Below are 71722 nucleotides of genomic sequence, written 5' to 3'. Positions count from 1 at the left end.
AAAATGTTTAAAAAACACTTATTTTGTATGTTATACTTTGTCTACATTTTTATAATATCAAATGTTTAAGAAACACTTATTTTATATGTAGTATTTTGTTGAATATATATATGTTAGTTTTTATTTTTATAAAAAAAAAAAAAAAAAAATTTAAGCTTTGGCCCCCCCAGGTTCCGTCCCTGCCTTAGTAAGACACGTGCCCCACTCAAATTCTTTTCCCTTGTCTTCTTTGCTGCACCAGAACTCTTTCTTTGCTCTTCTTTCTTTTCCTCTTTCCTTGTTCTTGAATCGGCAGCACCATCTCATACCAACAGCCCTCATTTTCTCTCTCACCAAATCTCTATCTCTCTCTCTCTAAGAAGAAATCAAACTCTTACTAAAGTCTTAGCTTCAATTGTGGGTAAGCAAATAAGATTATTTTCTATTATGGGTAATTTTAATGGTTTGATGGTTTGTTTAATTTCCCTTCTATATTCTCTAAATTGATTGTTAGAAGCTGAAATTTGTGGTTTTGTGTTAGCAATTTGAAAGATTGAAGATATTTAGGTCAATTGGATGCCTATTAATGTATTCTAACATGTATATTATAGGTTTAAAAATACCCACATGAAATGAAGGCCATTTGCAATTAGTTGATGATTTTGTGAGAAAATATGTTAAAGTTGTCACTGTGACAGATTCAATGTTTGTAACATGAAAAAATTGTATTAAATCACATTCTGTGAATTAGGATGCTAGGAGTAGTTCTTATGAATTCTAAGACACACATGGTTGTAATGGAAGTGGCCTCATAGCAATTGGATCAATATAAAAATAATGGTTTAATTTCTAAGTTGCATGAAATTCTGTTAGGACAGATTTGAGTATGTTGTCTTGTATAATTTTTAGTAAATCATGGTTTTATTCTTTGACTTTGAAATTGATATGGTATATATTAGACATCCATAGGAGTGGCTCTGTAAAATTGCATGAAAAATTGATCTGAATGGACAGCCCATTTGTATTTTATAAATGGGGAATATGCTGCTGAAATAAGCAGTGAACAGTAAATGATATATCTGATTTTAAGGATTTAATTCTAAAGTTAGGGTGAATGTTTTGAGTTATAAATTAGTATGCTCATCTCTTGGTATGTCTAGATCATAGATAAATTTTTATGTCTTGGTTTCTTGATGGTTTGGTACATAATGTGTTTGATGAATGTATCTTATGTTGTGGGAACCTTTATGTGATGGGAATTAAGATTTTCTTAAGTTTGAGAGTTAGGTTGTGATTCATGTATAAGTTTAAATACTTAGGAAGAATTTGTTAGTAATAAGTTTTGGTCTTTCATTTAGGCGACGAGAATGAGAACATGGACACTTGAGCTCCTCTTATACAAATCTCTCACATCTTCTGTTTTCAAGTAAGGGATATGTGACATGTGCGTTTGATAAGTATAAGGATTGTTTAGAAAATTTATTATGCATTAAAACCTTTTAATTAGAGATATTACATATAAACATGATTTAAGTAAAAATATATGTTCATGACTTGTTAAATCAGATATATATATATATATATATATATATATTATATGATAATTTTAGCATATTAATGCTATTACTTATATCACGAATGTAATATTTAAGAATGAAGTGGATATGCTATTGTTATGAAATATTTATGTAAAAGTATAATTATTAGAAAAAAATATAGTTTTAGAGTTATCCCATTGTTATGATCTAAACTCAGCTAGTAAGGGTTATAGTATTGACATTTTCATGGAGATTTTGATTGGCCATTATAAGTGGCGAGGACTTTGTTGTACTTGCCCTCGTTGGGAATGGCAAACTTATGGAGGATGCCAACCAACCCCCATGGTTGATGATAGGATCACACCGAAAGGGGTGTGATACTTTCTGATATAATCCTGGGATTTCCTAGCATTGTGGGGAATTTGGATGCTTGGCACAATGTGCTAGAAGCCTCCTAAAGTTGTGATAGACTTACAATTCGACTGACTAATATGTATAATGAATGAGCTATTAAGCTATTTGGAATTTATAAGAAAAGTATGATGATAATAAAGGTATGTTGAATGTGTTATAAATTTGATGGAAAATTTATAATAAAGTATTTTATAGTTTATTTAAAGATAAGGTTATTGAATTATGTTTAAGTTCCTTATTATGTCCTTTTATTATTATATGAAAGGAAAATGATATATTTTCATCTGAAAGTTCATAAGTTGTTTTAAGAATGATATGAATAGTATGAAGACTATTTATTAAACCTGACATATCTATAAAATATTTGATTTACATGCATTTTTATTAAATGCTCATGGAGCTTAAAACCTTACTGGGTTTTGCAACTCACCCTATTATATTTCAATGCATAGGTTCTTTCCTGGAAGCAGCGAGAGTATTAGAGGTGGTAAGGAATCTGTGATTCTCGTTTGTTAGAATGTATAGTTTTTTTATTGTATAGTAGTTTAGTTCTTTTGTTGTATAGGAGGAATCAAAATATACTTGATCCTTTTGAGCATAGATGTAATTCAAAACCTTAGTTTGTTTCGAACCTTAGCTGTATGTCTTTGGGGTTAGTCTTGTAAATAAGAGTTTTGCTAAACGTTAAGTTATGTAGTATTTACACGAATATTTTAAGTTATAGCCAAGTTGTAATCTTGCAAAGTTCGAAAAGAAATGAAGTTTCAAGGTTTTTATCAATTTTGTATATTATGGCTATGCAAGAAAATAAAAAGGAATACAAGAAATGATTTTTGATAAGCACCTTGAGCTTTAGTTGGTTCGTGTTAGTATTGAGGTAAACTTGATATTAACATGCCAGTCATGCTTTAAATTCTGAAGTACAGGTTTGGGTTGTAACAATTGTAGTATCAGAGCATAGGTTATGATTCTATAGACTTTTAGATAGATGTAAGTGTTTTTAGAAGTCAGAAAGGGTAGCTCGAGCAGTTTAGTAAATGCATATCTCTTCAGAGACATTTAAATTTTGTTATGTGAATTCTGTTGTGCTCTATGTTTGTATAATTGCATGCCTAATTTACTGCACATACATGTTATGTTTGTTATAATGTTCATAATTATGAATATTTAAAAAAAAAAATGGTATCCTAGTATGTATGATATTGTTTCTTAATAGGATGCAAGCTGCAAAAATAAGTAATGTGTGCAACCAAGTGTTGGAGGAAATTGCCCAAAGGGTAGCAAATATCCAAGAGGTTTTTCTAAAGCAAAGGCCGCCTTCTTTTAGTGGCTCTACAAATCCATTAGAAGCAGAAAGTTGTGTTTTTAAGATGGAAAATATTTTTAAATTCCTTGGATGCATGGATTCTTAGAAGATTAATTATGCTGTGTACATGTTTGAAGGTCCCGCTGAAATATGGTGGAAGTCAGAAGAAAGACTTCTATTAGAAGGGAGAGGAGATAATGCCCAGATTAGTTGGGCATATGAAGCAAAGTTTATAGAATTGTCTCGTTTTGCTCCCCACCTTGTTTCTACTGAAACTTTAAGGGTTAAGAAGTTTCACAAATGGCTGGATGTCAAAATCAGACAACGTTTGATTACTTCTCAAGTTGAAGATTACAAGAATTTAGTTATAATTGCTGAAGCTATAGGAGAAGACATTCAAGAACGTACTAAAATAAAAGCTACATTGGAACATAATAGAGGCAAGACAACAAAGTTTAACTAGCCCTAGAAAGGAAAATCCTCCCTTAACTCCTCCAAGAAGAATGTCTTTCAGTACCTGCCAAGAGTTGTAGAAAAATGTTCACAATGTGGAAGGCTTCATTTCGGGGAATGCCGCGTTGCCAACCGTACATGTTTCCATTGTGGGAAACCTAATCATTTTATTAAGGATTGTCCAAATAATTCTAATAAAGGAAACCCCACAGTTGGAAGTGGACAAAAGAGGCCTATGGTTTAGGGAAGAGTTTTTGCCCTCACGAAACAAGATGCACAAGTAGCACCTAAAGTGGTATTAGGTACTCTTAATATTTTCTCTAAAGTTGCTCATGTTTTATTTGATTTTGGCTCTTCACACTCTTTTATATCCCCCGCTTTTGCTGATATATTACGCATGAGTTCTGAGTTGTTGGATTGTGAACTATGGATGTCTACTCCTTCAGGTGTAATGTTATGTGCTCAATGGGTGTATCAAAATTGTGTTATTAATATTGCTGGTAGGGATCTAGTTGCAGATTTACATATGCATGACTTTGATGCCATTTTAGGTATGGACTGGTTGTCAACTTACCATGCAATTGTAGAATGTTTTAAGAAATGTGTAATCTTTCATATACTTGGCCAATCTAACTTCTATTTTAAGGGAGATAGAAAGGTTAAACTGTTGAGTATAATTTCTGCTCTTCAAGCTAGGAGTATGCTTAAAAAGGGGTGTATTGGCTTTTTGGCATATATGATTAACTTTGAAGCTACTAATGAAAAGTTAGAAGATATTCCTATTGTAAAGAGATTTTCTAATGTTTTTCCAGAAGCCTTACCTGGCCTACCTTCAGATAGAGAGATTGAATTCTCTATTGAACTTTTGCCTGGTACTGGTCCTTTATTTAAGACTCCTTATCGAATGGCTCCAGCTAAACTTAGAGAGTTAAAACTGCAATTACAAGATATGCTTGATAAGGGTTTTGTTAGGCCAAGTGTTTCACCATGGGGTGCACTAGTTCTATTTGTTAAAAAGAAGGATGGAAGTTTGAGACTTTGTATTGATTTTCGAGAATTGAATAAGGTAACAGTGAAGAAGAAGTGACCCCTTCCTCAAATAGATGATTTATTCGATCAATTACAAGGTGCATCAATTTTCTCAAAAATTGATTTGTGTTCTGGCTATCATCAATTGAAGGTGAAGAAGGATGATATACTGAAAACTGCCTTTCTAACCCGATATGGTCATTATGAATTTCTCGTGATGCCTTTTGGATTGGCAAATGCACTAGCTGCTTTTATGGATTTAATGAATAGAGCATTTCAGCTTTACTTAGATCAGTTTGTGGTGATATTCATTGATGACATTTTAATATACTCTAAGAGTCAGGAAGATCATGAGAAGCATTTGCGGATTGTATTGCAAACTTTAAGGGATAAGCAACTCTATGCCAAACTAAAGAAGTGTGAATTTTGGCTAGCACAAATTTCTTTCTTAGGACATGTGATATCAATGGACTTGTTTCTTCAATGCACATACTTTAGGTTACAAGGCATATATGTAGGCGTCGTTGGTTTGATTCCACCAGTGTAATGGCAACTCTTGCTTTGGAAGTAGTTTGTTGCGTGGCATTGTATGCTTGCTTTCACCAGTTTCTCTTATAGAGCATAATGTTATTTCGAAGGTGAGGTTGTAATATATAAATTATGGAGACAACCAGTATTAGTTGATAATTTTATTTTTCTTTGCTATTTTGTTTTTTTATTAAAATAAAAAACAACTCAATTTTGACTATTGGATTTGTTATTGCCAAATTAAACATTTAGTAGCTGCTACAATAGTATTGAAGGGTCTTGAAGTTCTTCTTTTCATCTTTGGCATCTCCCTTGGAGCAAAGCAATGTAGCAACTAGTAAGTTAATCTCTCATTCTTTGACTATGTATGATTAAATAATTAAATAGCTCATGTCTACTTGTGGAACAAATGCAAACTAGCAAAATATTGGAGCTTATCTTTTGGTTTGTATATCTTTGCACACCTCTCCCTATTTTAGTTTACAGTTTGTTCTCTCAATATACTTAGTTTAGTAGTTTCTTCTCTTTTTACATGATTTTGGACGTGAAGTCACCTAATTTACGTCTTTTAAGTTATCTTAGTAGTCTATAATTTAGACCTAGATTTTGTAGAATTAGCAGCTTCTTGTATGTTTGAGTTCCTCTTTTCGTGAGCAAACCAGTGAATTGCTAAAGGGTGAGTAAAATCTGCTTCATAATACCCTACTATTCTATAATTATATGTCAAAATTACTGTTGTGGTGAGTTGTTAATTTGGAGCAAGCGAGTGGCTTGCATGGTGATATAAGGTAGTCTATTTTGTATTATTGGGAGTGTTTATTTATATTTGAAACTATATGTGAGGTGCTCGTATATATCTAGGCATTATCAACTTATTATTTAACCTTAGTATGTGCATTACTGAAATGGTGTTGTAGGTAAAATTCATAATTCATTATATGCTTGTTATGCTAAAATGTAATTTCATAGTTTATAATTGGTAATTTGTTAGACCATGAGCATGGTTCTATTGTAATATGTTGGTATATGGTTGACTAATGCTCATGATTTAACAAAGTGGTTTAAGCCATATGGTAATTTGTAAATCTAAATTTTCTAGACTTGTATGTAGACTGGGTTTGGATTGTGCAATTTGTAGACCTAATTTGTGTAGACTTAGTTTGAGATTGTGTAATTTTTGATTCTTAATGAATGTAGTTTTGATCTTTTCACTTTTGATTCTTAGCTTAGATTATGTCTTGCTCTTGTAGCAGAAGAATCATCTTGAAATTTCTTTTGAGTTTTGGTGATGAAGTTTTCCATAAATTCATTTTAACATGTGTGTGTACATAACATTGGTCCTTTTTTACTAGGAATTTGAGGCACGGTATTTAGGAAGTTGCAGAGCTTAGAAGAGACAAACAAGTGAAAAATGTCAAGTATTTTCTCTTGTCTTGCTTCACTTGAATGCATGTTGCATGCCAAGTGTTTGGTAAATTACCTCTATAAGGTATACAATTAGATTACTTGACTTTTAGTTGTGATAATTGTTATATGTGGTTATGAGTTGCATTCCTATTGTGTTATTTAGCAACGTTGTCGTTAAATGAACTTATAACATTGTCTTTATTATATTTAGGATGGTGACGATGCGGGTGATCATTCTCCTACTATGCAAAATCAATCATCAAGCTTGTGATTTTATTTTTTTTAGTTTGCAACTGTGATATAACATTCTAGACAATTGGAATCTCTTGTATTAGGCATAACAATTATTATAGCTAAAAATTGTATTATTGTATAATATTAATTTGATAGTTTGAATATGTTTGATTATTGTGGGGTCTATACTGGCGTGTGTCAACTAGATCTAGTCCTTTATTTTATCTTGATTTTTGTTTAGTTACAAACAGGTTGGGAAAACAAAATGTAGGGAAAATATTTTTGCCTAAATTTTTTTTTTTAAAGGACCTATAGCGGCGCTTTTGAAATTGCTGCTATAGGCCTTTTTAGTTTGTATTAAAAAGGCCTATAGCAGCACTTTTGAAATTGCCGCTATAGCCTATATTTAAAAAAGGCCTATAGCAGTGCTTTGAAAACCGTTGCTATAGGCCATTTTTAGCCTGTATTTAAAAATGCCTATAGTGGTGCTTTTAAAACCATTGCAATAGGCTATATTGAAAAAAAAAAAAAACCTATCCCAACACTTTTAAACCGCTGCTATTTATATTTAAAGAAAAAAAATACCCTACAACAGCGGTTTAAAAAGCGTTGGAATAGGGTTTCAAAAACGCCAAAACCTATACTGGCACTTTTAAAAGCGCTGGTGTAGATCAGTGGACCTATTGCCACACTTGTTGCGTAGCGTTACAAAGTGCCGAGGAAAAAAGCGTCGAGATAGGCCTTTTTAGCCTATAACAGAGCTTTTTCGGGCTATCCTAGCGATTTAAAAATGCTGGGATTGCCCCAGTTTTTTGTAGTGTTGGCCTTTATTATTTATTTATTATTTATTTAAAGCTAAATTCAAGTGCAACACTAATTAGGGCCCAACCTAAATGGAAATAGTAGATGACATTGCACAAAATTGCACCTTAAAGCTCAAGAGACAAAGGATTTCTACTAAATGATGTTGGGCTCCTCCAAGCCGATAAACTAATTGCGAATTAAAGTGCTCGAGTCCAACTATTCCATACAAGGATTGGGCCTCTTGAGCACACTATCTGCAAATCAAAGTGCATTGGACCTCCAAAATGGTCCATTCACTTCTAAATGAACCAATGTGAGCACTTCAGCCCAAAATTTCTTGTAGGAAACTAGAGTTCCTAAAAAATTTTGTAGTTCAACTCCCAATTTCCTAATGTTTCAAAGAAAACGTTCAAAGTTCAAATTGTTTGTCTTCATTGTAATTATTGAATTATAAAATTAAATAATAAATAGTCATATAATTATTGTCACCAAAACATTCGCAATAATTTTTTTTAGTCTAAACTCATGTTTAAATTATATTATATCATATAATTTTCATAAAAATTGTGACCTACATGTTATAGTGGACACCGAATCATTTGTTTCTTCTTCTTTATTTTTCACTTTTCTTCTTTATGTCATGTGTACACTATAAATACATTAAAGTAATTAGCATAGTTTCTTTAGGTTAAACTTCATTGCCAATGTTTGAAAAAGTGATACTACTCTGATTTAAAAATTCTACTACCAAACGTTTATAGAAATTTAAGAGGAGTTTCATTATTTGTTTTCTATTATTTTATCAATTTACTATTATTTTTACTGTTAATAAGAAAATTCAAGTCACACATTGTGTTTGCATTATGTGGCTTAGTTTAACTATTGTGAGTTGTATGATTTTTTTTCACCGTGTGACTATTTAATAAAAAAAAAAACCACGTGACTTATTATAACTACATAAAAAGTATTAGCATATGTTACTTTAAGTGAAATCCTTTCTCAAAAGATTAAAAAAAAAAAAAAATTAAAAACTACTTGGACTAAGATTTAGTTATCAAAAGTTTCATTTATTTATTTGAAAGTATATTAGGGGGCACTTAGTCTTATACGATATGCTTTAGTCACGTAACTTTGTTAAAGCGTACATAATAAATGCATAATTATAGTATTTTAATAAATATTGTACGCATGAATTTTGGTTAGACACAATGAATTTCATAACTAATAATAAGTGGTAAATTTCTATAATGCAACATAAGGATTACTAAGTGTTAAAAATTAGGGGTGTTCGCCAAACCATACAAACTGCAAAAACCGCACCAAAACCGCTCGTAAAATGGCATAACCGCACCATACTACAAGTAACAGTGCGTTGTACTACATGATACAATGTGGTTTTATAATATGAAAACCGCATTAACCGCACCGCATTGCACCCTTTATATATATTAATATATTTATTTATTTAATATTAAATATGTATGTGTATATATATATATATATATATATATATAATAAGGACAAAAGATCAATACATTAATAATTTAATATCCTAGTCCCTAGCTGTATCTCATTGTTATGTAACTTTAGTAAAATAAAAAATAAAAATTTTATCACTCTCTCAGCCCTCAAAAGTCAGACCCTAGCCACACTTCCACCTAGACTACTCACTGCCGTTGCACTAGTTGCTTATACTATTAAGGTATTCATGTGTTCAATTCAAGTTTTTTCATTCTTAAAGTTAATCTATTCGCCTATTATACTATTCACTTAGGACAAGTTGTTAAAGTTAATCTATTGTTAAAGTTTTTCTTTGTTCAATTTACTACGGTTGCACCAGTTGTTAATTATATATATATATTTTTTATTGATTTTTGTGTTGCCGTTGGTATACTAGCACTTGGAACTTCCTATGTTAGATATTTAAGTTAGATATTATTTGTTTATTGATGGGTCCTATGTTAGGTATTTAAGTTTAATTTTTGTGGGTTTTCTTTGTTTTTGTTTGATATTGAATCTGGGTATATATATATATATATATATATATATAAACTTTGCTTTTTGCTTAGAAGGAAGGAGAGGAAAAGGCAGATTAGGAAGCTAGCAATGATAGAATGTGATATTCTATTTCAATTTACACTGCACCGCACCGCACATGTGACAGTAAAATGAGGTGCGGTGCGGTTATGGTTTTGGCTAAACTATACACCGCACCGCACCACACATGTGACCGCAAAAATGAGGTGCGGTGCAGTTATAGTTTTAGCTATACCGCATCACAAAGTGCGGTGCTAAAAATGACCTAAAACTGCACTGTACCACACCACGAACACCCTTTTTTTTTAAAAAAAAAAAAAAATTATCACCTCAACAATTGTAAAAAAGTAGAGAAATTTGTCATGCCCTCTAAGCATCGAATCAGATTGTGCAAAAATTATTGTTTATTTTAGCATAAAGTCCTACCTTTCTTTTTTACATAACCACTTTTCAAAAACACACTTATCAAATTATCTATTCTATACTGTATTTCATTAAAATATTATTTTTATCAATTTTTTATTACTCTCCCAAATAATCTCTCTCTACAAGTAAAGAAAATATTAAAAAACATATTTGCATATAAACAAGAATCATTTATATTTGCATGGTTATTATATCTATAATCTTATTTTGCATAGTTTTACACGAACTTGATGTGGGTATTTTTGGAGTTGGTTGGGAAAATTGTAGACTTATGCTATTTCAGAGCATTCACATAAGCTTGTGCAAATTTTTTTGTCTATTTTAGCATAAGAACCTATTTTTTCTATTTTATACATTCACTTTTCAAAACACTACACATAAGAAATAATTTATTTTACACTATATTTTATTAAAATATTATTTATTTATCAATTAAGAGAAAGAGAAATGATAAAATGATTAAAAAATGAGATACATAGCTATAGTAACCATGTAAATGAAACACATAGTTTTACATGAGCTTGATGTGGGTATTTTTGGAGTTGGTTGGGAAAATTGTAGACTTATCATATTTTAGAGCATTCACATCGGCTCATGCAAAAATTTGTCTAATTTAGCATATACGAATTTACTTTTTCTATTTTACACAACTATTTTTCAAAACACTATACATCATATTATTTATTTTACACTACATTTTATTAAAATATGATTTATTTATCAATTAAGAGAGAAAAATGAGAAAATAAGTATATAAAAAAAAAAACAAAATACTTAGCTATAGTAACCATGTAAATATACAATTGATATACGATCATTGCAGCAATTTTGCAAATTTACACATACTTAAAATGATTGATGGGAGTGATTTTAGAATTTTGCATCTAATGTGAACAAACTTAATTGTTAAAAGAAAATGTTGAGGAAAAAAATAAAAAAGAACAAGAGAATAAAATTTAGGAATATTCACTATATGTGACCCAATGAAAGGAACCCAGGTGTTGGAAAACAATTGGAAAGACACACGTGTTCTCTAAAGCGGGAAGCGTACTAGTCATATACTAAATAGAAGTAGTACTAAACTTGACACTATCTTACGCCTAGGTTTATAACGTTAACTATCACTCTTTGAACGCCGCCGAGACAGACAGAGAGACTCTTATTCTTCACTTGCCTCATTTTCACGCTTTATACAGGTACCTCTCTCTTTCTCTCTATAAATACAAACACACATTGACACAAACACATGCATACACACACTCATATTCAACACCCATGTAGGACTGTCATGGATGTATCTATCTATCATATGCAGCCATGCTTTTTGACTTATTGGTAGCTTGTCTAGTATGTTCAGCTTGCTGCATTTTTTTTTCTTCTTGTTTTGGACGCTAGGTGTATGTGAATATGTCTGTGTCACTGTGTGTAGCTTGTGATGGTTGCTAATTGTTTGTATGTTAACTTACCCACTTCCTGAAAAAAGGCTTTATCTTTCGTATTTTGACACGTGTATGTGTTTGGTATGGTTGTTGAGGTTTGTGGATAGCGAATTGTTAATTGTTCATGGGATTCTTTTCTTGGTTGTTAATGCATGTTGTATGCTTGAAAGAAAATTATGGGGTTGGGAATTATTGGTTTTGTTTTATGTATGTAATCTTTTTTTTTTTTGGATATATGGTGGCAAGTTTGATATTACTTGTACATTAAAAAATGGAAACAAGAAAATTAATGTTATTTTATGATTGGGATAATATATTAGAACTCAAGATTATAATTGGAATAAAAAATTTATACTTCATAGCATGATTTCCTGTATGTTGTTGGTATGAGAAGCCATTGTTATTTTCCATTATGCATAAAATTAATTCTCTTATTGATTCTGAATTAGCAACAAAATCTTGCATTCTCATACTGTGCTTTCTGCTTTGCTGTTTTTTCTTCTCTTAAATAATTTTTTTTTTTTTTTTGGGGGGGGGGGGGGGTGGGGGGATTTTTACTGTGCTTATCATTTGAAGCGATACTGGATACAACATCAAAAGTAGTTTGATGGGTTTCAAATTTCATAAAATTGCTTTTACTCAGTATAATACTGGTCAAATCTTGGTTCATGCTAACTATAAAGGAAATTCTTTTCAGTGTTAGAAGAAATGAACTGAGTTTGGAAATATTGTGGTATGGGTCCTGCTCAACTATTCATGGACACTGACCTTGACATTAAACCTCACATAACAGCAAAAGTAGCACCCGATGAGGAGAAGATTAATTCCCTTAGAAACTCGGGTGGGAAGGGTTTAATTTGCAGGAATGGAGGTGCTAAAATTGCGACACAAGCTATTTTGGGTAATCAAAGTAAGGCTACAAAGTTCCCTGAGGATCTTGAGGTTGATATAGTTGGAAGTACAATTAAAAGTGACATTGGATGGACTAAAAGTGAGGATCCAGATGCAACTGATTATTCTAGCTCATTTGCTGACTCTGCATCTGATATAGAGAATTGTTCTGGATTGAGTGAAGGAGAAGTGGAATCACAATTCTTTGGGGACAACGGTTTGGGTTCTTCATTTGATACATTTGGTAATACACTCCAATTGAGGTTTGTTTTAATCCCATATATTTTACCTTTAAATCTCTCCCTCTCTCTCTCTCTCTCTCTCTCTCCCTCCCCTTCCTCTTGCTTTCTTGGTCAAAGATAAGATGGAGTATACTGTAACCCCACAAGTCCCCACCTACCAGAGGTTGAAACCCATACCTCTACCCTAGAATGAAGAAGTATGACTACACTACAATGGCATTTTAAATTCTATTATCTTGCTTATTTGTGTATTTTGAAATGAAAAGCCTAAGATAAAAACCTTATTCATATGTTTTGGTGTATAATTGTTTATCATTTTTAAAGTTCTATGTTGAAAATTGATGAATTGATAGTATTTAATACTCTTTAGCGAAGCTTTAGCTATTGATGAAATCAATGAATTATAGGAACTCTTATCCCAAGTTAGTTTTGGTATATTTACTTATAAAAAAAAAGTTAGTTTTGGTATAATGTACTCTTTTCTTATTTGATAAGTAGTTTTGGATAATGACTTAATGATAAAGGAACCATAAATTGATCTAGTAAGTGATGTTGTGTTCAATTATATGAAATCAGATGACAGTACCATTGCTGGGCTGTAAATCAGGTTATTAATTATAATGGTAAATCTAATTTCGATCCTTCCATCATGTTGACACAAGCATCTTTTTGTAGGTCATAAAGAGCTCATTCTTGACTAATGATATTTAACTGTATAGATGTTGCCAGTCTAAGGAATTCTATCTTCATAGATTACATTTGACCATTGGCTGTTTCTTAGATATTTTTATCCGTGAAAATTTCCAAAAATTGTAATTGTTTATATAAGCCAAATCAATCTAATACATGTCCAATGTGGGACTTTGTACACACTCTTGTCCACATAGCATTGTCACATAATATTGGGTATTATAACCTCTCCCATTCAAATCCGTGGGTCTACATTCCGTTCCCCTAGCCATATGGCGTTACTCAGAAACACTGACAGATTCTTGTATTTACCCAATTTCTTCCAGTTCTTCAGTGAGTGAGTCTAGCTATCTTTGGGATATGCTAATGTCTTTGGGTCTACAATAATGTGAATAATGGAATATTATGATCTAATCATTGTTTAGTTTCACTAAAATGGATGATAAATGATATGCATCTGCGATTATGTTATGTACATGCTCGTCATTATCTTTTAGATGTTTTATACAATACAACTTTGTATGCTTCACTTACCCAAGAAAATTCTTCCATTATAGGAAGAAGAAATTGACAAATCATTGGAGGAACTTTATACATCCTTTGATGTGGCGTTGCAAATGGACAGAATTGAGAATCAAGGAGATGGAGTTGCAAGCGTTAAAATATGCCAGAGAGCTTGCAGCATATGACCAGAGAAAACAACCAGGATTTGATCAGTTTACCTTTGAAGGATTGGGTTCAAAGTCATTGCCATTTTCTAGTCAATGCTTCAAAAAAAAGACAATAAAGAGGAGGAAACGAAAGAGAGTTGAAGACACAACTGATTTAACATCATATATGTCAAAACATCACCTTTTCTCTTATCTTGGTACAAGCTTTTTCTTTAACTATAATGGTTTTGGTGCTTTGCTCTCCAACAACACTGCCAACCACCCCCCCCCCCCCCCTCTCTCTCAAAAAAAGAAGTAAATAAATGTCAATGTGTGACGTTGTGTTATATCGCAGAGCTTAAGAAGTCTGATCCAGATGGCATTTCAGTGGCTGACGATTTTGGTAATCCAGGTTAGAATTACTTCTGCACATGTTTTATCCGTCGAAAAAAGATCTACTGCATTTGTATTTTGTTTGTGCTGTATAGTATGCCATGTTACCTGAATAATAAGGAAGGCAGTAAAGTATCTTAAGGATTTTTTATTCCATTTTGGTATTTTATGGACTTTGTGCGCCTTTACAAGTTTTGAGATAGAGTAGTTTACTTTTAGCATCTAAATTTTAGGTAGTGCAATATTGTCAATCTTTGTCAATATGGCTAACTGCATGTTGCTCTTTTCCATGTTCTGATGTTCACCTTTAATTTCAGTTTAAATGATAAGAATTTCTTCTGTTAATGTTGATCATTCTACTGATATGAATGTCTTTCTTCAAATGTTAACTCTGAATGCTGCTGCTTGCTATCATCTGGGGCAGTAATCACAGATCAAAATGACCCTTGCAATGACAAATTTGGCATTAGTAATGATTGGTCATTTTTTGAGTTTAGAGATGGTGATAATTTTTTGGAGCAAGTCCTTTGGAAAATTGAATTGGTGCACTCTCGGGTTCACAAGCTGAAGAGTCAGATTGATGTGGTCATGTCCAAAAATGCTGCTAGGTTTTCTTCCTCGGAGAATTTGAGCCTTCTAGCACCTGGTGATGCACAGACCAGCTCTGCTCATAGTCCTACATTCTCTGCTGGCAATGGAGACGCTATATCAGTGGGACCTATATATTCTCCAACTAAACATATATCAGAGTATGATCATGGAGATCTTGTTATGCCTGAAAGTGCCATTTCAAGTTATAAGGAGGCAATCCATGTTCCTGATATAATTGAAAGCACAGCTGGACTGTTGTCTGCTGCTGATGTCACCCTCCATCAGCCACAGACTGGAGATTCATGTGAAAATGTAAGCCTCATCCCCTTATCAATTATATATATAATTTGGTTTATTTATTTTATTTTATTTTATTTAACTAGATGCTTCCTATGGTATCATACTAATTTAACTGCACGTTTTTATAAAATTCGGCCTTCTTTTTTCATTTGGCTTGAATGTTAGTATATAAAAGTTCCACCGATCCCCTTTCTAATCTTTAAATTCTGAAATTAAAGCTTTATTAAACTTACATAATACTGCTTCTATATTTTTCAGAAGCCACGTTCCTCTTACCCACTATCTCTACCTATCAAAAAATAAAAAATTCAGTAGCCCCAGCAGAGTATACAATTATTCCAACTACGGCAAATAGTTTCTGCTTTTTTTTGGATAAGTGGCAAATAGTTTCTGCTTCTAAATCTTTCTAATTGAACAAAATAACGTAGGGGTGGAAAATTTCTTGTACACTTGCTTTTTTACCATCTATGCGTCTTTGATTTTTCTTTTTTAACATGTGTATCTGTGCGAGCATGAGTGTGATTGTTTCCTGAATCTAATTTGTAAACTGGCTTCTGACCTTTTCCACTTTTTCTTGGACAAATATCAAAACCTCAAGTTGTCCTTTGCAAGAATATGTATTCAATCCTAGTGTTTTTTTTTTTTTTTTTAATTGTAGTTTTCACAACACTGTTAGGTACTTAGGTCCTACTGCACTTTGTCATGCTCCTGGAAAACGCCAGCTCTAGAAATAGGTTGCACTGTATTCTGCAGTAAATGGTCCACTGACATTTGTAGGCAATACTCTTGACAAAGTAATGGTATACCATTGTATCATTTCTCACATCACCTAGGATGAGGTCGTGAGAATAACATCTCCATTAATATAATTTCCTATAATAAAATCTCCATTAACAACAGCAACAGTCAAGCCTTATGGTCCGTTTGGATTGAGGAGGAGGGAGAGGGAGTAGAGTAGAGTAGATTTGACCCAAAATTAGCCTATTTTCAGCTAACTCTACTCTCCTCCACTCCCCCTCTTTCCCCCTCTCAATCCAAACGGACCCTTAGCCCCAAATTTTTGGGATTGATTATGGATCCTCAATAGATTTGTCAGGTCAGCCACATGTATTATTTTCTACTATTCTATTAATGTTTGTCTCTGTAGAAGCCTATTTTTATGGGATTCTTATGGGTTCTTGAACTCCCTTGATATGTTCAGTAAATCTTTTGTGCTGTCACATCGGTCTAATGGTAAATGATTGATCCCTTATTATTGTGATGTTTGATACCTGCAGATTGTAGATAGTGTTCTGATACATACTGAGGCAGCTGAAGCAGAAAGGCACACTTTCAAAATGATAGGTAACCAAGCCACTGAGATGCATCAGGAACCAGAGATAGGCGAGCAAGAAAGCACCAATCTCCCTTTAATTCCAAAATCAGAACCTCTTACTGTCCCCTTAATTCCAAAATCAGAACCTCTTATCGTCCCTTTAATTCCAAAATCCGAACCTCTTACTGTAGAAAAATCTGTAGGGCCTCAGGAGCAATCAACTCTGAAAACTTGTTTAGCATCAGATGTTAATTTTCCTAAGAATAAGAGAAAGCGTGGGGAGCGCAAAGCTGGCTCAGTTGGTTGGAGCAAGAGATCGTCAGGTGAGCCTGATAGCCAGTGACTGAAAAATAATCTGAGAATCTCTGTATTTCCCATAACATGCAAATTATGAGGCTGGATAACAAATGTGTAGTGTTATTATGTATGAACAATTTTCAGATGAATATAGCTTCAGTTTTCGTAGACCGGGAATCATGCAGTGGTTTGGACAGCTCCATCAATTCTGCAGTTTCTCTTATTAGATTTTTTTATTTTTTATTTTTTTTGAGAAACAGTTTCTCTTATTAGTTGGAAACTCATAATAGCACAAGACCACAATTAAAAAAAAAAAAAAAAAAAAAAAAAAAAAAAAAAAAAAAAAAAAAAAACTACACAAATTTTAACAGGGTTGTGTATTTGGTTTTGGACCTCGTTTTTTGAAGTGGGGGTCACTAGACCAAAAAACTCATTCATCCAACAAAGATGTCAGCAGTTTTATGCTATAAGAAGCTGATTGTCTGTAAGACAATTAGTCAGCAATATTGCCGGAATTATTTGGAAGTCTGCTGGTTCTTAGGCTACACTATGAGTACCTCAGGTTATGCAAGCTTGTTGTCACGAATTTTCTCAACCCAACTTTATGTCCAAGGTGTCCAAGCTATACCTATTCATTCAAGCAGTTCTTGAATTTCATGTAATAGTGATTGTTCTAGTTGACAAAACCCTTCTCTTTCAAATGTAAAACTCAACAACAAAAAGATTAGTAGAGTTGGGGTTAGTTTCATTACAGAAATACCCAGCTACCATGCATTGCCAAATATTCAGGTTGTCTCAAAATTTTGAGATTAGTTATAGATTCTCAACAAACTAATTAAGGTTGGTCGATCACAGCTATTATTTTTTATCAACCCATTCATATGAGAAATTTTACTTTTCATATGAGAAATAACTTCTGGACCGAATAAATTGGGCCAGGTGGGCTTTTTTGGCTTGGATTCATCTCAAAACACACAATGGACTCGAGTTGATCAAGTTCACGTTGCAATGGTTCCTTTTGGCCCAGACTACGTACAAAGTTGATTGATTAAAATCATGATGCTGAAGAAACGTAGGCCCGTTTCATCCAACACAGATGACTTTATTTTTACTTCGGCCCTCTTCCCTTGAGTGATGCACTGATGCTATTGACACAATTCTTTTCCCAATTTCTCAATGCATCATCAATTTCAAGGAAAAAAAATATATAAAGGTTGCGTTTGGCATTGGCTTAAAAAACCTTTTAAAAAAAAAAAAATTAGCTTATTTTTGTTATTATTCAGTTTATTTTTGCTACTATTATGGGTCCCATTGTACTTTTTTGTACTATTTAAGTATTTATGGGTTTCATTGCACTTTTTGATACTATTCATGGGTCTCACTATACTATTTCAGCTATTTTTTATTTTTATTTACAGTACTTTCAGCAAAAAGTTATCAGTTTTAACTAAATAAGCTTTTCCTAAACGAACTCTAAACTTACTATTAATTTTACTGTATAAAACAAATTGGGAAAGTTGATGAGTAGTGAGTGGCTACTCCTACTTGTGTCTAAGGTAGGACCTACCTGGGTTGCATGAGTGTGGGCATGCTGGTTGGTTAATGTGGGAAAAATGAGTTTAGGCTATGATTTGCTAGACCAATCATGGTTGGACTACAAATGGTTGGTGATGTTGCTTTGTGGACTACGTAGCCGGATTTGAAAAGGTTGCCATTGGCACGGCTAAGCCCTCCACTTGGTGTGTAATGGGTCAAGATTGAATTGCTGGGCATCTGCTTGGATTGGCAAATGTGTTTTCATGGTCTATGGTGGGCTGGAACATGTGTATAAGCTGTGTACGTGTTAGGCAGGTAGCACTATCATGGTAGAGCATTTAGAAGCAATTATGTGTTGGAAAAAACCCTTTTTTTTTTTTTTTTTAATAGTTATGGCGTTCATTTATGATGATAACTCTTTATCATCAGACCAAAACACCAATCGATTTTTAGTGTAGGCGGGGATTAAACCCTATATCTCCTATTTAATCATTAGAGACTTTATTAGTTGAGCTAACTTGAACCCATAAAAAAAGGTCCCAAGATAGCAGGTAGTTGTTTTTTAAAGGTAGTTCTCAAATTTGTGTAGATAGTCTAGGAATAGTTTTTTTTTTTTTTTTTTGGGAGCAAATAGTCTAGGAATAGTTATTGGTAATTGTCATTAGATGTTAAATGGTGGGTTGTTATTGGTTTTTATGTGTGGAGAAAAAAATTATTTAAGTTGTGGATTTAAATTAGAACCAATAACAATTTATCACCTATGATTTGTTGTGAACATGATTTGCTTTGTGGACTATGTAGCGGGATTTGAAAAGGTTGCCATTGGCACGGCTAAGCCCTCCACTTGGTGTGTAATGGGTCAAGATTGAATTGCTGGGCATCTGCTTGGATTGGCAAATCTGTTTTCATGGTCTATGGTGGGCTGGAACATGTTAATCAGCTGTGCACATGTGTTAGGCAGGTAGCATTATCATGGTAGAGCATTTAGTAAGCAATTATATGTTGGAAAAAACCTTTTTTTTTTTTTTTTTTTTTTGAGAGTTATGGCGTTCGCTCTTGATGATAGCTCTTTATCATCAGACCAAGACACCAATCGGTTTTTAATGTAAGTGGGGATTGAACTCCAAATCTCTTATTTAATCATTAAAGACTTTACTAGTTGAGTTAACTTGAACTCATAAAAAAAGGTCCCAAGATAGCAGGTAGTTGTTTCTTAAAGGTAGTTCTCAAATTTGTGTAGATAGTCTAGGAATAGTTATTGGTAATTGTCATTAGATGTTAAATGATGGGTTGTTATTGGTTTTTATGGGTGGGGAAAAAAGTTTTTTAAGTTGTGGATTTAAATTAGAACTAATAACAATTTATCACCTATGATTTGTTGTGAATATGATTTCCTTCATGTTCCTTAAATTGTTGGGGTGTTAACAATATGTGCAAGAGGAAAAACAGAGTGTAAGAGTATTCTCATCAAAGCTTTTAAAAATTTTAGAGTTTAGCATCTCAAAAAGTCACTTTATTAATTTTAACAACTCATTTTACAATACATCTAACATCAAAGATTCTATTTTTTTACCATTTCGTTTAAAATAATATAAAACAACCACACAAACCACCTTTTCCACCACAAGCATTAAAATAATAATATTTTTTTTACAATTGGAGCTACAGTGAACTTTCAAATATGAAAGCTCATTGTAGCTTAGGGTGTGTTTGGATACTGCTTTTTTTTGTTGAAAATTGAAAACTGAAAACACTGTAATAAAATAATTTTTAAATGTGTGAATAGTGTCATGAGACTCATTTTTAATAAAAATTTTATTGAAAAAAGAGGTTTGTGAGTCCCGTGAACAGTGCATGGGACCCACTAACAGACACATTTCAGTGAAAATTTTGCTAATCAAAGAGGTACTGGGTCCCGTGCACAGTGCACGGGACCCACTGATAGACAAAATCCCACGTGAAACGCTCTTCTCAAAAAAAAAAAAAAAAACACAGATGCAGATGCTGATAAATATCAGCTGTATCCAAACGGGTACTCAGTTGCTTTTTTTTTTTTTTTTTTTAAGTTTAGCATGTTTGTTGTAGCTTGCTTTTTGGTGCTTTTTACAAACTTGATGTTAAAATTTAGCATTTATAGCATTTAGCATTCTTAATGAGAATGCTCTAATATGAGGGAAAACAATGTATTTTTTGTATTTGTACGAGTTTTGTAAAACTTCGCGATTGGTTTTAAATTAGGCATATCCCAAGTGAGTGTTTTGTGTAAGCAAGTCTTAGTGCCCTTTGTATTTTGTGATAAAGTAATAAAATTTGAGAGTATTCTCCATTTAATTTTTGTGTATGTTTTGAATGTGCTATGTATACTTGATTTATACAAATTGTTGGCAGGTCCCTTTGTGTGAGTGTTGAGTTGTTGACTGAGGCTAAGTAGGGCATACCCCCTTTTTTTAGAGAGAAGTAGGGCATACTTAGTAATATCATAACACAAAATTTAGGTAAAAAATCTGCCTGGTGACAAAAGGGTATTATCCAAAATAAAGTTTCTTCATGCCGTATCACAAATTTTATAAAATGCTGTAATCATTAGGGACTAGGAGTTTAAGAACTAACTATAGGATTATTCTCCTTATTATAAGCACAATGAATCTGCCAATAAATCCAAATAAAGACCAAAAAGGTTCCAAATCTCCAAAAGCTTATGTTTTATGTGTTGAATTCCCAATTTTCATTATTATGTTTAAAAGAGATATCTATGCCTTAAAAAGATTCAGAAAAAAATAGATAAGGTTAAAAACCAAGAAAAGGAAGTTGAAATCTAGCTGAAAAAGTAAAAAAGAAAAAAATCTGGGTAAAAAATCTGCCTTATGACAAAAGGGTATTATCCAAAATAAAGTTTCTTCATGGTGTATCACAAATTTAACTAAATGTTGCATTCATTAAGGATTAGGAGTTTAAGAACAAACTACAGGATTATTCTCATTATTATAAGCACAATGAATCTGCCAATAAATCCCAATAAAGACTAAAAAGATTCCAAATCTCCAAAAGCTCATGTTTTATGTGTTAAATTCCCAATTTTCATTATTATACCATTAAAAATGATTAAGAAAAAAAATAGATAAGGTTGAAAACCAAGAAAAGGAAGTTGAAATCTAGGTGAAAAAGAAACAGTTTTTTTTTTTTTTTTTGGATTTTAAGATTTCTTCAAACATGTGGATTGGCAATTGGAGTGGATTCATAAAATTCAATCATATGGTCCCAAAAAAGTCAAAAGATAAAAATTGGTGGGGATTTCTTCCATAATGCCAGGCTCAGTGCTGTTTATTTAGGTAAGATCATATCATGGTGCTTTGCACAGTGTGTGTCAGACTTGCACGTGTTGGCAACTCATTGGAACTGAATTGGCATCCTAACATTCCTAACTCGCACGTGATATGTTAAAAAATACACAGGTAAGAATGATTAAAGGAGAAAAGGACTATTTAAAAAAAAATTATGATGCATTTTTATGATGATTCTTCTTTGTTTATCATACAGCAATAGATTTAAAAAAAAAAAGCAATAAATTTATTTTTTTGTACAAGCGAGATTTGAATCTACTTGATGTTATTTTATCAATTGAATTAACTAGAACTTATAAAAAAGTTTCATTTTAAGTGTGTTTGTTTAGAAGAAAGAGCAAAGTTACTAATTTTGATCTTATTTAGACATGAACATGACCGATGCTTAAAGATTTTAGATGAAATAGAAAATTGTAAGAATTCGTTCATGTGAGTTCAATATTTATTTATTTTTTAGTAAATTAGATTGCATTCAAAGACTTTCAAACAAAAGTTCTGGTATTACAAATTTGGTCAAAATAACAAAATTTTCTTTTAATTTTAAAATTTATTAAATTTAGACTGTTAGACTTCTAAATTAGTCTAATTATAAGCTTGGTTATGGCTTTCTCTTATTTACCAAATTTGTTTTTGAAATTTTATCTTATTTAAAATTGCTAGCCAAAAATTTATTGATTTATTGCTGTCCTATACTCCTAGTCTTACCTTCTTTACCTTTTTTTTTGGTAACAGGGAATATTATATTAACCAGCAGCAAATAAATTATACAGTCATGAAGGCAGTTTCAATGCATAATCTATTACATTCGAGACCAGTAAGGTTATATAATAAAAACAAGGACATCTTCATAGAAGGAGGGTCTAAAATAACAAAAAATTGTTGGAGGTGGACTGCTTAGTCTTACCTTCTCGTCCAAATATTGGGAGACTATAATCTTTACTAGGGATTTGAACTAGATATCACTTATTGGAACCAAATATGAGTGCAGGTACATCTTATTCTCACATGTTTACTTGGCATTAAATTCAGGAAAGTTTATAAAGTTACTAGTCACCAACATGTCAGTGTCCCTTTCCTCCTCTGAAGGGGAGCTCTTAATTCTAATGCAAAAGTGGAAAACATGATTTCCATGGTCTACAACAATGTAGAAAAAGCAAAAGATGACTTTTGACTCAGTAAAGCATTTTTCAAATTTTAATTCCCTATAATAAATTTACTCTTTTTATGTAAAAGCTCTTTATTATTGATTCAAATTTTAAAAATCTTTTACTTTTTTTCATTAATTAAATTGGTGAAAAATGAGCCGTTGGTCATTTATTATCTGAAGGTACTTAATGAGTTTCACCCACTCCTCTCTTTCTTCAATTTGTTTTTGAAAAATGGGTTTCAATTTTCAACTCTTCCCAATTTGTAGCTTTTGATATTTTGTACTCTCTGTTTTTCTACCATTAAAAAACGAAGAAGAGAAATTTGAATTAGATGCAATTGGGTCAAAGTGGGACTTCTCAAGTAGCACTAAAATTTGGGCTTTGAGACTTTGAATGGAATACTCTACAAATTTCATAATCAAGATGGTTGAGCTTGACCCATCTTTTTTTTTTCTAAGTCATTGGTATATTTAACAGCAACATCTTAATTTTCACATCTTCTTATAGAACAAATGATCCCATTTTGTCTCAAAGGTTTTTTTTTTTTTAGTAACAATTTCTATATCTGTCTGTCAATTTCTCCTGAGACTGAAAGCGATTTGATAGCATAAAAAATATGCCGAGGACTGCTTTGTCATATTAACAAACAAATTTTATTTAAAAAAATGTGCAAGGCACAATCTCTATTCCAACATCCCCAATCATCATGTCTCTTTTTCTCTTTGCAGCAGCTTTTGGGGTTCTGGATAGAACACCACCCACAGACTGAATCATGATGCCATCCATTGGCAAATTATTTAGAACCAGACTGGACCTTATACATGCCCGCACCTTGGCTCATTTTTGCTCTTCTTTTGAGGACTATAATATTGGGTTCCTTTTCCTATATTCAAAAGTTGTACAATTTCTTAAAAAGATGGTTAATATTTTATGCCTCAATAATTTCTAATTGTATTTTAATATTAAAACTTGGAGTACAATATTCATTCTCTCTGAAATATGTTCTATTAGAATAACAATCATTTGTTATGCTTTGAGTGTCCTATTTTATGCTTAACCACATTCTCTTTTTTCCCCCTTATAAAGTAAACTAAAGTTTAAAATGGAAAAAATTTACACACATGATATATTGAAGCTGATGGAGCACAAATTAGAATAATAAGAGTATGACACTATTTTTATTGTTTTTATAGGGTTTCTTAGTTATAACTTTCTTCTTGGCTGTTTAAAGCCATCCTCTAATCACAAGCTAGAACAGACTTGAGCTCCTCTAAATATGGGACAGTTTTTCATTTTTATTCTTGATCATCAAGTGTATGATTATAATGTATGTGTCCTTTTCTTTCTTTCATTTTTTTTTTTAATTTTTTTCATTGGTTCCAATTTTGGAAAGAAAGCGAATGCAAGGACATTTTTATCTTTGCAAAACTCCCTTTCAACTTTCAAGTGCCTCTCATTCATAATTTTGTGGAATAGAATATAGAATACTAATGATCAAAAGGCTAACAGAATCATGAGCTCCAACATGCATAGGTATCAGAAAAATTTCTTACAGTTAGGAAAATTATATACCTAACTAAAAAGATTACTTTGATAGTCTATGATTTTTCTCTCAGAAAGGCAGGCCAAGCATGTCCTAAACAAATCAATGCACTAACAAATCTCACTTGCCCACAATCATAAAGATCAGGAACTAAACATTATTATATAATTGTCTTGATACTTTCCACCCCCTAGCAAAAGAAAGGAATTTGACGAGGGCATTTTCCCTTTTAAAAGTGAATGAGGGTACTTTAGTAATTGCATTAAAAAGCCACAGTTTACTTTGTCTTTGGAATTTCAATCTCTCTCTCTCTCTCTCTCCGAAAATCAATAAGAATCATGCCTGCCAAAGCAAAAGAAAGGGTGGGTTGCAATAAAGAATGGAGAAAAGGAAAAGAAGCACATTGCCAACCCCATCTTAGAGTCACAAACTGAAGAAAAAGGCTATTCATTCTCAACCCAAATGAAACTTCTTTGCTCTCCTTCACCAGCACTCTCACACTCATACTTCAGTTTGCTTGGTTCATGCAAGATCCAAAGAACTCAAACACAAGGTATGCCAACAAAACAACACTCTTTGTCTTTGGCCTTCTCTCACTCTCTCCAATATTTGCCTTATGTGTTCAATGTGATATTCACAACATAACAATCAAAAGCTTTACTTGATCATTAATTCTAGTTAGATTGTTTGCATGTTTTCCTTTCTTACTATGCATTGCAATTTGCTTTTGCTACAAAGTTCTCAAATTTGAGATTCCTTGAGACATTTCTCAGAGCTGTATTGTGTCAAAGTTTACAACTTTTAGCTAAACTATTATGGTACAAATGTGTTCTCTGACCCCAAAAAACCAAAAGGGTAATAAATAAGTTAATTGATTCCCCGTGTCAATGACTTGATGCTAGGCATGAAAATTTTGGCAAAATTTATTGCATGATGCATTTACTTATGATTATACATTTATGCATATAGCTTTTATTTTTTTACATACATGTGTGCAGCATTAAAATAATAAATTATAAGCTACTCTGATTTGTGTTGCATTATATTATTTAAAATGTTAAAATATGTGAAAGTTGAGACATTTGAAGCGGGCTTCTGTGTAGAACACTAATATCTAAGCGTGATGCTTACATGACGTCCTATATATTGCGCAAGAGATCGTGTCATGGACTTGTTTTTTTTCTCCCTAAATTAGAATTTAGAAGGGAAAATGGATAGAATTTATAGGCGTAATTTCATACCACTTCAACTCTTGGAACAGTAATTGGTTATTTCTAATTTACACTGAATTTGTTAAACTTGACTTTAACACGTTTAGAGGTGATAATGGGGTAGGATAGTTAGACGGGGCATATCATAGAAACTTGTCCCGTCCATTGCTTTCAGGTAGGACTAAGATAGGTCAGAATGAAGATATTTTGATGAGATAATCTAACATAAATGAATGAGAATGGAAGAAAATGGGAATCGAGATAAAATATATATATATATATATATATAGGAATCAATAGGCAAAATAAAATGGGAAAACTTGTAGAGGTGGGACGGGTTTGTTTGGACGGCGTAAAAGAAACTATCTCATGAAACATCTCTTTCATGACATATAAAATCTACATGTGAGAGAAAGATACCTTATTAGATCGTCTCATAAGACAAATTTTCCTTGAGCATATTACTAAACTTAGGAAGCCTGCGGGCCCATTCTCAATACAACTGGCAAAGTGGTCGGGCTTGAATTGCAACTAGAGTTTGAAGTCTAAGACTGGGCCACGAACAAAATTTCCACAAAAGAAAAAGAAAACGAGAGTAGGATTGTCTGGGGAAAGGAAAATCCAGTCCAACTCTATGTTTTGTTGGGCTTGAACTGAGATATCCTTTACTAAAGTCAAAAGCCCATTTTTTGTGCTTCCATTCTCACAAGTGTATAATTGCATTGCGTCGTTCCCTTAAAGTAATCATCAATTTTTACACTCCCAATTAAGAGAAAAAAAAAAAAAAAAAAAACTTTAGGACTTCCAAAATATAAAAAACTTATTTTTTTGTAGTCAAATGTTAATCTTCTCACACGATAATGAAAGGTCTTTGTTCAATTCATGGGAAGGAAGAAATTTTGAAAGAATAAGACTAACTCTCAATTTATAATTTATTATTAATACCAAAAATTAATAATTAAGGAGTTAAATTGTGTTTTTTTTTTCTAACCCATTAAGCTTGTCTGTCAGCTAGACCAAACCAACCAGGGTTGAGCTCTAGTCATTTTGGATAATTTATTTTTATTCTATTTCTATTTTGTTTGTTTATACAATATCATTTTGGGTGCCCCAAAATATTGTTCACTTAGATAAAGACAATACTCAATAGTCACAATTTGCACGACTTTGTTAAGTTATTAATTGCAAACTTTATCTTAAAAGATAATGCTCATTTTTCTTTTGCATTTCTGGGTTCACCAAAGAGGGTAAGTTTAAATCTGCTAACTTTATTTTAAAACACAGAATATCAAAATTGGATTCTATGGTGGACAAAAGATGTAGGACAAACACAGTAATCTAATAACAAATGCGAGACATCACCATCCGCACATTGGATTTCAATGACGTTTTCTAGGTTGTTTGCTTGTCACATGGCATCCTTTTGCTAGTTTTTGCTACCAAGGGCCATATCTTCTCTTATTTTAATTCTTGTTTCATGTACATATCAAATTAGAGAAAGTCTAGAGTCACAACTTTTGTTATATTTATGAGGTGATCAATTGTGATTTATGGAAGAAAAAAAATGGTTGGTTCACGCGAATGATTGTTCATCACTCATAGTCGACCACTTCATCAAGTTCTGACAAAAATTACAACAAATGGTATGATAGTAGAACTAATTAAATTATAGCCATTTAATTTTCTATTTTTCAGATTTGGAATAAGAACCGACCTGTGTACTTACCCCTGATGAAAAGGTCTGAAAAAATTCAAAACTAGCTAGAGTCTTTTACAAGGTCAAACTTATTCAAAATCCAGACTTTGATTTGAACAACATGTGAACAAAATGTAGTAGACCATAATAAGGTTTTGGGGCAGCCAACTATGGTGCCACACGGCCGTGAAGAAAACTCCAGGCTGAGTCTAAATTTCTCTTTTGAAGAATTTGAAATTAGAACAAAGTATTGTTAACGCCAAGGAAGAGACTTCTTTGGTTTATGATACATTTGAACTTTAGGCTAAATTGTCAAACGTATGTTTGGACTTCCAAACCAATCTTGCCAATTGGGTATGTTAACTTTATACATATATAATATGGAATATAAAGAATGATCTTGTTATTGTTGTAAAAAATGTTTCCCAAATATAGTTTATAGAGAGTGCATAATGTAGAAAAGCCATTGCATATTTGCATCACACATATAAGACACAGAAATTATGCATGAGCATGACATGCACTTCGTACGTAATAGGAAGCCTTGGTATCAAAGAGCAATTGGGATGGCCACTCTATGGAGAAGCATGTCCAAGTCCACGGCAGTTCCTTCAACAAATGCTACAATATGGAAAACCATTACCAATTCCACAGAAATTCCGGCGGCGAATTCCAATAGAAACAAGCTAAGAAAATGTACCTCTTTGAAGGTTGCTACATCGTTTACTCGAGTTTGTCTTTGTGCACCAATCTCTTCCTACACTGAGATTTTCAGAGCTGATGTTCCACCAAGAAGAAGCAATAGTTACCCAAGATCAAAGCCATTAATTCCCACACCACAAGAGAGAATTCCTAGTGCAAGACTTAGTGTGGAAGGGAGAAGAGTTTTTCGGGGCAAGTCGTTGACTGATGATGTTTTAATGAGGAGATTTGTTGTTGAAGAAGAAGCAATGATGCAAATTAGAAGGAGGAATCAAATGGAATTGATAAGGAAGAGGAGTATTATGAGAAGGAAGAACCTTGGGCCTAGTCCTCTTAGTAGAATGGTTTTGGCAGAGGAGGAACAAGATAATAATTAGATGAGAATAGTTTATAGTTTGCTTGTGTCCAAACAGTACAATTTGGAAAAAATTTCCTCTTCATTTTTCAGTTGGCTTAATGGGTTTTACCTTGTATGGGCAATTTTTTGCTATCTAATTTCTTGTGAAACAAATTTATTCAGAATTAATTGGAGTGGATAATTTTTTTTATTTTACCAATAGCAAATGGGCTAGAGGAATTTGAACTTGGGTTTTCCTCAATAGGAGAATTGGATAATGCCATTAAACTATAATGTTTTTGGTTGTATTGGATGATTTTAAATGTATGATTTTTGTAAATTACTTTATAGCATGATATTCGCTAAGGGAAAAGAAGAAGAGAAAATCTATTTAAATTAGAAGGCTAAATGCATGTGTTAATTACTTAATTATAAATGGTTAACTAAATGGATAAAATTAAATGGAATTCAAACAAATTTTGTATGATGAAATTTCAATGGAATTCAAACAAATTTTGTATGATGAAATTTCATTTGAATAAAAAAAAAAAGGATGTAAATAAAGAAAAGAGAAGAAAGTGCAGTAGGGTGCAAAATGACCTCACCATATATACCTAGCTAAGCAACACATAGTAAATGCAAAAGACTAAGAGACACAATTTTACTTTTTGTTGAACCTTCAACTCGCTAGGTCCAAAAGAACCTTGGAATTTAGCTTAACAACCCCCAACTAACCTACTTGTATTTTTGCTTATAAGCCACTCAAAACAAATATAATGAACTTGCAGAACAAGGATAGTGGTTATCTAATCTGTATCACACTTGCCAAGTTAGGTTGTTTCGTGACTATGTATCTCCCTCCTCCATAAGCAGAAATGTTTATTCTTTAAAGCTTTGTCAACTACCACCTTTATCTGCTTCATTTTTTTTTTTTTTATTATAAATTTTTCCTTTAATCATTTTATGCTCTAAGAATCAGTATTACTTAGTAAATAGCTATATTAATTTCTACCCAAAAAATAGCTATATAAATGCTGAACATTTGGGAAATTTCATTTCATACGTAGATACTTACTTTGCTTACTCACAAAATAAAAATAAAAAGAGTTTTATATATATATATATATGCTTTATTTCTTATATGTATTTTTTAAATTATTAAATTTTTGGGGTACCTTTTGGACTTCACAGTAACAAAATATTCACAACATTTTTACCATTGAAAGAAAAAAAGAAAAAAAGAAAATCCATATATGGGGATATGTTATGAAATTTCCCTTATCATTTCAAGTTATTGTAAGATAACGCGTTTAATTCTTGTCCATTAAGCACTTGTAAATTTCGCTCTCAAATTCATTTTCAGGCTCACTTTAATTGTGGACATGTCGCTTTTGCTTTCATGTTTGAAAACCAAATGAGAAGCTTCAAATCTTGGAAGCAACATATACAAGTCCTCACTATGCAGCAACAATAAGCCAAATCTTCCTATAAGCATATATGGCTTTAGAGTGGTTTGAGATGTTAACAACTTTTGTCTATAATAAGCATGTTGCGTTGTATTTAGATCTAATACATTTGGCAAAATGGTGAACAAATCACTTTAATACTCCCTTATACCTTTAGTGAGGATCCGTTATTAGGTGAGATGAGGGAGTGCAATATTATTCTACTCTCAAAATATTGTATAATTTTTCATATCTTTAATGTGAAAAATTCAACTAAATATGCTACGAGGATTTAGAACCATACTACTTTTGGCACCATGCGTCATTTAATTGAATTGCCTCTAGGGTTAAACCATCTTGACTAAATTTTTTCAAGCCATGGTGCCCATGTTAGTAAAGAATAATCATTCTGCAAATCCTATTAGGTTGCCAATCCGAAATTTGCTTTGTAAAGTCAATAGTTACAAAACCCTTTGCAAATCTTTTTTCATTATTGATTTCACAATATCTTGACCACTTTTTTAAACCATGATCAATGCAATCTAACATTTAAAAATGATCTAATTAAAGTGGTCTTTGGTGTATTGTCTTGTTTATAAAGTGGTCTTTGGTGTATTGTCTTGTTTATAATCTCTAGTTATCTATTAGTATTTTTCAAGACTCAAGAGAGGACAAGTAGTTTTCAATTTTTTCTTCTTCTAAGAATTAAAGGGTAAGGGACAGTCATGAATACTCTATATATTTATTTTTTATTTTTATTTTTTATTTATAAAACTTAATACTCTATTTGAACGTGACCTAGTAGCTCATATATTATGAGAAACCAATGATATAGGGATTTAGATTACCTAGGTCTCTAATGCTTCCTTAGGTGGATTCAGCTATAAACCTACCTCAAGTCCACTAGGGTCTAGTAACATTATTTAAAATTTAACGACAGTTTTTCGTTCTCTCAACATAAACTATCCAAATGTATGAACAAAGTGCAAATGGTTGTAGCTGAACTCTTTCATATTTTTTAAAGTGAAAAACTAGTACACCAAACATATCACATCTCAAGTGACCCATGTTGTCTCCTTTGCATCATGCTTTAACAATTAGGCTATGTTAAAAAGATTACCATTTCTAATGTGTGGTTGAACAATATGTTTGGTTGACCTACCAAAAAGTTGCAAACGGATCACAATTGGTGACCACAATTAAGAATTTAAGATGGATAATTGAGTCACTCAATGAAAAGAAAAGAAGAGAAAATCAATTTCGCACCATATCACATTCAACTTTGAAGCACTTTTAACTATAGAATTGATATGATGTAATTCGACGCCGCTAAATTAAATTTGGTCACCTTGAGAGAACATCTTCATTTATTTTCTTTATGTTTCAAAGCACAAACTCTTTTAAATGACAACTTTTCTAATGATGGTAACAGTAATAGGAATCTATCATCACCAACTACAACATTATCGACAGAGTGGAGATTCCCGTATCATATAATGATGAAATGTACACCTTACCCTATATATATTGATGTTTCAAATTTTTCTTGTTATGCCTAACGCTCCGTTGCTAAGATGGGCATGTGTCTTAAAACAAACAAATTATTATAAATGAGTGGACCAACATGTAAAGCACCAAGAATTTGATTATATATTTCCTGAAAGGGACAGTTTATGATAATGACAATATCTACAAGACAAAATATTATGCCACTCCAAACTTGATTAGTATAATAAACTTTGATCAATAATTTTTTTTTAACCATTATACGAGATATGCAAGTGATCAAAATTTAAATAAGGATTAGAATAATCAATCAAAGTTCAAACTGCTCTTATATTTTTCTTATTTGACGTGAATTTTGAAAAAATTTAGCTGTTAGATGGGATGTTTTTATTATATTCACTATTAAAATACCTTGAGATTTGAGTTAATGTCAACCAGGTTTAAGACTTTTCAAAACTAACTAATTTGGTTTCTAAAGTCAACTTAGTCCCTAATTAAGACAATTGAGAAAAAAATAACTAATTGACCTAACAGTGTTTAGGGACTAAGTTGGTTTTAGGGATCAAATTGGTTAGTTTTGAAAAGCCTTAAATTTGGTTGGCATTAATCCAAATCTTATGGTATGTTAATAGAATTTACCCAAAATAAATTTATTAATCAAATAGTAAATAAAATTCAATTTGAACAAAATCTGATATACATGTTAAAAACATAAGAAATTGCATGTAATTCAACTGTTAAATTTTCAAAATTCACATCTAATAAAAAAAATAGAAAAAGTTTGAAGGATTTATTTTTTTATTTATTTTTTTTTCTGAATTAGTTTGAAGGAAACATTTTTTCCTTAAATATGAGGTATACTGATATAAGCCACGGCGAATAAAAAAAAGAAAAAGGTGAATTTCAGTTGAAGAGTCAAAAACAAAATTGCATACTATTTTTCTTTCATGGTTGTAGGCTGCAACGGCTATAAATTTTGTGTACTTGCTTGCGTTTCTAATATCTATCTCATCTGAATGTATTTAAGAAAAGTGTACAATGTAAAGTTAAAGGAGCCAACGGTCAAAAATGGGCTTGAATTTGTCAAAGTTGAGCTTCAACATTGAGCTTACATCTGGCCATATCTTTTCAGATTTTATTGAAGTCGATTTGATTATTAATAGAGTATGAAGTACTTCATACCAGTTTTGTATTGATAATTTAATTTTCGTTTTAGCTCTTCTTATCCTTATAGCAAAAGTCATTAGGAATGGATTTTAAACTCGAATGAGTACGTAGATTTTGAAATTTAACTATTATAAAAAAGAAAATTAATCACGCATGGGCACATAGATTGTCTAATTCAACTATAATTAAAAGAAAACTAGGGTTGAAAAATTTTCAGCTTGTATACATCATGTTCTTTTTCTGTAATTGGGTTGGATTTAATTTGACCAATGTTTGTATAATATTAAACTTCTTTTTCATACCAATATAAAAAATTCATCATCCATTTTATCCTCTCTTCCAATTGGGTTTGACGTATTGACATTTAAAAAAAAAAAATAATAATAAAATAATAGGTTGATATATATATATATCCATCCAATTTAGTAGTTACAATTGACCAATTTATAAATTAATTGAAATATATATGTTTGTTACCTGTTTAAAATATTATTAAGATCTAATTTTAATTTAGGGCTCGAAAAATATCTCAATGTTCCATCACCTCTTGTAATGTTTGGAAATTTGAGAATCCAATCCCACGTTCACCAATCCCTCTCTCTTTTGGCCCAAATATTCGTAATATGACTTTTTTTTTTATTATAAATTTTTATAATAATTAGAAAGTCATACTTTTTTTTTTTTTTTGAATGAAAAAATGGGGTCTTTGTGGAGTGTAGACTCATCAACCCCACACCACGTGACGGTAATAGGTAATACCACATGTACCATCGAGGTCTTGGACTATTGCTTGAATCGCTCATCAAGTGAATTCAACCTGCTCAAGTTTGGACCTAGAGAAATCAAGTATGACTAGCTCAAATTGGTTGTAGTGTGGTGTAGGGAATCAACCTGAAATTCTCAGCCTGTGAGAAACAAAAAAAAAAAAGAAAAAACACATGTCAAAGAAAAATAATCACATGCATAAGACAATATTTACGTGATTTGGCAATTTGCCTATGTCCACAGCGTTGTAGGGATTTCACTACTATTAAGGAAAAAATACACAGTGCAACTACAGTTTTTCATACTCTCTCAAGATGACAACAACAACCAAACCCTAATCACCAAAAAATAGTTTCTATATCCTGCACATAGGATTTACAATGGGCTGCAAAACGGGCCAAAATTTTTTCCTGGGAGTGTTGCCCCCAAACCCCCAAAAGGCTTATCCATAAGCACTCCAGCTTGGGCCTGTTGACCCAAGCCTCCACTTCATGGACTAAGTTTCAAAAAATCTCTTATTAAAAACCACACAACATTATTCGACTCAAGTCGGGTCATTAATTGGATCAAATACAACTAGACTCCATAAAGCCCAACAGTGTGGATCAACTTGCTCAAGTTTCTAGGGATAGATATGAAGAATTTCTTTCGGTGCAGTCCCCCCAATAGCCAAGAGTGTTGAAACCTCGAGTGTCATGGACACTTCTTCAGATTTTTTAAAAATCAACTTTGATGGAACCATTTTCAAAGAAGAAAACAAAGTTCAAGATAGGAGTTATTATTCACAACTCTTAGGGACTTGGGATTGCCTCTTTATCTCAACAGCTACCACACACTTTTCAAGTTTTGGAGATAGAAGCTATAGTTGCAAATCAGGGTTTTGAGTTTGGTGTAGAGATTGGGGTCGAGTGAGCTATGCTAGAAGGTGATTCTGAGGTGATCATGAAAGCACTAATGGAGGATGGGGTGTGTTCAACCTCTTTGAAGTCGCTATCCAACCACAGGTTGGTTTCAGCGCACTTAGTCATCCTGTAAGAAGCTGTTGCCTGGCTAACCCGCTCGCTGCTGCAGTGCTCAGTGTCGGTCATGTATCCTGTGTGGGCTTAGAGTTCCCCCTCCTTTTTGGAGGGAGGTGCCCTTGATCCCGCTCGGGGTTTATTCCCTTCACTCGTAGCCCACTTGAACAATCAGCAGGTAGATTTCTCGTAGAATGAAGATCCAGCTTGACTCTAAGGACAAGGGCTTTGATAGGGAAATGCACGCACTTGTTGTCATTTTAGATGCGATTAAAAAGCCTTTTTTTCAAGCGTAGAGACTACATATGAGGAAGATGCAAATAGAGATGCGAAAATTCCTGTTGGAGTTGGAGGTGCAGGAGCAGTGAACATGACTCTTGTAGAAGGAAGAAATGCGGTAAATAAAGAGCGTTCTCCCCTCTTGGTTGGCGTTTGCCAGCCACTAGAGTAAGTAAAAGAACCTACAGTGAATGAACTTAAAGAACCACAGATTTGGACCAGATTATACACCTTTATGTCTTCGAAAGTAGCCGATAAAGCTTTAGGACAGCTACGACCCTCTTATTGTACCAGAGTAATCGGTTCCACAACTTGTTCGGAACGTCCGTACCGCTCCTCGTGGAGTAGATCCCGCATCCAACCAAGTCTTTGACCAGGGAACGGGAGAGTTCCCACTACTGTTGGCAGGCCAGCTGGGCCGTGAGCGCGGTGGGAACGGGCTTCCCCAAAAGCCAGCCCCGGGTCGGGGTCAGCATAGAATACACTCTTATTCAAGATGCTAAGTTTTTTACTAGGTCTTTTTCTCAATTGCTTTATTCTCATATAATAAGAGAATGTAATAAACTTATCTATTGTTTGGCTAGAAATTCTTTTACTGTTTCAGATTGTGTTGTATTGATGGAGGATATTTCATCACAATTTTATTTTGTATTTTTGATTGACATAGCCGGTTTTTATTACTAAAGTTTTAAGATTTTCCTCTCAAAAAAGTGAATTCATTTGGTTAATTTTGATATGTTTGTTTCTCCATTTTTTTTTGCTGAATTCCAAAGTTTGTCTCTTTAAATAAATTGAGTTCTAGAACGTAGCTGGGGGCCTGGGGCAAAGCACAGCAGAGAAAACAAAAGCATTGCCTGGTCTCTGTCGGACCCTTGCTTGGGATATATTTTTATTTTGCAAAATACACACCTCACGTGTGTAGCAAGACACTTGGAGTGTTATAATGGTACAGCAAAGAGCACGCTCTTATTTTACAACAAAGTTTGTAAATACAATCATAGGGCTATAGCTTTTTCAGATCTATTCCGATCCAATGGCCGATATCATCACTTTTGAGTGTCCTAGGCCGACATCCTTATATTGTACTAGGGAGTGGGGACCACACCGACTGCACAATCATTTTTCTTCATATTATCAAAGTCTATAAAAAGAGAGCCACTGGCTAGGAGTTTTAGCCCCACTTCAATCTTTGGAAAGTGCACTACACGCTCCAATTTGCAAAAGATGCTTTCTAGTTTTGTCTCTTTTGATTAAAAAAGAAAAAAAAAAAAAAAGTGAATTTGTTTAGCGTCCCGTAGGCATGGCAAAGAATAAAGTTTCCTCTCAAACTCTTTAAACTTCTCATATATCTTTATATTAAATGTATATTTTAAAATTTTAATTTTATTATATTTTTCATACTTACAAATTTTAAGAAATTCAAAAATCTATTGCTATGTCATCAATTAAAAGTTAAAGTTTCAAGTTTTTGTAATTTAAAATTGTGTATAAAAAATACGTTTATTGATCGAATAGTAAATAACATCTGATTTAGACGAAATTTAATATGTATGTTAAGAATATAAGGAATATGAAATTTAACAGTTAGATTTTCAAAGTTCACATAAAAAAAGGAGATATGTAAGAAGTTTGAAGAGTTTGGAGATAAAACTTTATTCTTATAGGTGCCAATGAAAATTTTTCTCCCCATATAACTTATTTCATTAATAGTTTTTGATAAATATGGTTTCAAGGGATTGTTATCATGGCTTATAAAATTTCATTTTTCATTTTTCTTTTTACAATTTAATAAATACAACAATGAAAGAGGAGAGATTGGGATTCTAATTCCCCCACTAAGGGAGTGCATGTTTTTCCATTGAACAAAGTTTCTCTTTGTTGAATGGATTTCCCCCTTTTTTTTTTTTTTTTTTTTTTTTTTTGAGAGAGAGATGTAATGACTTTTTCTTATTACAACTAATAAAAAATTTCTTCACCAAATTAGTGATTTTTAACATATATGAACACTTATAATGTTTGGGGGTTTAAAATGACAAAATATAAAAGTTGAGGTTTATTTTGTTATGAGGACAAAATTATTGATTTTTTCTCATACTTTTTTACATGCTCATGTTATTTATTTATTTTTTACATGATTGAGAGGCGAGTAAAAATATGAATTTATAATTGAGAGTCTTATAATTCAATGATATTGTTTATAAGGAGAATAGAGATTCAAATCTCCATCCCTCATTTTATTAAAAGAAAAAAAAAAAAATTGGAGGATAAAAAAAATTTGGAGGATAAAATACTTTTTTGAGAGGATTTGGATGAGTGATAGAGAGAGTAAGGAAACTCTTTTTTTTTAAGAGATGAGTAAAGAGGAAACGCAATTATACATTTACAAAGATCCCAAAATGATATTGAGAACTCATTTAATATGTTATGCAGTTGCCCGTAACGTAAGCCAATAAATCCATTAATTAATGTGTAAAGATTCAAGACAATTTTTATCCACGTACAAAAAAACATTATTGATGGATTGTGAATTTGAGATTTCGTGATAGGTGATTTTTTTTTTTGAGTAAACATGATAGGTGATTGAATAAAAGAATTATATACAAAAAAAAAAGAAAAGAAAAGAAAAGAAGAAAGAATGGTTTTGCATTCTTTTACGCGTATATAAAACAAGGTCCTTCTTCGATAGTTCTTTTTTTTGGACCGACTTCTTCTTCGATAGTTCTGTTATTACTTGATCAAAGAATATCGCTTGGTTTTGACACATGTTTTAATCCAAAAAACAAGAAGGAAATTTCTTGGTCAAAGAATTTCTCTTCCATTTTCATCAACTTTTGAACCCTTGACTTCATTAATTTTGAATTGCAGACATTTACAAGGAGACTTGATGATAAAAGAAAAGTGTTTAATATAAGAGGAAACGGTCCAAGGAATGCAAGTATGTGAGAATCCTAAAACATGGTCAATTATAAAGTGTGAAAAACAAGTTGGAATTTTAATTTTTTTATTATTATTATAGAATTTCAACTTATATTGTCCGCTTCTGATAATTGTGCTCCTCATCATCAGATTAAAACACCAATTGGTTTTGGTGTGTAGACGTGAATTGAACTCTAGATTTCTTATTTAACCATCAGAAACTTTATTAGGGTTTTTTTTTTTTTTTTTGAGAGAGAGAGAGAGAGATAATTACAACATGCTGCTAACCATGCAACTCGAATCCTTTCTTTCTTAGACCCCCAAGCACTTTGTGCATGGAAATGTGTCAATTCAGTTACAAGACTTTTTGGCTTATTAGTTAAGGTAACTGAAACTCATTTGAAATTTTAATTCTTGTTATTAATACTTTGAAAAATACCAACCTTTTTGACACTTTATTCTCAGAACATAAGCCACAATAAATGTTTAACTGGTTGGCTCCATCTGTAAGGAAGGTAGAAAAAACAATAAAAAGATATAAACTTTTTGTAGGGTATTGTAATATTTGGGTCATTGCAGACAGAATAGATTGATCGGGTCAACTTGTGTCATTTTTGGACTTGACCCAACTTGAACTTTGGTTAAGAATATTTTTGTCTGAACCCTCATTTTTTGTTTCCTCTGTCAATGGCTACTGCCCCGTCAAACAACCCTTTTTCCCTTTTTGGTACAAATTAGCCTCAATTTCTAATGATTTGGCTTAAACCAATCAAGCAAATTATTTGCCAAAACCGCAATTCATTTTGTAAGTACTGTTTTTTTCCCCTATTTGTAATTTCCATGAGCAAAGAATGAATGTTTGATTTTGCAAATTTCATTGAATGTAAAATGATATAAGATATGAGTGGAATTTGACATGATGTGTTGGTTATTTGAGAATGCATTGTGAGCCGCATATGTGTAATACATAACTATAGTAACATCATAATAAGACCATAACCTACATAGTCTAAGATTCCTTTAGCTCATTTTGTAGTTGTCATAATAAAAAGTACAATAATTTTATCTTCGTAGCCCTAGATCCGAGTGAACCATCAACCATGTATTATTGATTTCCTAGTGTGTATATTTACTTTTATTTTATTTCTAATTTTATATTTATTGTTCAAATCTCACACATCTTGGGTTAATTAGTTTTTTCACTCTTTTCTAATATGTATAAAAGAGTTAAAAATTGTGAATTCTAACATGCTATATTGATTCATCCATTTTTTTTTTTTGATAAGAAACTTGGATATATTTTCATGTTGAATATGATGTATGGAGCACATTACACATTTACACTTGCCATAATCATAAATAGCCTTGTTATTTTTTATAATAAAAAAATGATGCCAGACGAGTAAGATTTGTATCACTCTTAAGTGCATTTGGATTTTGGATGAGCTTTGCTAATTATTTATTTGCTAAGAAGCCTGGTAGAAAATGAGAGGGAGAAAGTTTATTTTGGTGTGTGATCAATATAGCTCAAAAAATCCACACACACAAAAGAAAACTATTTTTTTTTTTTTTTGGCTTACCAAACTCACACTAGCATTACCCATCATATATTTTCCATTTTTTTTTTTTTCTGATTAAAAATACTTTATAACACTAAAAAAACAGAGTGAAACAAAGAACCCCAAATTACACAATCTACTAAAAGACACTCGATATATTTTCCAATTGTTTCTTTCTCCAAAACCTCATACATTTTTTTTTCTCACACGTGCATGGATCAACATATTTCTACTTTCTTTCAACTTGAACAAATTTAATAATCTATAATGTTTCAAATGCCTTAAAATTTAGTTGATTGATGTCAGAAATACTAAAAACGCACACACATGCATCTTTGTACCTCCAATAATTGCACACATATATTGACTTACACTGTTACACACACCTGTACAGGCGCGTAGAGTAGAATGAGAATCTACATAGGATTATACATCTAAAAGATATTTATGTAGAAAAAAAATTGATGAAGAGGATAGCAGATTATTATTAAATTAAGAATGAGAGAGAGAGAAAACAGTGTACCAAACCTAACCGTTAATTAAGTGGGGAATACTTGCTGTCAGTATAGTCTTCCCATTGAAGTAAAGTTAGTTGAAGTTGGCCACATTGAGTGAGAAAGTGGCCACCCTTCTCTCTCTCTTTCCTTCTCATCATTATGATTATGAAACCAAAAGAAAAAATAAAATTATAAATCCTACAAAAGGTGAAAGGTAGCAAAGGAAAGAAAAGTAAATTCATACAAGCAAGAGAACCTGATTCAAAGTTATAGAGAGAGAAAAAAACACACATACACCTACACAGCTAAAAGAAAGACAGAGAAGCAAAACAAAACAAAAACTCTGTTAAAAAGCTATGAGGAAAAGAAACATGTGGTATTGGAAGGCTGAGGGAGGTTAGAGAGAGAGAGAGAGAGAGAGAGAAACTGAAACCCTTCTCTGGTTTGTTCTTCCTTTTGGTTTAAAACAGCTTTTTGAAGGGTCTTTGAAGGTTGGAAGGTTTAGCTAAGGTACACACATATGTATGATCTTATCTTAATTATATTTGTGTATGGAATTTTGGGTTATGTTAGTTATGTTATTTAATGTTCAAAGATATAATCTTTTGGAGAAATTTATTAAAAAAAAACAAAATTTTTTTGAAAGGTGGGTTGTTTCTGTTATGGAGATTGGAAGTCATATGTTAGTTTTAAGGTAAGATTCTTACTGAATTCCTTGTTTTTATGGATCTCTTTGCTCTCTGAAATGTCAGATGTCGTTTACTTGAAGAATTTATTGTCTTTATCCTGTTAAAATTAATTTTCTTTATCAACAACTAACTGATTTTGCACCTTAAAAAAAAATTTCTCTCTCTCTCTTTCCCTGGCTGAAAGTATTCTTGGAAATTTATGTTTGTAATACTTAATTGTTCTTTTCTTCACCTTGTAAAAAGCTTTTGTTCTCCTGCAGAGAGATGATTCTTCTGCAGAGAAACTGAATTAGCCTTGTGAACGATTTGTTCCCTTTTCTTAATTATTAAAAAAAAAAAAAAAAGGTATCTTTCTTGTCTGTCTAAGTAGATGATTCTGCTTGTCAGTATGTGTTTGTTGAGGCAGTCATGTTTATAAAATTAGTGTTGACAATTGAACGAAGTTGATGTTTTAAACCGTCTGGTTGTGTTATATCTTATAAAAAATTATTAAGGGTGTCTTACATAATACAAAATTTGGAATCCAACCGGCTAATTACCTTGTTTTTCCTCCTTTTCTCTCTCTTCAAAGAACTACTACTTATCTGATCTTTTGCCCAGTGAGGTGGTCTCCTTGCTAATCAATGTAAGTTTTTCAGTGTAAAATTTATGTCGATGGCTAATCTTGTATCAAGTTAATTGTTAAACTAGGTCCTTGAAAATGTCATGCTAATTCTTTAGATTTGTCTCTTGAAAGCCATCCCATATCTTTATATCGTGTATCATTCTGTTTTCCCTTGTTGATTAGACTAAGGAGGTTCTAATCACCTCAAAATACTCTAGCTATCTCACATCTCTATGTTTTTCCGTGTTGATTAGGCTAAGAGGATACTTAGCACCTCAGAATATGGATCATTTTTATTATTATTTAAAATTGTGTAGTTCTTGGAAAGCTTTATGCTGCACTTTTTATATGATTGTGTCAGTAAGCTGGACGAGCAGTTCAAATTTCATCTGTTCTAGATGTTCTCTGGAAGCCATTTTATTTTGTTGGTTTCAGCCACCTAAAGATGCTATTGCCATATAATTTATGTCCTAATTTTAAAATCATATATACATACTTACATACATGTATACATAGATAAATTCATGAAGATGCATGCATATGTTTTTGGGCCTGCATATACTGAATGGTTTGATTTCATCTTCCTCTACAGGGAGAGACAGTAATGCTAGGAACATGGGAAAAAAAGGCAGTTGGTTTTCTGCAATAAAGAGGGTGTTTTTACCCCATTCCAAGGAGAAACTTGCCAATGTAAGTTGATATCTTATGCTGGGGAAGCATCTGAAAAAATGCTTACTGTTTATTATTTAGAAATTTTTTAACTATTTCTATTTAATATGGCTAAAATTGTGCAAGTATTTTATGATTAAGAAGCAACTGCCCCTTGTATAGATCGTGTAGTATTTCAAAAAGATTAACAAAGAGTATGACATTGGATTGAGTAGATTGGCAGAAAAGAATACATGTAGCCGACCTAACTAGCCTGTTGGCGATCCATAGCGAGTCCAAAATTTTGGGACTAATGCTTGGTTGTTGTTACTGTTTAAAAGATCAATAAAGAAAAAAAAGAAAGGCTGTTGGTGATGCATGATTAAAATTTTACAATACAGTACAAAGTGGTCCAAGTATTTGAGTACTAGTCATTCTTCATTTTGAGTTGCTTCCCTTGTATATTCAGCCGCCGGGTTGTAATATCTCTTCTAGCAAATATTCCCTGGAACAATAATTTTTGTTAAAATTTCATGCTGTTCAATTAGTGTTTCAAAGTACTTTTCTGGATTGAGAGAACAAGGATCACTTGCTTCCAGCATGAAAAGTATATCTGATGTATAGCTTCTCTTCATTATTATTCCATAACGTTGCAGGACCCAGAGAGAAAAAGCACAAAAGACAAGAAAAAGAAGGGGTTAGGAAAATTAAGGCATGCTGAGACCAACTCATTCATTCCCCTCTTTAGGGAGCCGAGCAGCATTGAGAAAATATTTGGGGATTTTGAGAGGGAGCAACAAAAGTTAACTGTTAGGCCTCCCACTCCTCCTGAGCAACCGAGAACGCCACCTTTTGTGCCTCCTAGAGTTGCTTCTCCAAGGGCTCCTTCTCCAAGGGTTGCCTCTCCTAGGGTTGCTTCTCCAAGGGTTGCCTCTCCTAGAGCTACTTCACCTAGAGCTGCTTCTCCTCGGATTGTTCATCATCACAAGGAGACTAGCTACAGACCAGAACCAACTTTAAGAACCCACAATGCTTCAGCTACTAAGATCCAAGCAGCCTATAGAGGTTATATGGTAAGTGCCCATCTCTTTTAATATCTGGATACTATTAAAGACAATTAGTCAAGGGCTTGTGCTGTCACAGCACATCTAACAAGAAAATATGACAATATGAAGGTAAGATTCAATACAGAATGGAGAATGCCTAATCCCTTATAGTCATTTTTCTTTGTCAAGTAAGTTATTTCTAGGACCACATATGACAATTCAGATGAATTTATATCATAAAAATATGTATTTTAGGTTATGGAGACACTTGATGTCATAGGTAATTGTTTGCCCAGATGTCCAAAAGCAAAGCAATCATTAATGCCTCTCTAGAATCATGCACTTCATGTGGTACCATATTTTGGCCACAATTGTTGGTCCATTTTTCTGGAAAAGACTTAAGTTTAAGGCACAGCATTTTGAGATAGTGGAACTGAACTTTAAGACAGGGCATGTCACTGCTATTTTGACCATAATTTGAATATAGGGGTCTCAAACATGCCCAGTACCCTTTGAGGTTTGCATGAGGAATCAATTGATAGAAGCTTATCTATGTCAGCTCTAGGTAAATAATGTGGGACTGAGCATGCTCTGCATCAGCATTAGACCATAAGCCAACTCACATTATGTGGGACTTGTCATGCAGGCAAGGAGAAGCTTTAGAGCTTTAAAGGGTCTGGTGAGGCTACAAGGAGTGGTGAGAGGACAGAATGTGAAGCGCCAGACGGTGAATGCGATGAAGTACATGCAACTCTTGGTGCGGGTTCAATCTCAAATTCAGTCTCGGAGGATCCAAATGTTAGAAAACCAAGCCAGGCGTCAAGCTCAGTTCAGGAATGATAAAGAAGTGGATAGTACCTTTGGCAAATGGAGTCAGGCAGTAAGTTTCCCTTAAGTTTTCCTATGTGTGATTAGCGAATTTGATTAAAGCTATGTGGCCTAATGTTGGTGCATCATAGAAGATTTGATCACTATGTTCAATGGCTCTAATCTGGGTTACAATACGTTCAACAATAATTCAACATGCCATATTTATAATAATTGGCCACTTGGCCTGCCCGCTATAAAAGCATGGCTTTGGGTCTTTGCCTCTCCAGTTGACAGCTTGATGCATCTTATCTTTTGATTTTCATTTTGGGTGTAATGAAAATGAACTCTGTTCTGTTGGAATCTCACTAACAGACCCAAGGATCATTTGATTTTCTACTTCGGTGCGGTGTCTGTTATTGAATTTTTTTTTATAGTTCTTTTACAAGAAGTAACATTCATAATTGGAGCATTGGTACAGTCTGAGGCAGGTAATGATGACTGGGATGATAGCTTGCTAACAAAGGAGGAGAGAGAGACAAGATTGCAGAAAAAGGTTGAGGCAGTCATCAAGAGAGAGAGAGCTATGGCCTATGCGTATTCACACCAGGTACTTTGTTTACGTTAATGTAGTCCTGCTTGCTTCAATTGCATCATGAGAGATGTTCTCCCCTTGCATAATTGTCTTTTCAATTAAATCCAGCAGTGTCCACCAAGAAGTTCACCTTAGTTGGCATTTATTGTTATTTGTTAAATTACATTGTAGGTACTGAAATTAATAATTTGGTCTTCTTTGCTTCCCATGATGCCGCTAGTAACTTTTCATTTTCATTTCTCCCTCTTTCATAGTTTGCATTCCCCATCTCACATATTACGTGACATCTTAAGGCCATCTTTCCCATGTATGTTCTAGATTCCAGCACATGTATCATTTTGGTAATTAATAGTTATGATCTTTTTGTTAGGATGTAGTACCTATAGATCTGCATTGAGTTAAGAAGCATATTTGTGCTATTGGTTCTTGAAGGCTATCATGGTAGAGTTAACCCAAAAGACAGTGGCGGAACAATCTTAAGCTTGTCTTGGGAGTTAACAAATTTCTGCATCTCACAAAAGGTGTACCTCTGTAAATGCAAACATTATATCACTATTTGACAATTCTTGTTCAGAATCAATGAGTTCAAGAAACATGTTATCTTTGCTCATGAATAAACTTAAGGTTGTAATACTGTTCTAAACGTCAATGTCCATTTACGAACCTTTATAGTTAGCAATGGGCATGAATTATCTATTGACCCAGGCCTAATCCATGAACAACTTCAGAGGATTTAGCTTCCTTGTTTCTCAAAACTAGCTCAAGACTCAAGAGACCAAGTCATTGCAACAATGTTATGCATACTTTTATATCTTAATGTTTGTTTTCTCTATGCCAACAGTTGTGGAAAGCCACTCCTAAATCAACTAACACTCCTCTAGCTGATATCCGATCTGGGGGATTTCCGTGGTGGTGGAACTGGTTGGAACGTCAGCAGCCTCCAGCAAATCCTCCTGAAGGCCAAGCCATGAAGAGTTTTCAAATTACACCTCCAAGACCTGTTTCAGAAATGAAGCCAAGCCCGTGGCCTCAATCAAGCAACCACAAGCAAAATCCTTTTGGCTTTGATAGTATGGATACGCCCACACCAAAATCGACAAGATCAACTATAGTCACATCAGCAAAACAAGCTCGAACACCACCTCCACATAGAAACCCACTAGCCAACAGCTCAAGCATGTCAAAGTATTCAAGACCAAGAGCTAGTGGAGCTAGTAATTCACCCTTTGATCTGCCACTAAAGGATGACGACAGCCTCATGAGTTGCCCACCATTTTCAGTTCCAAACTACATGGTTCCAACAGTTTCAGCCAAAGCCAAAGCAAGAGCTTATAGTAACCCCAAGGAGAGGTTTCCAGGGACTCCAAGCAGTACTGAGTCAAAAAGGAGACTTTCATTCCCTTTGACACAAGGCATTGGGTCTTTCAAGTGGAACAAAGGCTCCTTGTTCTCTAACAAGGATTCTAGCTCTCAAACGATGTTAGACAAGGACCAGTCACTTCAATCTGTAGGGAATTTGAGTGTGGATTCAACTGTTTCTTTACCTGCTGGGATTGGAAGGAAGCCATTTAACCGATTTGTGTGATTTCTTTTGGTATATTTTTGACCTTTTAAAAAAAAAAAAAAAATCCATTGTGGTGTTTATTTTCATTGAGTGTATGGTGATAGTTTGATTTATATAATACTGATGTAATATAATAAAGAAACGATAGGAAATGATGGTTTGAATGTAATAGGATTGGGTTTCTAAAAGGTATCATGACATTAATTTCTTAGGATTGCTAAAATCTCTAAATTCTCTCATTGTAATCTCAAAAGGCTTTGATTGTTTCAAATCTAACAGTGTTCACACTTTTTCACATTGTGTTTACACTCATCATCATCACATGTAAAATGTGGCATCTTGTGTAAAAGTGTAGACATTGTGTGAAATATTTCACATTTAAGAGTATTAAACAATAATTAGTCAATACTATAGAGTGCTGGTGTTCAGTTCAAGAGATGGCTATAAATATCTGTAATTATAAAACCATAAATATCTATAATTATAAAAAAGTTCTTACCCTAGTATAAATAAAGGCTCTTGTTTCTGTGGGATATGGGAGAAATGATTGTGGGAGCATCGTATCAATAATTTTAAAGAAATTGATTCCTTGCTCGAACTCACTACACTTTATATATAGATTGTAAGTAAATCAAATCACAACTTATTCACTTGTGGTTTAATTCAAATTTAAGTTGTTTATTTGTGGTTTGTAATTTGGCACTTTATCCATTTAAACTATGTTTTGTTAGGCTTTTGTCACTCACCTTTCCATTTTTAGTTAAAAAACACGTTTTACTACAAAAATGTACACATTTTACTACCTAAACAACCTTGTTCTCTTGCATTTCTTTTTCCTCTACCTCTCAAGGGAAAATTACAAAATGATGCTATAGTCTTAAACTCTCATTTTTCCTTAAAAAATATATATATATTTCAGATAATAATAATAAAGAGCAACAAGTCTTTGTAAAAAAAGGTAATATCTTACAACAATCTTCAGCAACAAGTCTTTATAGATAAGGTAATTTCTTACAAGTCTTTAAAGGGGGCAAAAATAAAAAGGTAATTTCACCCCTGTTAACTTTTAGATAATTATGGACAACACTTTTTGCGAAAAAAAACATATTACAAAAATATGAACACCGGCCAATGAAGCTTGTGGATTAACATGTTCATATAGTGTACCTATTGGATAGAATCCTCGTCCATGCTTCATTGATAACCTCTTATATGAGGAATATGGACTCAGTGATGCATCCAGTTTCTCTCCTCCATGATCTCCTGGCCTTGCCCCACAAACATATGTCTTCTACTTGAGGCTTGGAGCCAACTAATTCATCATATTTAAGAGCTCAACATGATGTCAACATAGCATTCAGAAAGGCAAAAACCATTGACAGTCCTTATTACCAACAATCATTGCAGGAACACTTTCCTACTCTGAAATGGTGAAATCGAATGCCATCTTTGATGATGATCTCATGGTTTCGTACCAAAGACATATATTTTGCAGCAGTGTGACAGTCAGTACACATTCTTGTGTTCTTAATCACCCTAATTGGTGTACTACTTTTCATCTTCATCAGCCCATAAGTAATAGCCAACTTCTCAGTGTGACTAAGCAGCACCTTATCCTTCTCAACCTCATCTATGTTCTGATATACACAGCTGATGTCAGGCACATATCCCACTTTCTTCATCTCAGAAACCAAATTATATAACTCAAAATATATCTCTCCTGCATCGGGATGTGGCTTCCCTTCTGCAGAGAAAAAATGAATCTTGCAATCGATTTGTATCCAGCTCCACACTTGGAGGTTCTTTACCCCTAAAACACCCATCAAGTCTTTAACACGCTTCACATCCTCCCATCTGTTCGAAATGGCATATAAATTCATCATAAGAACATAATTAGCAGAATTATGTGGTTCTAACTCAAATAGTTTCTTCGCTGCAAATTCCGCATACTCAATGTTATTATGGATTTTGCAGGATCCAAGAAGAGCACCCCAAATGGTAGCATCTGGCTTTAGTGGCATATTTCGAATGAAATCCCGTGCTTCATCAAGATAACCAGCTCTCCCTAGAAGATCTACCATGCAAGAATAATGCTCAATTGTTGGGATTATATTATAATACATGCTCATACCATCAAAGTATTTCCATCCTTCATCAACTAGACCTGCATTCTTGCAACCAGAGAGGATAGCTGTAAAGGTTATAGAATCTGGTTGGACACCCACTCCACACATCTCATCAAATAGCGAAATCACTTCTCTTCCAAAGCCATAAATGGCAAACCCCATGATCATGCAATTCCAAGAGGCTAATGTTTTGTTCTGAATCTTTTTGAAAACCTTGTGGGCATTTTTTAATTTGCCCGACTTACTATACATGTCGATAAGTGCAGTGCCTACATATAAGTCTTCAGTGAAACCATCTTTTACACTGAGACAGTGTATCTCTTCACCCTTCTGCAACAAAGATAGGCCTGCACAAGTTCGAAGTAAGCTGGATATGGTGGCTGGGTTGGGTTTGATACCTTCTTCCAGCATTTGGATGAAAAACTCAAAAGAGTCCCTATAGCTTTCATTCTGTGAACAGCCAGATATCAGAGCAGTCCATGATACAACATTAGGAGTTAATCCAAAACTTCTGATGCGATGAATCACAGCCAGAGCTTCCTTACTGCAACCCCACATTGAATACCCAGAAACTAGGCAATTCCATGTCACTAAATCGGGTTTGATTCCTTCCTTTTTCATTTGGCTCAATAGCTTTTCAGCATCTTCAAAAAGCCCCTTGTAGGAATACCCAGAAATTAATGAATTCCAGGCAAAAATATTTCTGTTCTTCATATTGTTAAAAACCACACGAGCATTAGTTAAGCAATTGTTCTTCACATACATGTCCAACAATGAAGTTCCTACATATACATCATTGTCAAGCACATTTCGTATCACATAGCCATGAATTTCTTTCCCCATATTAATGAAGCCCAGTTTGATAACTGCTTTAATAACACTGGTGATAGAGCCTGAATTCAGTCTCAAGCCCACACCTTGCATTCTCTGCAAAATGTTTAGGACTTCTTTATATGAGCCATGAAGAGAATGGCCTGACAAAAGGCAATTCCAAGTTACAATGTCTGGTCTTACACCAGAAACTTCCATTTCGTGAAAAAGATTCCTAGCATCATTCAAACAACCAAGTCCAGCATAACCCGAGATAATTGAGTTCCATGAAGATAAGTTACGATCTCTCATTGACTCAAAAACTATCCTAGCTAGTTCAAGTCTGTCATTTTTGGAGTACATGCTAATCAGTGAATTGCAAATTGATAAATTGAATTCAAGTCCACATCGTAAAACAAACCCATGAATTTGCTTTCCTTCATTGAGAGCTCCCATTTTAACACAAGTTTGCAGTACTTTCACAATTGTTCCACCATAGACTTTCCCACCTGACATATTCATATCCCGAAATAACTCTAGAGCTTCCATCCATCTTTCATTCCTCAAATTTGCCATGATAATCTCATTCCACAGGGGATCTTCTGTATCCGGCATTTCATCAAACGCTTGATTTGCACTCTCAATGCTCCAACAACTCCCATAAAAGTTTATCAGTGCAGAGTTCAAATACAAATCCAAGACAAAGCCCCTCTTGATCAAACAAGCATGAATCTCCACTCCAAGCCACAAATCCATTAACCTGGCACAAATTCTTAAAACCAAGGCCAGAACTTTACTATCAAACACCACTCCTCCACAATAAAAGTCTCTGAAAACCACAAGAATATCATGAGTATCACCACCAAAACTTGTAAACTCTTGCAAAATAGAATTCCAATCCCATATAAGATGGTTTCTGGAAAAACCCAGAAAGAGTATTACCATTGCAGCCGACTTAAAATCACCAAATTCTAAGTAATATGCGATCAAACTCTTTCCAATGGTATCCCAACTGGGTTTGTTAGACAATTTTATGATCTGGGCATGCACTGCTTTCACAGAATTCAGAGATGTTATCTCACTGATCATGCTCGAGGAGACTTTCCACGAAGAGGAAGGAAGAGAAGCAAGGATTGGAGTTTCCGGAGAAGTAGTGTCTGTGACAGAGTGAGCAAGAGCAAGAGAAGTGAAGGACTGGCTTTTATGTGGCTTGTGGTTGTGGTTGTGGTTGTGAGTGAGTGTTGGGTTTTGAAGGATATGAGGGTTAAGGTGGTGAAATGGAGCTATTTTGTCCATGGAGGTTTGACTTTTGAGAGAACTGGTAAGAATGCAAAGGTAGTCTGGTTGGGCTGATTAGCCTTAGCTTTAGCTTTGAAGAAATGGCGCGCAGGGAGCAGAGGAATTTTTGGTTAGCGAAGGATGGATGGAATGAAAAGTTTGATAAATATGAGCATAATTGTGGATAAGGTTTATACTATATTTTATACAATTATCCTCGTGCTTTGTTCGGAGACATGGAGGTCTCAAGTTTGAATCATACAATGAGAGAGAAATAATTTCATGTTTTCGGCTCATACTCACTAGCATCCTTGATTGGTAGGTGCACAGCTATAATTCATCTAGATCTTCCGTTCCAGCAAACCTGAGCCCACCAAGTAGAGTATTACTATAGTCATGCTCAAGTAAATGATATTAACTCAAGTCACTTTTCATAAAAAAAGAAGCAAAAATGTGCTCTTGAACCGAGCTGGAATAGTTACAAATTACAATCCGCTTCTGTTTCATTAACACATACGACAACAACAACAAAAAGGAAAACATAATGTTTTTATCCATTTAGAAAGCGGAAACAAAAACGAAATCAAAATGTCTATTTTTTTCCTTCCTCTGAGCAAGAAAATAAGCCTCCCTGTTTTAAATTTTTATACACGGCCGTGAGCACATTTAGTTTAGTTTAGTTTTTGTTTTGGTAACTAATAAATGAAATGAATGGATGAGATTTATAAGCCGTCATCCTAAACCAGTTTAGAAATAGCTAAGGCTGTTTACTCATTCCTTGGAAATGTTGATATAATGTAGCTCAGTCTAAAAGCCATACAGACCCCTAGTTAAGTAAGGAGGACACAATGTAGACTATGATGAGCTTCATGATATTTTGCTGTTTCTGAATGCCGCTCTTGATCAACATCATTGAGTCTGGCTGGAGGAGAGACTTTGAATTTTTTTTACTAATATGTGGTCTATATGAAATATGTACACCTTTAATACCATCGTAGATTATATAGAGAGTAAGAACAAAGCAAATTCATTGAGAATCAGGATAACTGAATGCTGTAGTATATACAATAACCTGAATGAGGCTTCAGAAACATTGATAGCCATAAGGGGAAAGAACAATAACCTCAACCACAGATTCTTGGTAAAAAAAAAGAAACAAATTTGGACTTGAATTTCTGCATGTCAACCTTTTTCAAGTATCATTCTAATTAATTTACATAGCAGTATTCCAAATTTATCACGTGTGAAAGAAGAGAAGACAACCTTAGCAGCTTTGTTTTTGGAAAACAATATATATATATATATATATATATTCTGTGGGGGACTTCAATTAGTCACTAATTATATCATTAAATTCATGAGTATTTTGTGGGTTTCAGTTAGTTCAACTAATAAAATCTCTATTTGTTGAATAACATATTTGAGATTCTAGTTCTGCCTACACCAAAAATCAAGTAATGTCTTATTTTGATGATATTGGGCAATCATCAAGAGCAGACGCTATAGGTGAAACTCTACCTTTTAAAAAAAAAAAAGATTCATGAGTTTTTGAAAGCAAAATTTTATGTAAAACTTTATATAGGATTGCAAACAAAGTGGACGAGTGGAGTGGTAGGTTGATGATCTTGAATGAGCCTCTGAAGGAGCTGAAGAAGAATCGAGGTTGAGCAATTTTTTTCATCTATAGAGTGCTCATGAGTCTACCAAACCATGTAGTAGCCCTTAAAAATTAAGGACTGCAGTTTCAAACTTTGGATGTTATATTTAGCAGACAATCTCCAACAAGGAAAAATATACGTAACAATAACAGAATCTATCTGGTGTATATGCAAATGAATCTTGTGATTAGTAACCTCAAAATAGTTCAGATTGGCACTAAACAGAAGCATTTCAAGGGCTGAGAAGCTCAATCAAGAAGTCGAGCTGACAAAGCAAATTAAAGGGATAGTGATATACCTTTGAATCTTTGGGCTAGAACCATCAGAAATCATGACAAATTTTGTTCAGTCTGCCTAAAACTTCAAGCTTCTGCTTATTTAAAGAAGTATTGTGGGAAAGTGACTCAGTTGCAACTGTTAGATCATAAACTGAGCTTTCAATTCAAGGGGCAGCTTATTCCCACCCCCAACAAGTGCTTCCAGCCTGCCGCTTCCCTATGTGGAGTTCACCAAGATGGAAGCCGTTGAGGGAGTGTGAACAACCAGTGCCTTGAAGATCATTGTATGGAGAACAATGACTTGGCTTGCCTGACTTGACAAGAATAAGCAAGAACCTTTCTGTAGGCCACAATGGCCTGGCATACTTGTTAGCAAGCTAGATACCTACTTATAGAATAAAAGAGGTTTGTTTTGCCACAAGAATGACATTTCCTAGTATTTCCAACAAAGATATCCAGAGTTCAAATCCGCTCTCCTACTTAAAATGTATCCTTAAAAATATGTTTGTGTCTAAATGCACACATAATAAAGGCAACATTCAATATTTACTTCCTCAAGCCTGTCAACAACAATTCCTAATATCTGCTTTGGTAGGAACATATCAAGAGTTTGGAACATGTGTACCAGTTTTTAGTCTAATAACCAAATTTCCAAGCCAATTAATCAAGCAAAATTCTCTAACCTATCAGATTTCAGTCTGCCTAATGTCAAAGGTCTTGCTTTAAAAATGTTATCAATTCACACCACATACTTGAGGTCATGAAGAAAATTATAACTAATGCTAGCGTGTTATCATTCATCAAATGCCATGAGAAACAAATCCACCTATCATACAATTTTCAGCATCTCATCCCTAAGTCCCTAACCTTCTGGAAGATGACTAATCTGTTAACAATTCACTGTATGCTGTAGGAAAATGGCATGGAACTGCAAGCTGTGCCACATCTGACCCCTTACCTTCTCAAGAAACTAAATAATTCAATTAAAAAGAGAGAATGACAAGCGGAGGAGGGGGCAGACATAAGAATAACAACTTATTTATTAGGATTTTTAATAATCAAACTACATCATATGTGCAGACACTCATTCCTTTGTTCTTTTCTAACTGTTTTTCACCCTGACAAGAATAGGGGAACAAAGAAATCCTCCAACAAACTTCAGATTTAACATCTAACAACATCTTTGCATTCTTCTAACTGTTTTTCAGTCCAATGACCCTGACAACATCTTTTCATTCTTCATACTCATACAGTCACACTTCAACAATAAAACAGGTAAGGTTAAATTGTAACTTGATGGTGCACAACGAAAATAAGAAATAAGAAAACTAACTGAGCTAAGGTATTGCAAGCAGAAAAGTAGGTAGAGACAAGTAGATATAGCATGAAAAGTAGAAATTAATGGTAAATTACTATGATTAATTTAGTTATATTTGTTTGCATACAAATGAACCAAAAAAGTTATCCAAAAAAAAAAAAAAAAAAAACTTGATGAACCAAAAAAGCTCAGCAATTTATTCTCGCTATAATATTTCTTGGGTTTCTGAAAAGTTCTTGAAGCTACAATCATATCAGGCAGTTTCATATTGGAGAGAGACCTCATAGTTAACCAAATATCAGATAGCAAAAATCAAAGCTTTAGTATATAACTTACTCATAGGAGGAGAGAGAAGGGGGGGGGGGGGGTGGTGGTGAAATACCCTCACTTTCTTATAATCAGAGTATCAACCACCAAGTAAGACTTCAAAGGATCAAAGATGTGTGCATGACCTTGGATATTGAAATCAGGGCTTGACATTATGAGCAGTCTGATTCACTGAAGTCAGTAAGTCCAGGATGGTTACTTGAAACTAAAAGCACCTCCTAATGTGAAACCACAAAGCATTATCTATTCTATTCAATGAACCTAATAATCCTTTATTCCATACTACTGATGACAGAAACAAAATGCAAAGTTGGCTGGGTTTAGGACAAAGATAATCATCAAATTCTAAAGACCTTGACAGTCTCACATTATTTTTTTTTTTAATATATAAGTACATCTCACATCAATTTTACAACCAGTTGAGCTGGATGCCCGAGCCCAGTTTTGCCATATCACTTTTTATCATAACTCTTTCCATAGGCAGAATAATCTTTAAAAACAACTCAGACCAGCACATTGAATGGATGGAAGAATAATAGTACATACCAAGCTAAATTTATTACGCACTTAGAAAGGATATGTTTTACTTCACTATATTTCTAGAAGCATAAACCATTAACTTAGAAACAGCTGCAAAGACTTACCATTGGCTCAAAATTTTCAGTTCAGTGCTCTTATTAAGTATCTCTAAATATGTTTCATACAGGCAGAGAATAATATGAGATAACTAACTTATGCCTTCGCTCCTATTAAAGATTGTCCTGAACGATAAATGTTGGGAAGGAGTCCTGGCCTTACAATGGTACAGGCTGCTGAGCCTTGCAAAGTAGATTGCATATTTCTCTGAAGCGGTAAAGGAGAATAAACACTGCTTGTAAGTCAGTCCAAGAGCACAGCATAAGGGCCATTTGGTGAATGTCTCTAGGTTGGAGCCTTCAAAAGAAAGCAGCCATCTATAAAATTTACCAACGTTCTCTTGGCCTACCATCAGGGAGCACAGGAACAAGATCCTTCTCCTCATCTTTTTTTGAGTTGTCAACCTGTTTAATTGGTTTGCTCACTCCAATCTTCACAGTTTCACCATCTTCATCGAAATCTGGAGGCATGTCATCATCATCTTCATCACCCCAATTGTCTTCATAATCTTCATCGTCATTGTCATCATCAAACCCATCATTGCTCATTAAATTATCAACATCAGACCACTCTTCTTCTCCCTCCTCACTGCTTCCATTATTTCCTTCTGGCCCACCCTCCTCATCTGTTCTGGGAGAACCCCTTTTTGGAAATCGAGGAACAGCAACAAGAGAACGAATTTTCTCTTTTATTAGCAACAAACGATCCTTCTCTATCAAGTGAGAATCACGATATGCTTCCCTGAGGAAAACTGAATCCCTATCCCCTTTCAAGGACACATAAAACATATCAGGGTGCCTTATTAGCATCCCTCTCAGCTGCTGAGAGAACCTAAACTCCTCTCGAAAATGAGTGAGGTGATCCACAAGAGTTCTCTTCTCAACAGTGAGGCTTAAAATCTCATGAATAACCCCACAAGCGTGTTTCTCTTTCTCAGGCGTGCCTGACCTGAGTGCTGAGAAATCAGAGTAAGGCGATATGTAAGGCATTTCTCTAAACACAGATACCCTCCTCATCTCACCCTTGGAAAGACTGAGACCCTTGGGTAGCAATACTCTTTTGAACCTTGGGGGCCTATCAATAATCAAATTCTTCTCTTCTAGTTCTCTAGCTCTATTTTCCTCCTCAGTTAACTCAGCCGCTGAAACTGCAAGCTCGGGATCCCAATGAGTCAATTCCAATGCAGGACCTCGTTCAGTCGGAACAACCCTGAAGTATTGCGGGTACCTATGACAAATAGTGTTACGAAATTCGAATGGCAGCCCAAGATCAGTCCTCAAATGGGCAATCTTCTCCAACAAGATCCGCTTATCCAACGACATCATCAACAATTTCCTCAATTTAACAACCAACAAATCCTCCATCTCGTTCCTAATCTTCACCTCCTCCAAATAAAGCCTTTCAGCTTCAGGTGTCAACTTGAATTTCAATGAAAAAACCCCTTCTTCCTCGATATCGAACACCGCAGGGAATTTCCTTAACAAAGCAATAAACCGTCGCTTCTTGTCAAGACCCAATTCCCTTCTGTACTTACCTAGCTCTCTAAGAGACATAATTCTATCAGGTTGACTCACTAGAATCTTCCTTATCTTCAACACTAGTTTCAGCTTCTTGTCCCTTTGTATGACATTGTCAAAAGGAAGCTCTTTTCTTCTCTTCACAACAGCTCTAATGGGTCCGGGTCCAAATGGGGTTTTTCTCAGATTACTCAAACTAACACTATTACTACTTTGTTGCAAAACTAAACTTGTGCCCCAAAACTGTGACCTGTCTGATGGGGAGAAATGGGATTTTACTGAAAGTTTGGGGTTTTGAAGAAAAGGATATTTGTATGAGATAAATAATGGTGAGGAAGTAGATGGAGAACAAAGCAAGTGTTGGGGTTTCATTGTGAGGCAGAGTTACACTAACAAAGAGAAATAATATATAATCTATAGGAATCGAAAAAGAAAAGAAATACAGGGGGAGGGACAGAAATGAAAATAGAGAGTTACAGAGGCACACCGAGGGAAGGGAGCAAGACCAAGCCGAGCGAGTAGGAGAGTGAGCCCTTCACAAGTGTCAAGTTGAACAAAATGAAGAAGAAGCAGAGAAAATAGAACAAGATGGAGAAACCGAGAGAGAGAGCTCTGGTGAGTGGTGACTCCAGCCCTTTTGAATGAGAATATTGAGAAGGGTGTGAGGGCAACGGAAATAGATGAGGTAGGAGAATTAATATTAACAAGTTTGTGGATCGTTTTTTTTATTATTGATTTTTATGAGGTGATCTCGGTGATATATACTGTACATATTAGTGAGAAAAAAAAATGTAAAAATCAGATAGAAATTATTTAAAAGATTTAGATATTTTTTGCAAACACTATAAGCTGTATAAAATTATTATAATAACAATAATTATTTATTTATGACATCACGGTCTGTCCATAAAACCATTTTTATTTTAGTTCTTTATTCATACCGGTTTTTAAAATCATGCATAAATCATTTGTTATATATGGGGTGTGTGTTGCTGAATGTGTCTATGTGTGTTATTATTATTATTTTTTTTTATATTTTTTTTATGAAACTATGTTTGTGCTTTTTCTCCTAAAAAAATGTGTGATTTTTTTTTTTTTTAATACAAGATAGAAATTCTACTTTAGCCTAATTTAAGTATATATGTGTGTAAAACTCTGTTTTGGAGACTTGAATCTCAGCTCTTATACCCCTACTCCATAAGAACTTTGTACTTATGAAATGACTATCATGCGCGACGGTAGTTTATTAAATTTTAGAATTAATAAATCTTAACTATATATAAATTTTAAATATTATATTATTTTATATTATTCTATATATATATATATATATATATATATATATATATTAAATTGGCTAATGTTTACCTTAACTATATATATAAATTGGCTAATATTTACCACATTTTTGTATATAGGGTCTGTTTGGATAGAACTTATTTTGCTGAAATTGAAAACTGAAAACACTGTAACAAAATAATTTTTAAATATGTGAATAGTACCGTAGGACCCATTTTTAATGAAAAAGTTGTTGAAAAGTGTAATTTGTGGGTCCGTGAACAGTGCATACGTGCACTGTTCACTGCTGAAAGTCAACATTTGCGGTTATTGTTCAATGAACAGTAACCGCAATACTCCAAAACGCGTGAAAAAAAAAAAAAAAAAGAACAAAAACGCAGGAACAAAACGCAACGCAGCTTATAAGTGAACCCAAACACACACATAATGTACATTTTATATGGTACTATTCATGTTTTTTCGTATATATATATTTAAGTTTTTTTATTTGTAGTTAGAAATTTTTTACCAATATTTTCAAAAATATTAATTAAAAATGCACTTTTTTAAATCTTAATTTTTTAAAAAGCACACTTCTTCAAACAGTTAACTTAAACAAACACGGTGTCTTTTCTTGTAATCCTCACCATTTGTTAGAGCACTCACATCATTTCGTATATAATAGCATAATGACTAAACTTTGCACATCCAATTCCAAAATCTAGTGTATAATTCGTGTAGATACACGGTACAATTAAAAACAACACAATTACACATATATGAATTCAATTATACCTTGTTTAAGTCATAGATATATACATAAGTTTTACTCTTTCTTTCTTTTCTTTTTTTTTTTTATTTTATTTTATTTTTTGGATATACACATGAATTTACTCTTTTTTATTGAATTTTTTTTTATGGTTTATTTATATTAGACTTCTCATCTTTTGCACAACATTAACTCACTTAGAAATTAAAGAATATATATAGATAGGACACGTAGCGCAAAATTAGACAACAATTAGAATCCAATTTGAAATCTAATTAGATTTTCTCTTAGTTTTACCTATTAATAGATAGATAGATAGATAGATAGATTATCCACGTTAGACTATGAGCAAGGATTTGTTGCATACTAGGCATACTAGGTTGCTGGAGTTGCTGCATACTAGGGTAGGTGGCAAAAACTGAAGTGACACATCTCTAGGGCTAAATTTGTTGAGAGATCTTTTGTTGCAAAATTTGTTTTGTATTTTTTGTCTAAATGAAAATTTTACGAAATAGATACGGTGTTTCTGTACCTCCTAGCTATAAGTTCTGTTATGGATAGTTTTGGGGTTAGAGAGCTTAACTAAGTAGAACATGTACCCTTGAAGGGTTATTAAGTCGTTTTTTTTTTTTTTTCGTTGATTTTATTTTTTATCCTTGTTTATTGTTTCTTTATTTGATCTGTATTTTTTTTCCCTTTTAATGTGGGTCTAAATGCAAGGGTGGATGTTCTTATATATGTTTTGCTTAATCCTTAAGGAGCTTGGAAAAAAGACTAAACAAGAGCAGTTTTCTAGGAATGAAGATTGGGGAAAATTACTCATTCAGGGGTCGATGGAGAGGAAACTCAGGTTTATGTTGCTGTTGCAGATCATGTTACCAAGATAGAGCCAATACTTGAAGGGAGTCTAGGATTGGCTTGGAGGCATCAGTAAATTGATGATAGTTAGATTAAATTTCTTAGTATGTCATAAGGTTATCAAATAAAGACTTCCAAGTCTTTAGAAAGATTTAGTAGGTGGTTCAACTTATATTTTGGTTTATTAGCAGTTCAGTTTATTTGTTGTTATCAGTTGAGCTTGTAATTGGATAGTGAAGAATGTGTTTAAGCTGTGAAGCATGAGTAATAAAAACAAGCTGATTTTAGAAGAAACTGTCTTTCACTTCTTTCTTATAAAGTGGACTATTGCTACATCTAAATTTATGGATGTATCTTCCTAAAACCAATCAGATATTTTTCTCCGCAACTTGTATTTTGGTTTATTAGCAGTTAAGTTTATTTGTTGTTTCTCATTTTTCCTTCTTACCCATAAAATCCTTTTTATCATATATTCAAAGGCTTCATCTTGTTAACACACTCAATAAGAGGCTAAAAGCCCCAATTTTATGCAAAAACCAAATTTCTTTCAAACATATGTGCCATTGAATTCAAAGCATTATTGTGCCTAAAAGAGTCAGTTCTTTTGCTAGAAATTAAAGGAAAGACTAGAGGTTTGGCTCAAAAGAAAGATTTTTTTTAGTTAAATTCAGAAACTTTGTTGCAATGACAATAAATCTTTATGTACAACCAATAAATGCTGCATACATAACACTGCTAATAAACAAGGGTTCTATTGACGTAAAGACTTCGATTACAAGGCACAATTTTACAGATAATTGAAAGCACTTGATATGAATGGCATCCTCCTATACATCAACAGTTCGCATTGGTGACTAAAATGTAGCAAGAAATTCGTATTTTGGAACTTCTAAGATTCTATAGAGAAAGTTGTGAACCTATGTTTCATTAAGCCATACAAGGACAAGGGTCAGGGATAGTTGTCAAATTTTTAATTAATTAATTAAAAATTTTTTTTTTTTTGAGAATCAGATAATTGTCAAATTTGATTGCATGAGACCAAAACCTAAAAATAAGAAACTACTTTCCAATTTGAAATTGTAAAATAGACTATATATAGTCCTCATACCAATATTTAAGAGAAACTATTCATACAAAACAAAATTGACAGATTACCCTAGATAAATCGAATTGATACTGGTGTGAAACAGAACTCATTGACCAATTGAAAATAATTTTTAGGACCAAAATTCAATGAAGACAGAATTAGATTATCTACTTCAACCTCATGCACCCTAAACCAAATAAGTTTCACAATTGATTTTCAAATAAAATAAAATAAAATAAAACAATCATACATTTTAGTACAACCAGTATAAACTAAAAAAATTCATTTTTTCTTTATTAAGGAAAAAAAAAGGGTTACATTTCCTAATTTCCTTTTCATTTATAGTATGATCTATATTTGCTCCCATGGAAATGAAAGAAAACATTGAATATGCCCACCTTACCTTTTCTTCTTGTTATTATGGTTGTGTGCAATTTCCTGCTACTACTTATTCCTTTTTTTTCTTCAAAGCTGTGCTAGCTCCTACACCACTCCAATTTCTTCATCTCCCTTGTTTCTTATGTTCTCCTTCAATTCTTTTTGCCTTCTTCCTTACCCTCTCAACATTTGTATCCACAACAACCTCTTTGATCAATCTTGCCACCTCTTCTCTTTCAAGCTTCCCATTCAAGTCTCTCTTCACTTCTATAGCCATCGGGAAAAAAACGCGGCTGTAGAACCAGTTTTTTGTAGTGTTGGTGGGTTATCTCCAGTCTCTCAAGAAGTATCTACTCCTCGGGCTTCTCAAGCAGACTATCCTCCTCGGTTTCATTGACTAGGTTATCCTAATTGGATTGGGCCTGATTTGGGGAATAGTTGGGTCCAGTTGTTCCCCGAGAGGATTCCTACTTCATGATTCCTTTTCTTCGGACTTCCCCCTCGCACAATATATATATTATTATTTATTATTTTTTTCTAAGAAAGAACCATTCCAACCATTCATACCCAATACACAATGAGAAAATACTATGGATCCCAATATGATTCGGGGCCCAACAATGCCTAATTCTTAGAAAAATAGGACATGATAAAGTGGAAACACAATAATTAATTAATAATTAAAATATATTCTTTGATTTATTTTATATAAGTTTAGAGATATATTATGGGATCTTTAAATGTTTACATTTTACTTATAATGTAAATTGTAAGGGCTAGAATTAGACTTTCAGCCCACCAATAATGGATGATGGCCCAATAGACCTCAAACAATATATTTGTTTGTTAAAGAGTGGATTTCTACAAAAAGAAGATTCAGCAAAATCAATTATGGACCTCAATAGATTGGATTCATGCCAAGAAGACAAAAAAGACACAATTAAGTCAAGAATAACACTCTTCGGACAAGTTCGAGGATGAAGTGTTCTTATATTCACTTAAGTTTATTTAGGTACAAGATGTTCTTCTGTTTTTTTCTCTCTTAGATTACATGCCCAGTTTTCATGGAGTCCTTTCCCTTATATAGTCTTACTCTTTTTGATCACAACCTTCCACTTGTTGATTAGGTAGATGATCTCCTTGATGCTTGTCCCATCAAAGTCCTCCTAGAGGCTTTGTGTGTAGCTCTGAGACTAAATATCACTGTTCAGGCATCATTTCCACATAAATGTGGCTAGTTGGTTAAGTGCAGAACATTTAATGTGGTGGTAGCAGCATTCTTCTCAAATATTTCTGAGTTTACTGTTGACTCCTTTCTTTGAAGCTTATCCTCAAAAAGTATGGTTGCCTCTTTCATGGTATCCTTTAGGCGGCCGGGCACCAACCTTCCACTATGCTCCCCGAGGATGCTTGGCTCCTCGGGAGACACCACTTGTTTGTTGCTATTTGTTCTTGTCCTCGGCCTTTATCCTCTTTACTTATCTTACTGTTTGATCATCCTCGGGCTCTTCTGCATCCTCGGGCATCACCTACAGCCCAATTCCCCTACTCGGTTCTTTTATCCCCACAATAGCCCCTAAAAACTCCAGTTTTCTTCTCTTTTGAGGAAAAATAGGGTTTTGATCTTGGATATCAAACTTCACACGTTAGGTAAACATTCCCACGTGGTAACGTCTTTTCACTTACTCTGTACACGTCCCTAACGCTTCGGCATCCGCAACGCTTCATTAATTGCTTCACACGACGCCCTGTCCCCTATGTTCTATGGTGTGATGATAATCCTATGGTAGGGATCCTCCATAGAAATCCGAGCGGGAAATTTCCCACTCATCCTACCTTCCTATATAAAGTGTGTGGAGAAATCAGTTCCTCCATTTTTCGAACCTTCAATCTTTCAAGAAGCATTTCGAGGTGCTCCTTTCTTACTGTAAGTGCCCTTTAGCTCGTATACTAAATTTTAGGACCCTTTCCTCCTCAGCCTCTTATTCTTCACCTCACTTTTCAACAGTCCTCTTTTATTCCTCAAATGGGTAGGTTTGCTCGGTACAATGACCCACCTAGAGTCTCCATACGACACTGCCTTCTTGGTGAATGTCACAAGCTAAGATCAGAAGGAGATGTGGTGATTCCTATGATCACCTTTATAAAGGGAGGGATACAGATTCCCATGGGGAGAGTGACTAGAGACTTTTTGATTGCCCATAGACTCTGTTCGACCCAATGTTCCCCCAACCTATTTAGGATATTAGGTAGTGTGGACGCCCTTAACGAAAATATGGGAGTAAATCTTACCCATCACGATGTCAACTGGGTGTATAATTGCCAACACCTTAAGGGTATGGGGTACTATCTCAAAACTAGGGTCCCTGAAGTCAAGCTCATCTCGTGTCTTCCCGAATCTAACAAGGGGACCAAGATTTTTTAATTATCTCGGGTAAGTAGCATGATGGTCTTCATTGTCCGACATGAGAGGGACAACCAGGTGGGGTGTTCTAGGTTTTAGTACCCTGTTTCAATAGTGAACACTTCAATTTCACAGTTTCTTCTTTCTTTTCTTGTAGTTCGGAGACGTGCTTCTTTTTACTTATCAAACCCCTCCTCTAACTAATCCTTTGCTTTTTTTTTTTTTGGATGTTTGCAGACAAGAATTTCCTAGCCCCCAATTTCAACCTTGTTAACGAGTCATATCTCACCAGAATACTCAAATCTGAGATTTTTCTCCGTATGGACGGATAGCTGCACGTGCTACTCACGTCATCCTCAAATACAAGCTGATTTCGACTAGCTTTCATTCCCCCAAGTACGTCATCAAGGTGAAGGATCCCGGGCTACATTGAATCAATGTCGTAGTACCCAGGTTCCTCAGTAGCCCTTCACTTGAAGGTACTCAGTAGATTGAGTTGCCTATATAGCATGTTTCCAAGGAAGAAGCCACCTCCTCACATTTAGTTCCCAAAAAAGAAACGATCAGAGTAATTGAGGTTATAGATTCTGAAGAGGATTTTGAGGTCTTTGATCAGCCATTCCCCATTGAGTCTCCACACGCTACCTTCTCCCATTTACCTTCTGCTCAAGTAAGTAGCAGTCAAGAGCCATTTGAGGTTCCAGAAGCCATGGTGCTCCAGCGGAGAAAGAAAACTAGCCTCTTCGAGCTTTTGGAATCATATGCTGGAAGGTCTACTCCTGAGGTGGCTGCCCAACCCTGGCCTCCAACTCCCCTTCCTACCCATACTTCCCCCTCTTGAACAAATAGACAAAAAGAGAGAGGAAGGGTAAGGATGTGTTCAAAGAGGGTGGAGTTGTTCCGTCCAAAGAACTTGAGCCCCAAAAAGGGATGAAAATCACCAAAGGGGCACAAAGAAAGACCTCAGCTGAGGGTATAGGCACAGAGATAGTATCTAAGTGTCGCCCTAGGGTTCCGACCTGGAACCCACCACTCGAGCTGGATGGAGCCCCACTCCCCTTGGACTCTTCCATTAGGGACTTCCAAAAAGGCAAAGTCGGCTACGTAGCCAACGCATTGGAATAGCCCTTGCTTTTGCCCTAAGACATGGCTGACCTGAGGACTCTTAAAAAGTATGAGGTGTTCCTAACACTGAAGAGGGACTTGGCCATGGTATGCACTTCAGTCTATTTCTTATATCACACATACATACATTCACTTTGCTGCTTTCTTCTAGGCAATTCAGACATTAAACATCGTTGAGGAATGGGTAGATAATGCTCATGCTCAGTTGAAGAACGAGGAGGCACACCACGTAGCTACTGTCAAGACTCTGGTTGTGGCCGAGAAAAAGACTATGACCTTGGCACCAAGTTGATTGAGGTAGATAGAAAGAAAAAAAATGTTGAGGCTGCACTAGCTGGCGCTGAGAAGCAAGTCGAGGATCAATGTTTATAGCTTCGCAAGGCCGAGGAGCAATTGGCCATTACTCGTGAACAAATCGAGGCTTAGAAAAAAGAGCTAGAGAAGAAAGCGAGAGCTATCGCTCAGGCTGAACAGTTCGGCTATGACACTAGAGTGAAGGAAACAGAGGACGCTCTCAGGGCCCAGGTCACGGGAGTCTGCCGAGGCTATTGCTTACAAGTGTGGACCAAGGCATTAAATCTGGTCGGAGTAGGAGCTTCCTTGGATCTAAGGAAGATAAAGAATATTTTCTACCCTCCAACACTGCGAATAGCAGCCCCTCTAGCCTTCCAAGCAACCACTACCCCCAAGGCTCCCACAACTACTCAGCCTGCTAGCAAGGCCTCTACCACTACTTCATTTATTGCTAAAGCCTTTACAACCACTCAACTTGTTGGCGTGGGTACCACAAGGCCACTTCTGAACCCACATAGGTATCAAAAGGGAAAGAAGTTTCTTAGGGAAAGGAGGCTGCCACAAAAGCCACTTCGGAACCTCCAAAGACACCAAAAGAAAAAGAGGTTTCCCAGGGAAAAGAAGCTGAGCAGTCAGAGTCACCACCAACAACCAAAGTTGATCCTCCACCAACAGCCAAAGAGGCTTCCAAGGAGAAAGAGGCAACCAAGAACAAAGCGCCTGAACCTTCTTAGTTTGCAACTAAGGCCGACCCCCCTCCACTTACTATTAGCTAGGGCATTGTAACTCTAGTTTATACTTTTTTTTTTTTAATAAGTTGTTTCCAGAAAGGAAGTGATACAAAGTGTAATGTACTCTCCTTGTTTTTCCCAAGGGAAGATTCTATGATTCAATGAAAAGTCTCAGTTTTTATTCAATGAAAAGTTTCAATTCCTTCAATGCATGTGCTACTATTCTACCCTTTTTTTAAAGCATAATACATATTGTTATCAACTTCATCTCAATCATGGCTACATTTGAATGTATGAAAATGACTTGTAAGTCCCTAAAGATTGTCAATTGGCACAAAACTATTCTAGTATATTCATAAATACCCAAGCAACAAAGCAAAGGAAATACTTAATAAAATACTTATGTACTTGATATTTAATCAAATGAAGGGTGTTAATGCACTCGAGGCGTGTAATCTGAGAAGCAATGCATAATGAAATTATGTTTATCACCAAAGAATATTTCATAGATTTACTTTCAAATGCTTTAAGTGATGCTCATGGAGTTTTCTTTATTTAGGGTGCTGTACTAAGAGTCTCTATTATCCATTAATGATAAATCAGGTGCTAATTTACCCAAGGTAGGTGATCTGTGGAATCAAACCTGATCGAGGTTCTGTTTAGCCCTCAACGATAGGCTAGGTTTTAATTTACTCAAGGCAGGTGATCCGAGGAATCAAACTCGACCAAGGTTCTGTTTAACACTTAGAAAAGTAAAAAACATATATTTACCCAAGATATGTGGTCCGAGGAACCAAGCATAACCGAGGTTCTGTTTAACATTTAGAAAAGTAAAAAGCATTAATTTACCTAAGGTATGTGGTTCGAGGAACTAGGCATAACCGAGGTTCTGTTTAACACTTAAAAAAGTAAAAAACATTAATTTACCCAAAGTAGGTGGTCCGAGGAACTAGGCATAACTGAGGTACTGTTTAACACTTAGAGTAGTAAAAAGCAAATTGGGCAACAATAATGGAAATAAAGGATGGCAAGAATGCCTTTCATTAATAATAGTACCTTCGAAGGTTATTTACATTCCATGGACATGGTACAACATTTTCATCTAAATCTTCCAAAAAATAAGCTCCTATCCCGGCCATCGAAGTGATGTGGTATGACCCTTCCCAATTAGGTCCTAGTTTCCCTCAGGATGGGTTCTTTGTGTAAAGTTGTAATTTACAACTATGTATTTGTTGGCTTTTATTTTGTGTCAAATTTGATTGTAATTATGTTCAATCTTATGTACCTTGTATTTCATGTGGGTTTTATTTGTAAGGGTTGTGTGTGTGAGAGAGAGAGAGTGTGAAGACTCAAGGCTATTGAAGACTAAAATTGTTTTCGTGGGTATCTCATGAGTAAGCTTCTCGCGAAGTGATGCATGTGCCCTGTACATGACTGGAATGCGAAGAGTCAGGATAGGATGGAGACAACTGGTTTTCACGAGTGTCTCGCGGGTAAGGCCTTCCCGCGAGACACCTGCGAAACATTCTGTTTTGCCAAATTGTCATTTCTGATACACTCTATCCTTACCCACACTATATTTACCCCCATTACCCACATATGTTGAGGAGTGCTTCTGAGAGAAAACCCTAGCCACAAACATTAAGAGTTAGAGATTGTTATACCCACAATTCTCTACACAATTACTTATGGATTTTCCTTAACTCCTACCTCTCCATTTCCATACCATTGAGAGGTTGATAGCTCAAACACTTACCACAACCTTTCAGAGTGTCAAGTGAGGTTTTGGTGCTATTGGGAATCATTGGAAGAAGCCAGGCTTTGGCAGATGCAATCGGGCGTATTGCGGGATCCAGAGAGCTAGAGAAGACATGGTTCTGAGAAACCTTGTTGGAGTAGGAGCTTGGAGTGCTTAGGTGCATTGGGTAGACTAGGCTTGGAAGATCTTTTGCTATTCATATATCCCAACTGATTGTCTAGTGGATCGATTACCACTTGGAGGGCGACGGAGAGGTTTTACGTCGAGTACTTCGGTTTCCTCTTCGATAACACATCGGCGTGTTATCTTGTGTTTGCTTTCTTCTTTCCTACTCTTTTTCCTTTCATTTTACTACTGTGTTATAATGATTATGGGTTAGAGTAGTTTGTTTGTTTATTCGCTCGCATTTACTCTTTTCCGCATTTTGTATAAGTTAGAGTAAAATCAATCGAGTCATAATCTTTAATTTGGGGGTCTAAATAGCTCTTGTGTTTTAACACATTTTCGAGCTATCAATTAGTATCAGAGCAAGTACACTCGTTGTGGTTTTATTACCTGAGTGTGATCCTTGACTCTTTTATGATGGACCGATTACAATTGCTCAATGCTCCACCATTCTTTGATGGGAGCAACTATGCGTTTTGTAAAGTCTGCATGAGGGCTTTCTTGTGTGCTATAGATGAGTCGGTATGGGACTCCGTCGAAAATGGGTATGTTAAACCCACGATAGCCAAGTCCAAGTAGGACAAGGCAGCTCTTGCATTGGCTAATGCAAACAATAAAGCTATTAACGCTATATTCTATGGTGTGTCTACTAATGAATTTCACAGGATATCACATGTGGAGACAACCAAGGAAGCTTGGACGATTCTTGAGACTACCTATGAGGGTACTAAGAAAGTCAAGGACACGAAGCTCTAAATGCTTACCACTAGATTTGAAGAGCTTAAGATGGGTGACGATGAGTCTTTCGATTCATTCTATGGGAAGCTCAATGAAATCGTAATTGCTAAGCTCAATCTTGGAGAGAAGATTGAGGATACTAAGGTGGTGAGAAAGATTTTGAGGTCCTTACCGGAGAGCTTCTGTGCGAAGGTCATAACTATAGATGAAAGTAAGGATTTGGATGAGATCAAAATCCAAGAACTCATTGGATCTCTCCAAACATATGAGTTGGGACTGCCTTCTCACAAGACGAGCAAATCTCTTACTCTCAAAACCATCACCGAGAGAATGGATGACTCCTCCGAAGAAGATGATGTGGAGAAGGAGGTAGCATTCCTTGCGAAGAACTTCTGAAAATTTCTGAAGATGAAAAACAGTGGGAAGCCATTTAGCAAAGGAAATTTTTCATCCTCCAAAGGTGATAGGAAGGAGTTCAAGAAGAAAGATGGAAAGGAGTTTCAATCCCTTCAAGGAATTGTGTGTCACGAATGCAATGGCCATGGACATCTCAAGAAGGAGTGTCCCAACTATTTGGGAGGTAAGGGTAAAGTGTTTGCCACTATCCTTAGTGATTCTAACAGCTCAAATTCAGACATGGAAGGAGAATGTGACAGTGAAGGAAACTACAGAGCCTTCATGACAATTGCCTCCATTGATTTAAAGAATGATTTGAGCAATTTGGTTGATGAACTTGGTAATATTTTTGAGGATAAGGAAATTGAAGAATTGGAAGATGAAGATGTGTGCCAAAATGAAGGGGAGATCAACCTTCAAGAAGTATATGATTCTCTACTGGAAGATTGTGGCAAATATGCCAAAATTGCGAATCTTGCTGTGAAAAAGATGAAAAAGGTTAAGGAAGAGTATAGGTGTATACTTGTGCAACACAAGGAAGTAAAGTGTGAAGTAGAAAGACTCAATGGATAGTTGGTTAAAGCTTATTCTAAGATCAAGTTTCTTGAACTTGAAATTATTCAAGCTAATGTCAAGGTTGAGCACATCTCTACCAAGAACTTGACAACGTGCTGTCCTCTAAAAAATCTTCTCATGATAAGACAGGTTTGGGCTATACAGGAGAAGGAAGTTCTAGCAGCGAATCCAAGAAGGAAGTAAGGTTCGTATCAGCCAAGAATGATGAGAAACTCAAAGAAGTGAAGCTTGAGATTAAGACCCCTGCTACTGTAGAATGAACCATTGGTGCAAGACCAAAGAAAAAAGGGAAATCATTACCCAAAAATCAAAGGGGGCCTCACGTGAAACATGTGTGTCATCATTGTGGCGTACAAGGGCACACAAGGCCTAATTGTTTCAAGTTTCATGCACTAAAAAGGGCTGACTCTATGCATGGTTAAGAAAGTTCAAAGAGAAGACCAAAGGGAGCACAAGCTAAGGGAGATAGTGAAGGATATCTCATTGGAGACGTTATGGAAATGCTAAAGAACATATCACTATGCCTTGCTAGCTTTACTTCGAGGTTTGAATGTTATGTAGGTCATATCCCACCATCTAAGGCTCTCACCCAAAATACTCGTAAAGAGTGGGTGAAGAAGAGTACCCATGCATGATCACTCTCTATGCCCATGCATTAATACTTCCGATATTTAGGGTCATAAGTTCATGCATCATGACATACATATTTCTCTTGTGTCATTGCTTCTAGTTTATAGCATGTTTCTTTTTCAAGTTTTGCTCTATTCTTGTTGTTTTGTTGATCTTACTTTTCTTGTCCTGTTTTTGAGTATGTACAAAAAATTCAAAAACCCATAAAATTTGAAAAATCTCTAAAACTTTTGATCACTTGTGTTGTGTATATCATATGTGAGTTTGGCCTACTACCATCGTACTAATGGCGTAGTGCATTTATGAGCTTAGCTTGATATGTATGCACATCTATCTGTGTGGGAGAAATCTTGAAAACTATGTGTGATTGTTGTAAATAGATTTTCAAGCTTGTCATGAATGATTGGTCAATAGTCTTGATGGTCTTGATACTTGCATAGCCTTGTACCTATATCTCTTCCTACTTTATTTTTATGTTTTTGCATTAGAGCTCACCAAATGTAAATCTCAAAACGAAAAAGAGATTATGAGCTACAAAAACCGTCGCACATACTAGTATTTAACTAGGAAAAAGGGAAAGCGACTTTTAAATTGAAATGTATGGTGCTCAAAAAGCCAAAGACTCACTCTCAATATTGAAATATCAAAAATTTCAAGTATCGATCACAAAATGAGATGTATTGTTCATAAATAATCAAATGTTATGATTTGTGTAGAAGCCAAATGAAAAGCTTATAAGATTTGTAATCATTTTCTTGTGGGAGGTTATATTCGTTCATTTCTATAATTGAGATAAACCGTTTGACTTAGTTCCAGTTGTGTATGACTTGATTGAATTGATCATTGAAGTTTCACTCTGGTCTAAGGATTATTCCACATTTGATACTCACCCACAACACACAAGTTTAGTTCAATTAATGCTTATCTCATTTGTGTGATTGTACATGCTCAAATATGATGTGTATGCTTAATTGCTTGCTGATCAAACCCAAAAAGATTTTTGAGTATTTTATATGTTTTTGAAAGTGATTTTATACTTTCATGCTTTAAATTTTTGTTCAAAATGCAATTTTGTGTTGTTCTTAAAAAACTGGTTCAGAGGCATTTTCGCGAGAAGCTCGCGACTAAGAGTTTCCTACGAAAAGAGTTTAAGGGAAAACTAAAAATTTCAAAATTTCATATAGAGAGTATCGTGATTGTCTCGTGACTATTTCGCGACCAAGCACTTCCCGCAAAAGTTTCTATGCTTTAGTGGTGTTTTTCGCTAGTAATTTCACGACTATCTAACCCATGAAAAACGCGTGTTTTCAGTTTTATAGGGCTGATGTGACAGTTTTTTAAAACACTATTTCCCTCTCATTGCTTCACTTGAACCTCTCTCAACCCAAAACTGATTTTCAATCAAACCTCGTCATTTTCAAGCTTGATTTCTGCACAATCAACTTAAAGGTATGTTTTTCTTAACATTTTTCTCATTTTTTTTCTAGATTATGCAGAAATTAACTTAGGGTTTTAAAATTGGGGATTTTTCGAAAAAGGGGTTGGGAACTTTGTTTTTGGGAAATTTTTTTCAAAATTTTGATTGGGCTGTGTCCCATTTGATTTATGTGTATCTGTGTTGGCCCCTTGTGGCAATTTAAACCTGTATTTAGGCATATTTCCATGTGTTCATGGCTTCATGCATTGCCCATATGTGTTTTGTACTGTTGCATGCCATGTGTTTGACAAAATGCTCAAGTGACATTTTTGTGGTGTTTTGGACTCAATTGAGATCCATTGTTTGGGTTTACCCTTGATTGAACTTGCTTGACATGTTGTCATCAATGGGTGTATGTTTTACACACTTTGCCCATCTTGTGCCTCACCATGCCTTGCCATGCACACACTAGGCACCCACTAGGCACACCTCATACACTATAGACGCACACACATGCACAGTTTCTAATTTCTTGCATGTTAGTTATTTTTTCATGATTTAGCTCTTATAGCATTTTGTTTTAACATTGTTATGTTCTGTGTTAAGTTTTTATTCTTATATTTTTTTTGGACTAACTTGAATCTAATCAAGTTTGTGCTTTGTTTTGTGTTTTTGCACCTATTTTGTTTTGTTTTGTGTTTCCTTGTGCAGATGTCTCCCACCAAACATTCAACCTCCAAGAGATCCTCCAAGCGTTCGCGAACAGATTCTGATAATTTCATATCAACTGATGTAGACATGGCTTACAATGATTACTACAAATGAGCCATAATAATCATGGAAAGAGTTGTCAAATTGGATACCCTTGAGGACACTTGCATACCTGAAGTGTTCAAAGAGAGGAAATGGACGAAGCTGTTGAATCCGGGTGGAGTTGTGTACCCGGAAATCATTAAAGAGTTCTTCATGAATGCTAGTGTGGACGGAGATCATATTAACTGCTAGGTGAGACACAAGGAATTTGTGATTACAAGGGAATCAATCCAAGAATTCCTTGAAGTTCGTCCTCCTTCTCAGCCAATCACTGTGCAATATGATGATCGGTTGGAATCTATTGAGGAGATGGTACGGATCCTTGGTGGTACACTAAACAAGAAGTCCATGAACACAATTCCATTCAATCCAGAGATGAGGACTTTAGCTTATGTAATGATCCACAATTTGTATCCAGTCACTAACCTGACGACATTGTCCGCTCCAAGGACAATTTTCTTATACGATCTTTTCACTCATAAGGAGATTGACATTTGTGGACACATCTTCCATCTCTTGACCAAGAGCATTGAAAAGAGGAACTCCAGAACTATCATGTCATTCCCTTATCTCATTATGGGCCTTATTGCAAAGACAAGGCTTAAACTTCTGAGCGGTCTCACTGTAGTACAAAGAGACTATCCCATTGGTGCATACACAGTGACTTAAAGCACAGCTCACATTAGAGGATCCAAAACTGGTGTGTCTCAAATACCAAGAGATCGTGATGAGGAAGAAGGGGGAGATACAGAGGAGGAGATTGAGAGATTCACCTC

General features: G+C 34.4%; 5 protein-coding genes and 1 long non-coding RNA gene across 12 annotated transcripts; 4 read left to right on the top strand and 2 right to left on the bottom strand.

Annotated features, from left to right (window-relative positions):
- Positions 1–243: 243 nt before the first annotated feature.
- LOC126703257 (uncharacterized) lies at positions 244–7032 on the top strand. Its single transcript, XR_007647982.1, has 6 exons — positions 244–400; positions 1338–1405; positions 2384–2418; positions 5500–5584; positions 6600–6736; positions 6866–7032. It is a non-coding gene; the product is annotated as an uncharacterized LOC126703257 (long non-coding RNA).
- A 4158-nt stretch (positions 7033–11190) lies between these two features.
- LOC126703255 (uncharacterized) lies at positions 11191–17133 on the top strand. 3 transcript variants are annotated; one of them, XM_050402217.1, is made up of 6 exons: positions 11191–11351; positions 12292–12748; positions 13975–14285; positions 14423–14479; positions 14885–15363; positions 16629–17133. In XM_050402217.1, exons 2-6 carry the CDS (start codon positions 12330–12332, stop codon positions 17007–17009), a joined length of 1647 nt encoding a protein of 548 aa, XP_050258174.1. In that variant the 5' UTR covers positions 11191–11351; positions 12292–12329; the 3' UTR covers positions 17010–17133. The 3 variants fall into 3 exon arrangements, with proteins under 3 accessions (XP_050258174.1, XP_050258176.1, XP_050258175.1); XM_050402219.1 differs by lacking the exon at positions 11191–11351 and adding an exon at positions 11386–11490; XM_050402218.1 differs by lacking the exon at positions 11191–11351 and adding an exon at positions 11390–11502.
- A 7729-nt stretch (positions 17134–24862) lies between these two features.
- On the top strand, positions 24863–28688 carry LOC126702905 (uncharacterized). 2 transcript variants are annotated; one of them, XM_050401766.1, is made up of 2 exons: positions 24863–25084; positions 27977–28688. In XM_050401766.1, exons 1-2 carry the CDS (start codon positions 25056–25058, stop codon positions 28515–28517), a joined length of 570 nt encoding a protein of 189 aa, XP_050257723.1. In that variant the 5' UTR covers positions 24863–25055; the 3' UTR covers positions 28518–28688. The 2 variants fall into 2 exon arrangements, with proteins under 2 accessions (XP_050257723.1, XP_050257722.1); XM_050401765.1 differs by lacking the exon at positions 24863–25084 and having other exon boundaries at positions 26558–28688.
- Positions 28689–39774: 11086 nt separating this feature from the next.
- Positions 39775–45875, top strand: LOC126701538 (protein IQ-DOMAIN 13-like). 3 transcript variants are annotated; one of them, XM_050399696.1, is made up of 7 exons: positions 39775–40137; positions 40274–40321; positions 41513–41610; positions 42225–42641; positions 43261–43494; positions 43903–44031; positions 44858–45875. In XM_050399696.1, the coding sequence occupies exons 3-7, from the start codon at positions 41536–41538 to the stop codon at positions 45599–45601; spliced, it is 1599 nt and encodes a 532-aa protein (XP_050255653.1). In that variant the 5' UTR covers positions 39775–40137; positions 40274–40321; positions 41513–41535; the 3' UTR covers positions 45602–45875. The 3 variants fall into 3 exon arrangements, with proteins under 3 accessions (XP_050255653.1, XP_050255654.1, XP_050255655.1); XM_050399697.1 differs by lacking the exon at positions 40274–40321; XM_050399698.1 differs by lacking the exons at positions 39775–40137; positions 40274–40321 and adding an exon at positions 40882–40941.
- Positions 45876–46546: 671 nt separating this feature from the next.
- LOC126701537 (pentatricopeptide repeat-containing protein At4g01030, mitochondrial) lies at positions 46547–50088 on the bottom strand. 2 transcript variants are annotated; one of them, XM_050399695.1, is made up of 2 exons: positions 49459–49551; positions 46547–49345 (listed from the first exon to the last, which is right to left on the bottom strand). In XM_050399695.1, the coding sequence occupies exon 2, from the start codon at positions 49270–49272 to the stop codon at positions 46969–46971; it is 2304 nt and encodes a 767-aa protein (XP_050255652.1). In that variant the 5' UTR covers positions 49273–49345; positions 49459–49551; the 3' UTR covers positions 46547–46968. The 2 variants fall into 2 exon arrangements, with proteins under 2 accessions (XP_050255652.1, XP_050255651.1); XM_050399694.1 differs by having other exon boundaries at positions 46547–50088.
- A 3902-nt stretch (positions 50089–53990) lies between these two features.
- LOC126701536 (protein WHAT'S THIS FACTOR 1 homolog, chloroplastic) lies at positions 53991–56205 on the bottom strand. The gene has a single exon (XM_050399693.1). The coding sequence runs from the start codon at positions 55898–55900 to the stop codon at positions 54338–54340; it is 1563 nt and encodes a 520-aa protein (XP_050255650.1). The 5' UTR covers positions 55901–56205; the 3' UTR covers positions 53991–54337.
- Between the last annotated feature and the right edge of the window lie 15517 nt (positions 56206–71722).

This window comes from Quercus robur, chromosome 10 (assembly GCF_932294415.1).
Source record: "Quercus robur chromosome 10, dhQueRobu3.1, whole genome shotgun sequence".
NCBI lineage: Eukaryota > Viridiplantae > Streptophyta > Magnoliopsida > Fagales > Fagaceae > Quercus > Quercus robur.
This window is presented reverse-complemented; position numbering and strand designations above follow the sequence as displayed.

Coding starts and splice junctions, on each gene's coding strand:
- LOC126702905 (XM_050401765.1), top strand. CDS start 27,942: ATGCATGAGCATGACATGCACTTCGTACGTAATAGGAAGCCTTGGTAT.
- LOC126701537 (XM_050399694.1), bottom strand. CDS start 49,812: ATGGACAAAATAGCTCCATTTCACCACCTTAACCCTCATATCCTTCAA.
- LOC126701536 (XM_050399693.1), bottom strand. CDS start 55,900: ATGAAACCCCAACACTTGCTTTGTTCTCCATCTACTTCCTCACCATTA.
- LOC126701538 (XM_050399697.1), top strand. CDS start 41,536: ATGGGAAAAAAAGGCAGTTGGTTTTCTGCAATAAAGAGGGTGTTTTTA. Junction 43,495..43,902: donor TTGGCAAATGGAGTCAGGCA/GTAAGTTTCCCT, acceptor GCATTGGTACAG/TCTGAGGCAGGTAATGATGA. Junction 44,032..44,857: donor CCTATGCGTATTCACACCAG/GTACTTTGTTTA, acceptor CTATGCCAACAG/TTGTGGAAAGCCACTCCTAA.
- LOC126703255 (XM_050402217.1), top strand. CDS start 12,330: ATGGGTCCTGCTCAACTATTCATGGACACTGACCTTGACATTAAACCT. Junction 14,286..14,422: donor TCACCTTTTCTCTTATCTTG/GTACAAGCTTTT, acceptor GTTATATCGCAG/AGCTTAAGAAGTCTGATCCA. Junction 14,480..14,884: donor TGACGATTTTGGTAATCCAG/GTTAGAATTACT, acceptor CATCTGGGGCAG/TAATCACAGATCAAAATGAC.